At 40.8% G+C, this 52,961-nt stretch overlaps 2 protein-coding genes and 1 non-coding gene across 6 annotated transcripts; all 3 read right to left on the bottom strand.

Moving 5' to 3' along the window:
* Positions 1–806: 806 nt before the first annotated feature.
* LOC114104083 (small nucleolar RNA SNORA38) lies at positions 807–913 on the bottom strand. The gene has a single exon (XR_003584775.1). It is a non-coding gene; the product is annotated as a small nucleolar RNA SNORA38 (small nucleolar RNA).
* A 714-nt stretch (positions 914–1,627) lies between these two features.
* On the bottom strand, positions 1,628–33,677 carry Bin2 (bridging integrator 2). Of its 4 annotated transcripts, none has more exons than XM_027949741.2 (13): positions 33,560–33,677; positions 25,876–25,956; positions 19,671–19,725; positions 19,134–19,228; positions 18,485–18,580; positions 16,656–16,763; positions 16,258–16,343; positions 14,734–14,809; positions 13,835–13,917; positions 9,339–10,101; positions 7,806–7,886; positions 5,494–5,565; positions 1,628–2,122 (listed from the first exon to the last, which is right to left on the bottom strand). In XM_027949741.2, exons 1-13 carry the CDS (start codon positions 33,638–33,640, stop codon positions 2,093–2,095), a joined length of 1,707 nt encoding a protein of 568 aa, XP_027805542.1. In that variant the 5' UTR covers positions 33,641–33,677; the 3' UTR covers positions 1,628–2,092. The 4 variants fall into 4 exon arrangements, with proteins under 4 accessions (XP_027805542.1, XP_027805543.1, XP_027805540.1 ...); XM_027949742.2 differs by having other exon boundaries at positions 9,345–10,101; positions 33,560–33,676; XM_027949739.3 differs by lacking the exon at positions 33,560–33,677 and adding an exon at positions 32,868–33,079.
* Positions 33,678–36,794: 3,117 nt separating this feature from the next.
* Positions 36,795–52,524, bottom strand: Cela1 (chymotrypsin like elastase 1). The gene is made up of 9 exons (XM_027950000.2): positions 52,498–52,524; positions 52,142–52,281; positions 51,373–51,455; positions 49,928–50,028; positions 48,735–48,860; positions 47,356–47,492; positions 45,595–45,740; positions 37,920–38,069; positions 36,795–37,007 (listed from the first exon to the last, which is right to left on the bottom strand). Exons 2-9 carry the CDS (start codon positions 52,179–52,181, stop codon positions 36,990–36,992), a joined length of 801 nt encoding a protein of 266 aa, XP_027805801.2. The 5' UTR covers positions 52,182–52,281; positions 52,498–52,524; the 3' UTR covers positions 36,795–36,989.
* Positions 52,525–52,961: the final 437 nt, after the last annotated feature.

The raw sequence follows: 52,961 nt of genomic DNA, 5'->3' as shown, positions 1-52,961 counted from the left end.
ATACACAATTTGATAAGCTCCAACACATGTATATATACATTACCATATCACCAAAATAAAAATTAAGACCATTTCTACCATCCCTAAAAGTTGCCTGTGCTCTTTTATAATCTACCATCCTCATTACCACTTGTCTTATTCCCAGCATTATGGACTATACCAACTGGTCATGTTGTGCCCTGCACCTCCCCATCCTATAATAAAGCCAGTCACAGTTCCCCATTTCCCTAGCCATAGGATGGGCTCATAATACCAGTTGGGCCACACAGATATTTTTCTTTGGGGAATGTGGATCTGAAGAAGACATGGGGCCAGGAGGTAGCTGGAGCTGAGTCTTCAAGTGGCAATCCTCACATTCCTGCTGCAGGCACCCCTGAGCTGGCTCTTGTCCTTTCTCCAACCTGACTATTCTTTGTTCTAGGAGCGGCCTACTCTCCTGCCAACATATCCTTTATTGCTTAATTTCCACTTCATTTGCACCTCACTTGTAGCAGTTACTGCTTCTTTCCCCCACTGGGCAGTAAACTTGCAACTGGAGGGCCTGGATAAATATGCTTCCTTCTACAGTCACTGTTTCAGAAAATGACACCACCACATTCTAGTCTCTCAAATTTAACCCAGAATAATTCTTTAAAACCTCAGTGTCTATAACATGTCTAACCCATCATTAAATCCTGACTGTTCCTTTCTCTGCTCAATGTTCTCACTGCTTTTTTATTTTTTGCAGTACTGGGGATTGAAACTAGGGATGTCTACCACTAACCTATACCCCCAATCCTTTTTATTTATTTATTTTTCTTCTTCCTCTATGTGGGATGACTGATGAGCCCTCGAGGAGCAAGCTGGCTGCAGACTTCTCCAAATCCACATCTCTTTTCCTCCAATTCCTACTGTCCAGTTTATTTTGAGAAGAGTCTCACTAAACAGCCCAGGCTGGCCTTATATTTGTGATCTTCCTGTCTCAGCCTCTTGAACTGCTGGGATTTTAGGTATGAGTTACCATACCCAGCCTCTTATTGCTTCTTTAAAGATCACATTTCCTTCCTCATCAATGTTTCTCTATTACTTAGTACTGGTATTCAGTACTTGGCACAGAGCTGCTCAATACACACTTGCTGAATGATTGAACAGATAGTGACATCATCACCCTTGACAAGAACAAGGATGGAAGGGCATTGACATGTGAACATGTATTTATCAAGGTGGTAGGACTTCAGAGTTACTTATTTTTCACAAATATTTTCATAGAAAGCAAATGGTAGGACTTGAATCCAGTACTTCTGGCTCTAAATTTAATCCTATTTCCACTATATTATATTTTGTATCCTTCCCCATCCTGTGGAGTTTCATATCTTCTTCCATCTTGCTCAGATTCTTATTTGAACCAAGTACTTAATTGCAAACCCCAGATACAGTTCTAAAATACAACCCCAGTATATGCAGTAATGTATCTGGATTGAAGAGAGGCACCATTAAAAAGAGGTACAGCCAGGAGGCAGAGTGAACTGGGGGTCAGGGATATGACTAAATTTGTCTGAGGCAAATCAACACCTGTACCTAAGGGCAAAATCAACACCCATATCTAAGTGGAAAACAGTGTGCTGCATTGTCAAACAAAGAATCCATATATAGTCAAAATCACACTTTATTTAGCAATCTGAAAACCTGTCTTTGGTTTTAAGTCCTGCAAAATGAGTGGTAAGTCAGACACAAATTTGTCCACTATCCTCTGAGTATGTGTGGTTATTTATCTCTCTGTGGACAAGTATGTGTCTACAGATACTTCTGCTTTTTATAGTCACAATAGCCCCATTGAAACACATAAAATCTTATTCTTTTAAGATTAAAACCAGAGTCTGATATTCTCCTCTCCCAAGCCTGCCTTCCTCCCATTCCCCACCCCATCCCTTCCTCCCACCCTCCTCTAAGGCTGCTCCTCAGCATCCATTAATGCCAGGTCTTGGAGATGACCAGCATCTACACTGCCTGAGCATCTGGAAATGAATGCGTGGTTATACCCCTTGACCTATCCCCTTTGGTTAAGGAGTTCCTCTGGGGAGACATGTATAGAGGAGGTCTTGGCAGTTTCTCTTCAGAGTTGTGCAGTTTGACTTACAGATATCTGGAAAAAAATATGTTTGCATTAGATGCTGATCTGCCCTCCCTTCAACCTCTTGATTTCTTTATCTTGAATTGTATTTTCTTCCACATTTTTTATTGGTGCATTTTAGTTGTGCATAATGGTGGGATTTGTCGTTACATATTCATACATGCACACAATACAGAAATATAATTTGTCTAATATCCCTCCCCAGCACTTCCCCCTCCCTCCCCTCTTCCCCCACCCCAGTCCCCTTTCCTCTATTCTACTGATCTCCCTTTACTTTCCATGGGATCAGTCTTCCTCCTCCTCCTCCTCCACCACCACCACCATCACCTCTCTTTTCCTTTTTCCTCTATAGTTTCCACATATGATAGAAAACATATAACCCTTGACCTTCTGAGTTTGGCTTATTTCATTTAACATAATGGTCTCAAGTTCCATTCATTTTCCTGCAAATGACATAATTTCATTTTTATTTATCGTTGACTAGAACTCCATTGTGTATATATACCACATTTTCTTTATCCAATCATCCACTGATGGACATCTAGGTTGGTTCCATAGTTTGATTATTGTGAATTGTGGTGCTATAAATATGGATTTGCATTATCATTATAGTACGAGAACGTTGATTCTTTAGAATAAATATTGAGGAGTGGAATAACTGGGTCATATGGTGGCTCCATGACTAATCTTTTAAGGAACCTCCATAATGATTTCCATAGTAGTTGTACTAATTTACAATCCCATCAACAGTGTAAAAGATTCCCTTTTCTCCACATCCTCTCCAGCATTTATTAGTGTTTATACTTTTTTAAAATATTTTTTTAGTTGTAGTTGGATACAATATCTTTAATTAATTTATTTATTTTTACATGGTGCTGAGGATTGAACCCAGGGCCTCACCCGAGCTAGGCAAGCGCTCTCCCGCTAAGCCACAACCTCAGCCTCAGTTTTGTACTTTTGATGACTGCTATTCTGACTGCTGTGAGATGAAATCTCAGTGTAGTGGTGATGGGGGGGTTTACCAGGGATTGAACTCAGGGGTACTTGGCCACTAAGCCACATCCCCAGCCCTATTTTGTATTTTATTTAGAGACAGGGTCTCACTGAGTTTCTTAGCACCTTACTTTTGCTGAGGCTGACTTTGAACTCGAGACCCTCCTGCCTCAGCCTCCCAATCTATAGTTTTAATTTACATTTCCCTAATTGCCAATAATATTGAACATTTTTTCATATATTGTTGCCATTTGTATGTGTGTGTGTTTATTTATTTTTTGGTCCTGAGGTTTAAACTCAGGGGCACTTGACCACTGAGCCACATCCCCAGCCCTATTTTGTATATATATATATATTTTAGAGACAGGGTCTTGCTGAGTAGCTTAGCACCTTGTTTTTGCTGAGAGTGGTTTTGAATTCACAATCCTCCTGTCTCAGGCTCCTGAGCCACTGGGATTACAGGCTTGCACCACGTGCCATTTGTATTTTTTCTTTTGATAACTGTCTGTTTAATTCATTTGTCCATTTATTAATTGGGTTTTTTCCCCTGGTGTTGTTTATTTTTTAAAGTTTTTTTTATATATTCTAAATATTAATCCTCTATCAGTAAAGTAGCTAGCAAAGATTTTCTCCCATTCTGTAGGTCCTCTCTTCAAATTTTTTGTTTTGTTTTTGTTTGGTGGTGCTTGGGATTGAACCCAGGGCCTTGTACATGCAAGTCTGGCACTCTACCAACTGAGCTGTATCTCTAGCCCCCTCTCTTCATGCTCTTAATTATTTACAGAAGGAAAATAATTTGATGCCATCCCATTTATTAACTCTTGGCATTATTTCCTGAGCTTTAGGGGTCCTACTGAGAAAGTCGTTGCTGGTGTCTATATGCTGGAGTGTTAATCCTACATTTCCTTCTAAGAGTTGCATAGTTTCTAGTCTAACTCCAAGGTCTTTGGTCCATTTTGAGTTGATTTTTGTACAGGGTCAGTGATAAAGGTCTAGTCTCATTCTTTTACATCTTTCTAACCAGTTTTCCCAGCACCAATTGTTAAAAAGGCTATCTTTTCTCTAATATAGATTTTTAGCACTTTTTTCAAGGATCAGATGACTATAAATGTTTGTCTTTGTAAGTTTTATTTTGTACCATTTGTCTATGTGTCTGTTTTTATGCCAGTAGCATGCAGTTTATGTTACTATAGCTCTGTAACATAAATTGAAGTCAGATATTGTGATGTCTCCAAAACTGTCTTTTGTGGCTTAGGATTGCTTTGGCTTTGGCTATTCTGGGTCTTTTATTCTTCCAAGTAAATTTTAGAATTGTTTTTTCTAGTTCTGTGAAGAATGTCAGTGATATTTTGATGGGGATTACACTGAATCTTCATATTTCTTTGGTAGTATGGCCATTTTAATAATATTAATTCTGCCTATCCATGAACATGGGAGGTCTTTCCATCTTCTAAGTCTTTTTAAATTACTTTCTTCAATGTTCTATAGTTTTCATTGTAGATGTCTTTTACATCTTTGGTTAGATTTTGTTGTTGTTGTTAGATTTATTCTTGGGCATTTTTTGAGGCTATTGTGAATGGAATTTCTTGAATTATATTTCATCTAATGCCACTAGCCTCTACTGAGAAAGACGATATGAAACTGGTTGTTAGGATTACTGTTAGGACTTCTTGCAGATATTGGTCATTGTACCACTTGCCTTTTTATGAGGATTCACAGGAAAAAATTTTTTCTTAGTAGTAGCAACTGTTGTCTCCAAAGGAACAGGCAACATGAATTAGATGAACTGATCAGGTGTTTCTTTTTCTGTCAGATGTTAGAAAACCTGGGACCAATTTTGTGGCCCATCCTTAATAATATTAATTTAGAGAATGCATTTTCTGTATTTGCTTAGTTCCTGACTCCATTTTACATCACTATTCTGTGTCTCATACTTTGGAATTATTTTGCCACATTATGATTGTGTGATTATAAATATATTACAATATATATGATGTTTTTGTATTACTAAACTCCTTTTTGAAATAAGTACAGATATAATTAAGTAAATACTTAGGAGATAGGATTGGGTTAAGGCCAAGTTTTGGGCAGTGGTTCACACCTGCTTGACCCTGCCCTAAGAATATTACTGCTCGATTCCCCTTATGCTTGTAGCCCGTGGTGAGAATTGCAGCTTGTAGCCAAATCCTGTCCATCCAGTGTCCAATCTCACCATCCACACTGATTTCCTTACCTCTTATTTCTTTTTTAATACTTAAAAAAAATTTAGTTGTAGATGGACACAATACCTTTATTTTATTTATTTATGTGGTGCTGAGAATCAAACCCAGTGCCCCACACATGCAAGGCAAGCACTCTACACTGAGCCACAGCCACAGCCCCCTTCTTACCTCTTCTTGAGGCTCAGGTGCTGTGATATTTTCTCCTGGAAGTGCAGAGACATGGAGTTGAGGGCCTTGGGCCTACAAAAAGAAGAGTTCTGCCAGTAAGAGGTGACTCAACTTCCCCAGCCTCTCAGCTTAGCAGGGTTTTCTGTGCCTCACATTTTTCAAGGGTCTATACAACACAAAGGGCAAACACACCCTGTTGTTTCAAAGAGCCCAAAGCATCAGGGATGACTTTCCTCCATGCTATTTTAAAGATAAAGAAACCAAGAATGAAAGGGTGAAAGGAAATGAAAGGAAAGAAGGTCTTTGGATTCCAGAGTTGCTTCCATGATCAGACACCATGTGATCTGTATCTCTCTCTCTCTCTCTCTCACACACACACACACACACACACACACACACACATACACGTATATACATACACATACCTGTGGGAGTGTGAGGTCTTAAAACCACTACCTGCCACTTTTAGACTAACCCTCCTTAAAAATGCACTGTAGCTCTCTCACTTTGCAAGTTATCCTAAACCATTATAAGCAGTTAGGAGAGGACAGTGGTATAATGGTTTCTTTGGGAAAAGTTCTAGGTTCTGAGATGGGAACCCAAGGTGTAGAAAGCCCTATCTAAGAATTGCTATGCCTGGGAAGATCCCAGCACACTAAGGTTTAAAACAAAGTTATTTTTTAAAAATTGACATTTAATTCACACACTACAAAATTCATCCTTTTAAAATAGAATCAATTATTAACAATATGACAGCTACTTGAAATTCTGTGATTTAAGAAAAATTTCCTTCTTCTCTCTCCTTCTTTTCCAGGCCATGAATTAGCTCAAAAGCAATATCAGCTTCCAAAAAGTTATCAAAGCCGCCTTTCTCAGATATTTCAGATGCTGAACAATCCCCACCCCATTACATATGTATAAGAGTTGCTTAACCACTGGGATACATCCCCACCCCTTTTTTTCCTTATGTTTTATTTTGAGACAGTATCTCACTAAGTCCTTAGGGCCTCACTAAATTGCTGAGGTTGGTCTAGAACTTATGAGTGATCCTCCTGCCTCAGCCTCCCCAGTTGCTGGTATTACAGGTGTGCTCCATAATACCCAGCTCATTTTTATTTATGCATTTTACATGTGATATGTCCATAATTTTACAAATGGAATGTACTACCTTGAAAAATAGTTCTCATTCCTTGATGTTAGGCACTAAGGATTTATGATCTCTGATCAGGGGCATGGTAGAGAGGATTATGGTGAAGTGTCTGATTAGATGGTACCAATATTCATTCATTCAGTCTACAATTGGTTTTTGACCCTTTCAGTATGCCAGGCCCTCTTCTAGGAGGTGGGTTATGACAGTGAACAAAACAAAATTCTTTGCTTTCCTAGAGCTTATGTTGTAGTGGAGGAAGACAGATGAGAAAATAAATAAAATTATAACCTAGTGATGATAAGCGATATGAAAAAAATTAAGTGGGAAATTGGGGGCTAAATTGCAATTTTAAGTGGTCTGGTCAGAGAAGGTGACATCTGGGCAGTGAAAAATGCCAGGGCATGAGCCATGTGGATGTCTGGAAGAAGAGTATGAAATTTGTAGTATGAAATAAGAGTATGAAATCATTTCATTTATGATTAGGATGCATCTGCAAGGAAAGGGAGCATATATTGTAGGACATAGCTTCAGAGGCTTGTTGACACTGATAGACTCTAAGATGCTCTAGTCCCTTAATACTTCAGGAACAGGATGTCTTCTCAGCTGGAAACAATCCTACCACAAAGGCTGGAAGTAAGGAAACACCATAGATCTCAAACACAAGGACATAACCTCAGGGGAAAGAAGCTTGTGTGCTGTACTTCTCAGGGAAGAGAGTGTTACTAGCCTGTTCCTCAAAATGGTCAAACGGCTTCTTGGTGCTCATCATCTCCCTTTCAATAAGATTACTCCAAGGATGTAAACTTTCTTTATTATTTATCAGAGTCAAACAGAAGGTCACTCTATTACTGTCTTCATACTAAAATCATGCAATAATTACAAAATCAAATTGAAATTAATTTTTGATTTTCCATACCATTAAGTTGCTCTTTTCATTGCAACAAACAAAACAAAACAAAAACCTGCTAGGGTGTAGTTCAACACCCTGTGTTGACCCTCTACTTTTTCACCATCCACATCCTGCATCTCACAATTAGCATTGTTGCCTCCAACTAGAAACCAGCCAAGGGAAAGTTTTGTATCTTGTTCTGCTAAGGCCTTAAGTGCTTTATGTGAATCAAGACTGAAGGTATAATAATGTCAATGACTTAGATTTTAGTACCTCAAGAGAGCTGGCTGAGATAAGTTCATTGTCCTCTTCTTTGTCTTCCATCTTCCCCACCTCTCCAGGCCCTGAAAAAACCTGTGGATCAAAGGGAACAATGTAGGAGAAAGTCCCATACCTTCCCGTCCTGAATGCCACCCTGGTACCCTTTGTCCATGTTGCTCTTCTCAGGTAGCAGATGTGATCTGAGGGGTACTACAAATTTCATATTCTTCTTCCAGACATCCACATGGCTCATGCCCTGGCATTTTTCACTGTCCAGATGTCACCTTCTCTGACCAGACCGCTTAAAATTGCAATTTAGCCCCCAATTTCCTGTGTCCTCTCCCATTTAATTTTTTTCATATCGCTTATCATCACTAGGTTATAATTTTATTTATTTATTTTCTCATCTGTCTTCCTCCACTACAACATAAGCTCTAGGAAAGCAGAGAATTTTGTTTTGTTCACTGTCATATCCCACCTCCTAGAAGAGGGCCTGGCATACTGAAAGGGTCAAAAAACAATTGTAGACTGAAGGAATGAATATTGGTACCATCTAATCAGACACTTCACCATATCCTCTCTACCATGCCCCTGATCAGAAATCATATATCCTTAGTGCCTAACATCAAGGAATGAAAACTGTTTTTCAAGGTAGTCCATTCCATTTTTAAAATTCCACTTTTTATTTTTTATGGTGCTGGAGATTGAACTCAGAGCTGTGTGTTAGGCATGCACATTATCACTGAGCTATACCCCCAGACCACACTTGGGTTTTTGTCACGCCCTTATGCCTCCTTCTTTCTTCCATATTTTTGCTTTTTTTCTATCCCACTTTTTATTCAGAGCTAATTGTTGAAAATGTCTCTTATATTGGTTTAAAATGTACCCTTAAAAAAAAAAATCATCTTTTTTACACAGGGCCTACTTCTGCCCTCTGGTGTCCCAAAGAACAAGTCAAATCTTTCTTCTATATGATGGCTCTTCCATATAATTTGAATAGAGTATGACTTGATTTCCAGATCCTTCACAAAACACTTAGTCTCCAGTGGGTCAGCATCTCTCAATTTGTTCTCATCTTTATTCTCACCTTTCAAAAAGCTATCCCTTTTGTTTTATCTTCCTGTGTTCCTGCTTCTAGGTCCTTCTCATCAAAGAAGGTACACACTGGGAATTTGCTGCCACTTTCCTCAGGATCTACTTGCCATAGTCATAGATATGAAACACTGTAGTTTCCCATCTCTGCCCCTCCCCCCCCAGTTAAAAAAAGTAAAGCTCTGGAAGCCAGTTATAGGTTCTTTATATGGGAACTTCTATAACTTGGAGCAAAAAAGACAGAAAGGAGTAAGAATCTGCTCATAATATTAGTGAAAGCCTTTACAGAAGTCAATTGCCCTAAGATTAGATTATTAAATTAATTGCTATGAAGATATGAAACAATCTGTAGAACAACAAAAAAGTGTCAAAGAGTATTCTTGAGACTGTAATAAACGACATCTTATCATCTACATGGAGGTTATAAAAGGGAGTAAGACCCAACCAGACCACTGTTACCTGGGAGGTGTGCAAGGTGGGGGAAGTACAAAGTTCTTCTGGGTTCAGATTGTGAGAGTTTTCCTTTTCTCTGGCTTCAGGAGTTCTTAATGGCTTCTCTGGTGGTTCTGGATCAGGAGAGGCTGCTAAGGAGGCCCTAGGACTTGGAGTCCCAGTCCCCAAGAGGGCCCTGGGGCTGGAAGGTGAACCTCCTCCAAAGGCTGGAGGACTAGAGGGTATGTTCCCTGAGGCGGGCCTGGGGCTTGGAGAGGCTCTGGGTGGGGGAGGCCTACAAGGAGGTGCTGAGGTCCTATGGATAGAGGCTCTTTTCTTTGGTTGTTCAGATTCTTCACTTAAGGTGCGGGTTCGTAGGACTACTTCTGGAAGAGAGGATGGCTGCTTTGAAGGGTTCAGGGATTTCTCTGATGCTGGAGCTAGGACGCTAGGGAGAACTTCCTCCTGGCACTTGTCACTCTCAATGGTGGGTGTGGGCTGGGCCTGGATTGGGCCATTACAGGCTGGTAGAGGCTCTTCCTTTTCAGGGGAGCTTGGTTCAGACTCTCCCTCCTCTATTTCCTTGTCTTTTAAGGATTCTTCTTTGATCTTATAATCATCTTCTCCTTGGGCTGCATCAGGTGTCAACTCTTCTTCAGTTGCTGAGATAGATTCAGTCTCACTTGTCAAGGAATGTGCAGAGGGGCTGGTGGGTGAGGTAAGAGGGCTGGAGACTGTAGATGTTCGAACTGGGGGAGAGATGACTAAAGAGCGCCTGCTGCTGCTAAAAAAGGAAGGGCATTTGGATTCAGAAGAGGGGGACTGGAAGTAAATGCTGCCAAATAATTATGCTTACTATAATAATAAAATAGAATAAAGCAATTTATACTCATGTTAGAAATTCTGTATAATTGAAAATTATGCTAATGTCATAAAGTGAAATAAAAAGGGGCTACACATTTTTACCTACATTAGCTCAATTATATAAAAACCCATGTAAAAAATACATTGCAAAATATTAACTAATATTTCCTCCAGTGAAAAATTAATGGGTGCTGCTAGAGTTTCTTTTTTTAATTTGCAAATTCACCTACTTATTTGTAACCCCAAAATCAATACTTCTGGCACTTTCCCAGTCATTGGTGGACATGTATAAGTGGTGAAAAATAATTCCTCTGACATGTACTTTCTCAGCTGATGCCTAATAAGGCAATGATCTACCTTTTTGTTTTAGCTCTCATATTGTAAACAAGTTTCTATTCACCATGTTTTTGCTTTTTTATGTTGGTGGTGTGTGGGAGACTGACCTTGAACGTGACTGAGTCACATTCCCCGGTTGGGTGCTGAGGTGCTCAGTCACAGAAATGTGGCAGAGCTTTCCCCACCCTTCTCATGCATGGGTGTGTCTTGCCACAGCCCAATGGGTGAAGCTATGCTCACCTGTTCCTTTGTAAAATAACCCCTTGCCCTATTTAAGATAGAATCTTCCATGGAAGTGCCTTGTGTGAGTCCCTTTCTCTTACTGTGCCTTTGGGTGTGGCCTACCCAGGTGTCAGTCAACCTGCAGACAGTGGACATCATGAAGATAGACTCAGCCCCTTGAAACCTGTGCGCATGCGTGTGTGTGTGTGTGTGTGTGTGTGTGTGTGCGCATGCTCCTCTCGCTCGCTCTCTTTCTGGGACCCCCAAAGAAGGTATTTGTGTTTCTTGTGTGGTTATTTTGCACAGCCCAGTTAGCCCAGTTTACCTAGAGTGACCCCTGAGCCTTTTAGTCGTGAGAACAGAAACCTGGCAGTGATGATTTTTTTTTTTTTTTTGGTACCTGGGATTGAACTCAGGTGCCCTTGGCCACTGAGTTCCATTCCCAGTCCCATTTTGTATTTTATTTAGAGACAGAGTCTCACTGAGTTGCTTAGCACCTCGCTTTTTGCTGAGGTTAGCTTTAAACTCATAGTCCTCCTGTCTAAACCTCCCAATGGCTGGGATTACAGGTGTTTGCCACCCCACCCAGCTGTTGGTGAAGATTTTGCTATTCAGATGGGCCCCAAGCTGAAGTGATGTGCCTTACAGAGAAAATACATGTGAGACAAACTTCATTCAGGCATGAGTTACAGTGCTATTGATTGTAAGTTCAATATTAATGAAGCAACAGTATTATTAAATAAGTGCCTTAAGCAGAAACTTACATAAAACAAGATTATATATTGGTTGATTGGTAAAAATATTGTTGACAAGAGACTTGTAGGAACCTAACCCTGTGTTTTCCTAATGAGCAATGGCTCTGTCTTCAGTGTTTGTGGCAACTTTATAGAACATAACAACTATGAATAAAACAAATGCACTATAACATTTATCAATGCCTACTGGATATTGTACCAAGTACTTCTTTTACAGGCAACACGAGCTTGACTCCTACTTTACCCCCTTGTGCCTCTTATGTACTATCCACCAAATGATTGAGCAGACCACAAATATGTACTTGACAATTAAGACCCATGTGCTGTGTCCTGGGTACTAGCCCCAGCCCTGAAAAAAAAGAAAAAGAAAAAAAGAGTTCTTGCCTGGTGGGAGTTCCTGATGTGGGATAAGCTGTGGAACATAAGGTTCTTTTTAGTACTAGCATTCTAAGAGTCAGTAAATTTTGAAGGCTCGGGACATAAGAAAAAAACCTGATTTCTACTTGAGGTTCTGGGACGCTTTAGTATAAATAATAATAAGTTTGCGAAGAATGAATAATTACAAATTCTGGCTTTCAATGCTGGAAAGAGGAGAAATGCAGCTTTTGGAGCAAACAGAAATTTGTCTAGGAAACCTACACTGGCCCTTTAGTGATTTTTTAAATAGCTAAGTGAAAAGTACAAACAACAAATGTGAGCCTTATTCTTCCTTTAAGTCCCAAGCCCAGTTTTACCACCTCCTTAAAGTCTTCCTTAACTGTCCACACATTGGCAACTACTTACCTCTGCAGTTCCTATTGGTCTCATTAGGCACTTGTATGTGCACGCTCATATCCTTCATTCCTTGTCTCTTTAGGTACACTTTCTATACTTCCAATTTTTTATAAATCACATTAGGAAAAGGCCAACTTTCCTATGTCACTGGATCCCTAACACCTGACATAAAACCTTTTACACAGAAAGAGCTTAATAAAACTAAGACTTTGGAATGAACACTTAAACACATTCCAAGAGACCACTGAATTACTTATACTTACCAGTAGAAAAAAATGTATGAAGGCAAACACACACACACACACACACACACACACACACACACATATACACTGAAGAAAAAGCAAGCCATAACAGATTGGCAAATGATATTTGCTATGTATACAATCAAAAGATTAGTATCAGATATAACAACAAAAATTTCATATAAATTAATTTAGAAAAAGGGTTAACAACCAAATTGAAAAATGTGAAAAGGATAAATAGGAAACTCACAGAATAGGAACCTTAAATGCCAATAACATGAAAAGATGGCAACAGATAACTGTGAGGCTGTGACTTGAAAACCACAAAAGATTCCATTTCTTACCCATGAGCTTAGGAGAATTAAAAGGTCTGTCAATTTCACATGCAGCAATAATGAGGAACCATGGAGGTTTGTATTCATTGCTGGTGAGTTGCAAACTAGAATAATCACTTTTGACAGCAATTTGGCACTATCTAGTTAGGCTAAAGAAGTACCAGTGACAGACCCTCTGACTCAGCAATTCTGCCCCATGTATATGGATCCTAAAGAAATTCTTGATAAATATTCATGAGGAGAAATGTAAAACATGGTTATTGCAACATTACTTGTAATAGCAAAAAATGGGAAAACAACCCAAATGCCAATTAGCAGGAGGATAGATATATAAGTCATGAGTAGGCATGCAATAGTAATAATAACAATTATGGAAAGAAACTGCTACCACATGGAACACCAAGGCTAAATCTTTAACAATACTAAGAGAACAAAAGAAGTTGCCTAAGAATATATACAGTAAAAGTCCATTTATGTAAGGTTAAAAATATGCCAAGCAATATTTTATAGTGTATGTATGTGTGATGTAAAAGGAAAAAGATATACATGAAAATAATAAATGCTAACTTTAATGTAATGGTTACCTTTGGAGGGGGCAGGAAGGGAAAGAGTGGGGAAGGGACATTAGGAGTTTTAACTATATTTGTAATAATCAATTGTTTCTTTTTCCTTTTTTGCAGGCCTGGGGATAAAACCCAGAGCCTCATGAATACTAGGTAAATGCTCAACCACTGAGCTACATTCCCCAGCCCCAGTAGTTGATTTCTTAAATTTGGTGGTACATATATGGTTATTTGTTGTATTATTCTTTATACCTTCAATTATGTCTAAAATATTTAATGAAAAGAAACACAACCAAATGAAGCACAACCAACATCATGACCATGAACATAAAGGGAAGACCAGAATTTTGAACTGGAGACGAGGATTTTGAACATGTTCACACACAGTATAAGTGATGCAGAAGAGAGTCAGAAGTTGCTCACCTTGATAGTCCCTTCACCACAAAGACTTTGTTGGAATGTTGCTTCTCCAGTTTGCTCATCACCTCGTAGAGATTGTAGTTCAACTATAGCCACCAAGAAAGAAGGGGATGCTAGCCAAATGCACAGACCCCAAGACTGTCCTCTCCTTCAAACTGGATCCCAAAATGAAACCTCCTCACCCTTCTAACTCTGATCTCATGTTTCTAGCACTAGCCTTTAGGGGTTTGTCCCATCACCTCTTCTTCTTTGTTTCTCTGTGTCCTAAGGTCTACCTTTTCCATTAGTCTGGCAGCTCTCTTATGGCAGGATCCATAACTGTTTTGATTTGAGGTTTTAGCTCCTCTCAATTGATTCAGGGAATGAAAACTCATCTTAATATTAATCAGGCAAATCATAATCTAGCCAAAGAAACAGTGGAGAAGAATATATGTATGTATGTGAAATAATGTTGTAGCAGCAAAGTACTGTAGAATTCCAGACTAGAAAAGACCTCATGAAGTCATGTTTTATGGCTGCCTGTTACTGATAGGATTGGTCCAATTCAAGACCAACCACTGAGAAAGTGCTTAAACAATACTCTCACCACTCCCCAACAACAGATAGACTTCAAAACTTGGTTCCCCATTTCAATTCTTCCTTCCATTAGTCCTCTTTATGTATGTTGAAACTCTGGTTTAGCTGCTCTTAGTTGTTAAGGGTGTTGGAGAGGGCCCTCTGATAGTGTATACATGTGCTTTAACATGTTCAACACAGCAAATCAAGTTATTATTTCATCAGGGGATGGAAGTCAAAATTGGTGGTACCAATCTAGATGTTCAAAGAAATTAGGTAAATCAGTGTTACTTTATATTGACTAGAAATATCCACCTAGGAGTCGCAACTGGCCAGATGTTTCTCACCTTGCTCATCTCCCTGTAGAAGACATCCCTCAGGTTGGAAATGTTTTGGAAGATGGTCACATAACAGCCAATACGACTATTAGGAAGCAAAACAACAAATATGTACAAGTTAGGGACAGGAAAGGAGGTCTTTGAAATACAAAGTAGGAACTCAAGCCCAAACTAGCCATCACCAAGGCTGTTCAGAAAAAGGAACCCCTCATCCTAGACTCGGATGTTGTGTGGGCTGGATTCATCAGCTACACACATATGACTTTGGGAGCAAGAAGACCAGGGGAGATAATATCAGCCAGGCTGACACCAATGTCCAGGCTCAAGAAGTTATCAGATTCAAGTTTTTGAGGTATTAAAGTAGATATGAAAGTGCTTCGAAGAATTTTTTTAAGGGATGTATAAATAGAAGACCATATGATTATGATTATTATAATAAGTAGTTATCCTTTCTCTTTGTATGATACAGGATTTCTATATCTGTATATACCTTAATGGAATTCTATAAATGAACTGGGGAAGTTTACATTTAAAGAAACTATCAAATCTCAATTTGATAGTTTTGATTTTAGGTTTTAGCTGCTCCTCTCAATTGATCCTGGGAATGAAAACTCATCTTAATATTAATCAGGCAAATCATAATCTAGCCAAAGAAATTAAATTCCATTTAAATTAGGAGTCACATAATTATTATTTTAGAACAGATGTATGATTAAAAGGCTCCATATATAGACCAATTTTTTTAATTCAATCCTCAATACCTCTTACGCAGACTAAGTTACAATACACAATACTCTTTACTACAATTGTATTAAAGCATATCTTTACAATGAAAACAATATGCAAGTGGAATTTCTGCTCAGATTTCTCTTCCAATTAGGAAAATTTAAATCTAAAACACTTTACTATGAAACAATGACACCTCCATTAAGACAAATAGTCATCCTATGGCTAATCTATGTAGATCTGGTATTATATAAACCAAGGTTGTTTAAAACAATACATACTTGAGCATGAAAGCAGATCCTGGCAGTGTGCATGTTGACAGCACTTTACTTGCCAAGATTTCTCTTAACCAAGAAATATCCTGTAGTCAAACCCAGAAAAGCTGGCAGAGCAAGGATGGCTATCATTGAATTATAGGTAAAGAAACCAGGGTGTAGAGATAAGGTGGCTTGCCTAATATCACACAGCAAGTTAGATCCTACTCTTGGACCAGGCCCTCCCCACCCCTCATTTTTTATCTTTTTTTGTGGTGCTGGGAATTGAACTCCAGATGCACTCCACCACTGAGCTATACCCCCAGTCCTTTTAAAATTTTTATTTTGAGACAGGGTCTCTTTAAATTGCCCAAGCTGGCCTCAAACTTGCAATCCTCCTGCCTCAGCCTTCTGAGTTGCTGAGATCACAGGCATGCTCCACAACATCTGGAGGATCAGGCCTCTTTTCATGAGATGATGGATTTGGGCTGTAAGGCGGCCTTGCCTTCCACTTGCCCAGGAAGTAAGCCTTTTTCTAAATCTCAATCATTACCTATTATAAAGAATAGGCAGCTCCTCCAGTAGTTCTTGGTTTAGGTCTTCAAACACACTCTGGGCTTTGTTGAACTCTTCCTCAGCCTGTGTGGTAAAAGAAACAAGACAATCCCCCTCAATCCTGAACCCAAGGCTAGATAAAATCTCCTTCATCCTCTGCATTTTTTCAGGAACTAGGCTTATTTGGAGCAATGCCTCTCCTCTTTTTTCCCAGACACATGCCCTCCCCAGCTTCAAGACTCAGTATCAGTGTCAGAAGAAATAGGATTTCCTTCAGAGCACTGGATGCCAAATTTATCACTTCCTATGCCCACCTTGGTCCGGCTACCTGCTCACTCTAGGAAGAGGAACAGCAGAGAGGGCAGGAAAGTTTTACCAGATCTTTGTTTTCTTTACCTTGGCAGTCTTGGCCTCATCTCTCTTCTTAGCATTCTGTATGGCCTCTAGGTGGTGTCGGGCACTATCATAGTCCACAAGTTTTCGACCCCTTTTGGCAATTCTTTCCTAAACCAGAGTGATAGGGTATGGATACTTGCTTTTCTGTAGCCACAGCGGAGGTAACATACTACCAAGCAGAGAAACAAAATTCTTGGTCTTATCACAAAATTTTATCTTCTAACAGGATTTGGTGCCCCAGAAATTTCCCTCACTCTGTTAGAAGAATGGGAATTCTCAGGGGAGAGAGAGTAAGGGACAATCCTACAAAGCATGTAGAAGCCATATTAACTTTTAGTATTTTCTATGAATCCATTATAAACTGGCTTAGCCTCCAAGATAAATAACACTGAGAATGCCACTAAATTGAAAGTCAGGAGTTTCGGTTCTTAGTCCCAACACAGTCATTCATTAGTCCTGTGGCCTAAGCAAGGCCTATCTATTTTGGCATCTCAGGAGCCTCCATCTTCCCCACACAAGTATTATTTTAAAGACCAAATGCTGATTATAAAATGCTCTAAAACCTCTAAAGCCCAATAAAAATAGTAAATTACTATGAGCAGTAAGAGAAAATCTACTCAGTCTCATCCAAACTACAAATGATACCAGGGAGAAGCAAAGTGTCACTGGCCATTTCACTTCTCTGAATCACAGAAATTGAAAAGATCTTAATAACTGTCTTGTCCAACTTCCTGTATGATATAATGCTCCTCTACAATAACCCAGATATATTCAACTTCGGGTTGAATTCAGAACAGACAACTCACTGACTGAGAGCATATTTCATTTCATTTTGGAAAGTTCTAACTTAAAAGTTAAACTTAATATTTAATATAAATTTTTAAGTCTGTCTCCCTCTAATTTCATCCTCTAAATCTAAAACTGTCACAGCGGCCAACAAAGTAGGTGTTCAATAAATTTAATTAAATGAATAAATGAATTTTGAAAATTCTGCTTTCTGAAACCATTTAAAACAGGCTGAGTTCTTCTAAAGCATAATTTCAAATATTTGAAAATAACTATTATGACCCTCCCCCAAGTTTATTTCTTCTATACAATAAGTACCTTCATCCCCATCAGCTATATCTCATATCTAAAAGATGTTCTGACCAAGATCTGATTCACTGAGCTCAAATCTAGATACTGAAATCTAAGTTTAAGTATAACCTCATGCTATCTCTAGCCCTCCATCCTAACCTCCTGTCTAACCCTCAGCCTTAATCTGTCTCCTTACCTACCCAACTTTACCCTTAACTATGGGCTTTCATGTGAGACTGGGTTGTGGCTCAGTGGTAGAGTACTTGCCTTGCATGCATGAGGCCCTGGATTAATTGCCAGCATGCCAAGTAAATAAATAAATCTAAATCTTAACCTGTTTTTTTAAATGAATGTGGTCCACCCAAAACCTAGCTTCAATTCTGTATATCAAGTACCTTTTTTTAAAAAAAAAAAATATTTATTTAGTTGTAGATGAATATACAGTGTCTTTCTTTCTTTCTTTCTTTTGTTATTTATTTTAGAGAATTTTTTAATTATTTTTCAGTTTTTGGTGGACACAACATCTTTATTTTATTTTTATGTGGTGCTGAGGATTGAACCCAGCACCTCGCGCATGCCAGGTGAGCACGTTACAGCTTGAGCCACATCCCCAGCCCCCTTTACTTATTTTTAATATGGTGCTGAGAATTGAACCCAGTGCCTCACACATGTGAGGCAAGCTACATGAGCTACAACCCCAGCCCCTATCAAGTACCTTAATCTGAGCTACAGCCCCAGCCCCTATCAAGTACCTTAATCTCGTTGAACTGGGCTACATAGTTTTCCATGGTCCTCAAAGCCTGGTCAGCCAGTTTTTCTTCATAGTCTTCCCAAAGGAGATCATTATTCTGTGGGATGGAGGCAGAGGCTGGTGAGGGCCCCTTTCATGCATCTCAACAATTGCCTACCCAAATACCCAAATTCTCCTGCAAGTACATCTTTGTAGTCCTGTATTTAGAAAATCATGTTGGAGTCTAGGGAAGATTCAAAGGAAGAAGAGACAATCTCTGCCCCCAAGGAAGTGCCCTATAGCAAACCTGGAATAAAGAATGATCATATGATCAGGGCCAGGGACTCTACAGCTTAGGGTCCAGGGATATTTGAGAGTAATTAACTGATAAAGTTAGTTTTTTAAAACAACCCATTTCCAGGAGGTAAAACTTCTGTAAAGTTTTAAAGAGGGAAAGAGGGTCAAAATCAGAGGAGGCCACTGATTAGGGGAAGCTTCTTTTTACCTTGACATTGCAGCTTATTCCTACCACCCAGAGACTGAGGCTACACAAATGGACAATGTGACTGGCTCCTTTGTTTTCCTATTTTCTTGGAAGGAGAAGCTCAGCTGAAATCGAGATGAGAACTGGAGTGTATGGTGAAGAATGGTGAAGTCCACATTGCCCTTACCCCTACAATGTCCTTCAGCTCCTCATGACCATCCCATTCACTGCTGTAGATTTCTTGCAGGGTTTCTGACACTCTTTTTGAACTTTCATGCATCACTGAAAGGAGAGAATTCAGTCCTACCACCAAATTTCCCAAAAAGCATTTTGATATAATCACATGGGTGACAAATCAGTGGGTCCAACTCAGAAGGACAAACTCAGAAGGTTGGCTTATGAGTGAAGGAAGCTAGATGAGGCTGTGAAAGGAAAAGTGACTCCCCATAGGCCCACAGAATTTCAGAAATCAAGGGTAGAAAAGTGGTAAAAAGCTGGGATCTGGGAGCTGGGGTTGTGTCTCAATGGTAGAGCACTTGCCTAGCATGTGCAAGGTACTGAGTTTGATTCTCAGCACCACATATAAATAAATAAAATAAATAAAAGTCCATTAACGACTAAAAAAGTATTTAAAAAAAAGATGGGATTTGGTTGTTTTACCGTCCCCAGAAGTTTTAGCATCTATACAAATGCCTTCTGGATTTTTCTGAGCTTTAATACCCACCTTTGACTGCACTAAGGAAGTTCTTCAGGTCCTTGTAGAGCTTGTAGCCTTCTGCCTGAAAGGGCAAAGTAGTTTTGGTGACTAAAGAGGTATATTTTTAAAGATGCTCCAGACATCAAAGTTGAAAACTAGATTAAATGCAGAATTCACTCCTAGAATTTCTTCAAATATTCACAATTGTCATAAACCGGACTTTCTTTAAGTTGTAGGCTGTCTCCTCTGGGTCAGTTTTTAAGTTGGGAGGTTGCTAGAGTGTCCACTGCATTGACGATATCCTTTCTTCTTTCTTCTGCTTGTTCCTTCCAGTGAACAAAAACCTATAGCCAAGCTCTTCTGTTGAAATTTAAGTGTCCTCTATGTGATCCTATCTATGTGATCCTCCAGCTCACATCCTCCTCTCTGGGTAGATAAACTACTGCCATCTTCTGCAGATTCCAGGCTTCCTTCTTCTCTGACTACTCTCACAGATACTTCTCTTCACCCTGATATCCTTTACCCTGCCTCACCTTACCCAGCTAGCAGTCGCCTGCTTTATATTTCTCTAAAGGGCCTTGTCATTAATACCTCCATTTATAATCCCCAAATCTTCATCTACAGTTCATTCTCATTCTCTCTCTTCCCGCCCCCCCCCCATCTCCCTCTCTCTCTCTTTCTCATTCTATCTTTGCTCCTATGTCTGAATTCTCTTTTTTGGCTAGAATTCCCAAGTGCAGAAATGGTCTCCGCCTCTTTCTAAACAACAAGGGGAGCTGGGTTTGTGATACACAACTGTAGTCCCAGCTACTCATGAAATTGAGGCAGGAGGATCACTTGAGCCCAGGAGACTGAGGCCAGACTGGGCAGCATAATGAGACCCTGTCTCTAAATAAATGAATAAATAAAAAGAAGGGGGAAAGGACAGGAAAGTATCATCTAGAGTTCAAAGTTCAAATTTCAATCTGTGTTTTTTTTTTCTGGGTATTGGGGATTAAACCCAAGAGTGCTTAGCCACTGAGCCACATCCCCAGCCCTTTTTATATTTTATTTAGAGACAGGGTCTCACTAAGGTTCTAAGTTTCTGAGGGTAGCTTTGAATTCAAGATCCTCCTGGTTCAGCTCCTAAATGTGATTACAGGCATGCGCCCAGCAATGAACTGTTTTTTAATTTTTATTTTTCAGCACTAGAGATTGAACCCAGTGACACTCTACCACTGAGCCACATCCCAGCACTTTTCTATTTTTTATTTTGAGACAGGGTCTTGCTAAATTGCCAAGCTGGCCTTGAATTTGGGATTCTCCTGCCTCAGTCTCCAGAATCACTGGGATTATAGGCATGCGCCACCATGCCTGGCCAGCCCAAATTTCTGATCATGCTTCATACTGAAAGTCCCTCTCAATGGCTGAATGCCCAGGGCTATAAGGACACATCTCAAAGGAGTTGAAGGCACTGTCAGAAAGCTGGGCGAAGAAGTAAGGTTATATAAATGTAGTAAATGAGGATCAAGAGAACATCAGATAAATGATCAAGAAAGAGTCAGATACCACAAAGAGATCAGAATGCAAGAAGAGTCAATAAAAATCACTAGAGCTGGTAATTGGAAGTCACTGGTGACCTTGAGAAAACATTTTCAGTAGTACAATGAAGACAGACTCAGTTAACAAAATTTAGGAACACTCAGCACTCACCAGGAAGGATATCTCACTTCCTTCTTGCATTTTCATTTACAGAAAAAGTTTAGATAGTTTGTTAAATGAACATGATGTCTTTTAAATATGGATATAAGTCTGCAAATTTTGAATATGATGATCCAGGTTTTAGAGCGATTTGAAAGTGTCTTATAGATTATAAAATTAACAAGAATTTCAAGTTCTTTTTTGAAAGAAAACAATGCTTACTTAACTTTTTATTTCAGTATGAAAACTTGACTTCAAAAATAGATTACTAACAAAACCAGTCAAATTATTTTGCATGATTTCTACAAATTACACTTTTAGTTTTTTTCTCAGTATATATCATATGGCCTAAAAATATTACTTATCAAAGCTTTTATGTATGGTGCTGCACTGTTTAAAACTAATGGGTGCTATTTTATATCATAGTCCAGAAAATGTGAGTGCCTCCTGCCTCCATAGTACCTCACAAGGCCCATCTCCATTTCTGTCTTAGAATCAAGCCTCTTAATTACAAAGTTTTTCCTCCATGCTCTTGTTCATTCCTTTGAGGAGATGAAGTCTGGGAATATACGTGAAGGTGGTAATGGTGGCAGGGGTGGAATGGAGGGAAGATGGGACAACACTGGGTGTCATTTTATTTCTCTGACAAATCCATCTTCCCCTAAAACATCTCCAAGTAGTCATTCCCAGAATCTACTCCTTTTTTGACTTTCACAGTTTTGGCTCTTATGTGTCTGGGAGTCAAGTATCTTGGCTCTACTCCCAACTAGCAAGTTAGTCCACTTCTCAGGCTTTAGTTTCCTCATTTATAAATGCAGTGTAAGGCCATTTAGTTCTTATGATTTTATCACTTCTACTTTCTGAAATCTTGCCAAACCCTGGTATTGCCATAAAAATTCTGAGTCAGTCTTTCCCACCCCTTATACAAACAAGTTCAGCCCTCAGTTATTGAGCCACTAGTGCCCTGTGGAAGTCTGTCCTAAGCTAGGCACAATCTAGGTTCTAAGATACTGGGGTACTGAACATGGAGAAGAAGGTCCTTGTCCTGGAGTTCCCTATTTCCTAGAGAAAAAAATGGACTCAGAGAAACCCAAACACTTAGTAAAATACGTATAAATAGCAGAATCAAACCCTGAGCAAGTGCTCAAAGTGCTTAATCTAAAGGAGATCTAGGAGGGAAAGATGAAGCTGGATTGTTAGATCTGATTTTAAAGACAAGAAAATGGAAGCAGCTATTAATATTAGAAGAAATTAAAGTGCTGCTTTAAGAAAATAACTCTTTTTTTGTAATTAAAAAAAACACACCATTTGTGGTCAGCATTATTATTATTTTTTAGTTGTTGATGGGCCCTTATTTATTTATATGCAGTGATGGTTCGAACCCAGTGCCTCACACATACTAGGCAACGCTCTCCCACTAAGCCACAATCCCAGCTCCGTAATATGTTTTTGAAAAGAGAGTAATGGGGGCTGGGGTTGTGACTCAGTGGTAGAACGCTTGCCTAGCACTGGCAAGGTCTTGGGTTCGATCCTCAGAACCATACAAACAATAACAACAATAAAATGAAAGTTAAATTCTTAAAAAAAAAAAAAAAAGAGGGTAAGGGGAAAGCAAGCACAGCTTCAAAGAAAAATTACCTATGGAAATTTGGTAAGGAACCTAGGCAAGTGGCAAGGCTTTGACACAAGCTGGGAAGTTGGGAGGAATAGGACATGCTATTAATAAAAAGCTGATTCCATAGTCAATGATCACCTATGGCTGTTATGTTACACAAACAAGGAGACAACCAGGGCTGGGGCTATAGCTCAATTGGTAAAGTGCCTGCCTTGCAGGCACAAGGCCCTTGATTCAATCCCCAACACCACACACACAAAAAGAGACAACCAGACATTACAGGTGCTTCCTGAGAGAAGAATATACAAACACCTATGAAATATTTTTGACATCAAAACAAAGATCAAAAAACTAAGTCTCATCAAGCCTGTAAATCAATCAATTTGCCAGGACATAGGAACTCCTCAAATAATAAGACAGAGATCAATCAGCAAAATATAGGCTGCAGGGAACTGCAGGACAAATAACCTGATATCAACAACAAATCAAAGAGAGGAATCAGAAATCTATAGATTAAGAGATTTAAATCTGAGAGGTTTAAGCATGTCATTGAATTGCTGATTTCAACAAACTGTTGAAAAAAAAGAAAAAAAAGATTCAATCACGGAAACTTGAACATTGACTGGAATATTTTTTTCCCCCCTTTTTAGGTGCTGGGGATAGAACCCAGAGCCTTGCACAAGCTAGGCAAACACTCTACCACTGAGTTACAACCCCTTAACAGTATATTTCAGTATTAAGGAATGGTGCTAAATTTTTTAGATAGCACTTAAAACTTGCATTTTAGTGGGATATTTAATCTGAAATATCTTAAATATTTAATATAAAATAAATAGTATGTAGTTAAATTGGGGGAAAAAGCAAGTTGCAAAACCACATGCATGGAATAATCTCACTTTTGTAAACCTCACATTTATTATGGATACATTTAGATACCACATACAAACATAGCAAGATAGTTGTAAGGATGTAAAACCACAGAGGTCATAGTTTAGGAGTGTGAAATTCTTACTGTTTTTACATTCATTTTATTTTTTCTTAAGTACTTTCTGATTTTTTATAATGAGTAATGAAATTAAAATTTTTATGGATGAAATGATTACTGGAATTTGCTTCATAAAAATCAAGGATAGAAGAAAAGTACAGACATAGATAAGATTGCCCATGAGATGATAAATTATTGGGTGATAGGTATATGATGATTCATCATACAATTTTCTCTTCCTTTGTATATATTTGAAATTTTCCATTTAAAAAGTTTAAAAGTAAAAGTAAGATTCCCAGGTCCTACTCCCAGAGACCTTGCACTTTTAAATACTTCCCAAGTGATTTTAATTTATAGTCAATTACTTTGATAATAGTTAATATCCTTCCACTATCATTTAAAATGGTTTTCCATATAATTCAACTAACTGATATTGTATATGTAGAATGTGGCTCATCTTTGTCCCTGGTTCCTGGGAGATAACCTTCAAATATTGTGTCTCTGTTATTCATTGTGGTCCCCTCAGACCACACCTGAGTTTATACTAAATTCAAGATGGTGGCTGTCCATGCTGGAAAGATCAACCTTGTCATTAGAAGATTCAGGCTTTGAGACAAGTAAGAGGAAGGGAAGGAAGCTAGAGATTTGAGTTCAAGCACATAGCCCATGATTCAACATGTAAAGAAACTGCAATAAGGGGCTGGGATTGTGGCTCAGCGGTAGAACGCTCGTCTAATACGTGCAAGGCCCTGGGTTCGATCCTCAGCACCACATAAAAATAAATTAAAAAACAAAAATAAAGGTATTATTGGGGCTGGGGATGTGGCTCAAGCAGTAGCACGCTCGCCTGGCATGCGTGCGGCCTGGGTTTGATCCTCAGCACCACATACAAACAAAGATGTTGTGTCTGCCGAAAACGAAAAAATAAATATTAAAATTCTCTCTCTCTCTCTTTTAAAAAAAATTAAGGTATTATGTTTAACTACTTATAAAAAATTAAAAAAAAAAAGAAAGAAACTACAATAAGAACTCTGGACACCTAAAGCTCACCTGATATGCCAAGCATGACATGTCCTAAAGACATAGAAGCTTTGTGTTTGGAACCCTCTCCCACCTCACCTTATATGTGTCTTCATTTGGCTGGTCCTGATTCATATCCTTTGTAATAAAATCATAATATGTGTAGAAACTTTATGAGTTCTGAGAGTCATTCTAATGAATTATCAAACCTGAACAGATTAACACTCTTATTATAAAGAGGGGACAATAATCTTCAGGTTTAATGTAAAAATTAAATGATATAATGTATGTAAAATACTGAGCACAAATCCTGCCCATGGTAGATAGGAAGTAAAAAATCCCATGGAGCTTAAACCTGTTAGCCACTTCATAGTGTAAATTTTCTACATAAAATTATCCATAATACCCTGCTGAAATAGAAGAAACAGTGATAAAAGGAGGTTTGTTGGTGGCAATGACAAGTAAAAGATGGAGGTATTATTTTGGAATAAAGGACTTAGGTAGAAAAGATGTAGTAAACAACAATAGGAGAACAGGGGCCACTGAGTCGAGAGGAGACCTAGGATAGGAATGGTACCCTGGGAGGTATATAAGCCCAAAACAAAGGTGGCAGGGGCTCACTTTAATGTTGTCTAAGGATCTGGTGATGCCTCAGTACCTTGGCAATCCTCAGGAGGAACCAATTAAGAGAAAAGAACACTCCTCTATCTCCCACAAATCCCTAGATGAGTAGTTAACTGCCCCTGAGTTCAATCCAGGAACAGAAAGGTAAATTTCTCTGGTTCCAGAGGAAGGATAAGCAGCAGGTCACCCTGTGGCCCTGAGCCCTTGGGGGAGGCTGGGTTGGTAAGGATGCTTGCAGAACCTGTGTTCTTCTGCCACACATCCCATATGTCTTCTTTCTTTCTCCAAGCTTCCCTTCCCCCAATTACCTGTTGTTGATAGAAGTTGCTGGCACTTTGTTCAAATCGCTCATCTTTGGTTTCTACAGTTTTCCCCAATTTTTGTAGGACCTGGGAGATATAAGACAGAAAAGGCCATAGTTATAGTCAAGTATCTCTCATATGTTGGTCTTATATGACTGTGGCTTCTCTCATAGTCTTGGAAGCAACTAAGGGTCTTACTCTTATTACCCCAGCAGAATTAGGAATATATCATGTTGCTGACAAACCAATCATATTTTGTGATTCTTTTCAAATAAGTGTAACTGGAAGTATGCAGCAGTGTGCTAGAGGATATATCTATTTCCAAATAAATAAGATTTACCTTCCTAGAATCTCATTGCTATTTAAAGTCCTTTTTAAAAAATACTTTTTAATTGTAGTTGGACACATTGTCTTTATTTATTTATTTATATGGTGGTGCTGAGAATAAAACCCAGTGCCTAACACGTGCAAGGCAAGTCCTCTACCACTGGGTCACAACCTCAGCCCCTAAAGTCCTTTTTTTTTTTAAGGCTGGGGATGTGGCTCAATGATAGACACACTTGCCTAGCATGTGCAAGGCCCTGGGTTCAATCTTGAGTACTGCAAAAATAAAGTTTTTTAGGGTGTTAGGGATTGAACCCAGGGCCTTATACAAGCTAAGCACATGATGTACCACTGAACTACCTTCTGGCCCTAAAGTGTTTTTCTTAAGGAGAAAGAAGGAAGACATGTTGTTTATTTTGGGTACTGAGGACTGAACCCAGGGGTGCGCTATCACTTAGCTACATCCTCAGTCTTTTTTACTTTGAGACAGGGTCTTACTAAGTTGCCTAGTCTGGCCTTGAACTTGCAATCCTCCTGCATCAGCCTCCCAAGTTGCTGGGAATACAGGTGTGTACCACTGTGCCTGGTGAGGCATTATCTTAAAACAAAGATTAACAAAAAGAACATAAAATATGCATAGCTCTTAAAGATAAATTTGAGCCTTAAAGATATTTTTAAAAAATAGTTGTAGATGGACACAATACTTTATTTCTTTCTTTTTATATGGTGCTGAGGATCAAACCTAGCGCCTCACACATGCGAGGCAAAGGCTCTTCCACTAGCTACAACCCCATCTCCCTTGAAGACTTTCTCTTAAAAGACCCTTGTCTAGCCATAGACACAGATTCTTCTCAATAGATGAGGTTAGAGAGATGAGCAGGAAACTCTTCTTTCCATGAGGGCCTTTGTGGAAAACTTTGAGAAGCCCTGATAAAATACATTTGAAATTCAGCTAGAAATGAATGCTATCCAGGTCTGTCTTCTCTCAACTAGAAAACCTGAGAGACATCCATTATACAGTCTCAGTGCTAAGGCAAAAGACAAGGTAGTAAAAAAGACCCAGTCTCTATTGTCAAAGGGGACACTGCCTTTCTGGAATGCCCTTCCTCACCTTGTCTGCCAGGCACATATCTTAAAACAAAACAAAACAAACCAGTTGAATGCCCTTTGTGATGCTTAACCACATAAGTTTCATCTCATTAATCAAGCTAACCACTCCCTGTTCAGTGGTTGCAACATCTGTAAGTTGTATATGCTTCTATTACTGTTTTGTTATTTGAATTTATCTGTCTTTTCAAACTGGGACTCCTTAAGGACTGAGTACTTTCTTTATTTATTTAGATCTCTCAGTATCCAGCAAATAGATATTAGTAATTTTAACAGGAAAGGAGAATGAGACTGGTATAAAAGAAGACCATTGGCTGGACCTTGAAATAGGATTTTGACTGATTGGAGTAGAGTATAAAGAGCCAGGCATGGTGCACACCTATAATCCCAATGATTTGGGAGGCTGAGGAAGGGGGATTGCAAGTTCCAGGCCAGCCTAGGGAATTTAGCAAGACCTTGTCTTTAAAAAAAAAAAAAAAAAAAGGCTGGGGATGTAGCTTATTGGTAGAGTGCTTGACTAACATGTGCAAGGTCCTGGGTTCAATCCCCAGCACTGCTAAAAAAGGAGAGAGAAAGGAAGAAAGGGACAGGGAGAAGAAAGAGGATTCAAGGCAGACAACAGCGTCAGCAAAGTCATGGGAGGATGTGACTTCACAGCAGCTTCCTAAGATGTTTTGGCACAGCTCATTTAGGGTGTGTTATGGGGAGTGATGGGGAATTAAGTTAGAGAGATTGGAGTCTCTTTATGAAGGGTTTTGAATCACATGCATAAGTGCTGAGGTCTTGGGAGTGAGGAAGGCTCTATGCAGAGACAGACCCAAGTGTCTCCAATCTTACCCCAGGGGGTTAATGTCTCTCACTTATGGAGCTCTGTAGTGGTTAAGCTCAAGGGCTCTTAGAAAGTCAGATATTAATTAACTCTCATCTCGGCCTTTCCACTTACTGGCTATAAGCCTTTGGGCAAGTCACTTAAATCTCCTGAGCCTCAGTGTATAGAACTTCCTTTCCTCCATTAGGATAATATTTCTCTCCTGAAGTTGTTGAGAGGATTAAAGAGGTTATGTATGTGAACTGCCTTTCTCTGTGCTGCCCTGCAGTGAGCAATCAATACATATATATTATCATATGTCTAGTTTTTCTTCCTTGTCTATAAATGCCTGTATTTCCTTTTCAGTTTAGCCATGTCTATTTGTCTGTGTGTGTCTCTAACTTCACCTCTGTTGCCACGCCTGCACAGTGCCATACTCCCTGGCTCCACCCTCTTCCCCCAACAAAACATTGTCCTCTACCAGAAAGTTGCCAAACTACCTTGTTTAGTGGTAAGTGCAGCTCTTACTTCCTTTTTTGCTACCCCTCCTCCCTTCCTTTGCCCTTGGTTGGCTCTTCCTAGGTGGAGGGGGTGAGAAAGAGAGAAAAAGTTTAAGGTAGGGTATGATGGAGCCCTCTCCCCAGTTTCCAAAGGAAGACCAAAAGGCTTTCAATTCTGAAAGAGAAAAGTCGATTGTTATCACCCTGGAAATGTACCTCAGGGCCCTGGGCCCAGAGTTGTCTGTTGTCATAAGCAATAGGTCCATGCGTCCTGTGTCAGGGCACTTATACTCTCAAGGAGAAACCCTAGAGGGAACAGGATATACAGATGCTCAGTAGATTTTTTTCCCTAGTATTGGGAATTAAACCAGGGCCTTGCACATGCTAGACAACACTATCACTGAGCTACAACCCCAGCCCTTTTTATTTTATTTTGAGACAGGATCTTGCTAAGTTGCCCAGGCTTGCCTCAACTTTATGATTGTCCTGCCTCAGTCTCCCAAATAACTGGAGTACAGGCATGTGCCATTGAGCTGAGCTCAACAGTTGTTAAAAAAAAAAATTCTATTTTTGGATCACTTCCTAATGATAACCTACAATATAACATCAGTCCCTAAAGTCCTGTCCTGAGAATTCTGCCCCAAATTTGCCTGGCCTGGCAGCTGAAAAGTTAGAATACAAACATTTGGTGGTGGGGGGGGGGGGGGCGGCGGGGATCAAAGAGTAAATGTGACAAAATGTTAACACTTGATGAATATTGGATGAATAATATTTCAGTGTTCACTGACCTATTCCTATTCTAATAACTCTTTCATAGACTGGGGTGGAGTGATAAAGCTTAAAAAAATCACTGCATAAATATTTGGTGGCTACCAAATACATGATCCTTCACCATAAGTGATTATTAATTACATTTCAGCTAATTCTCTCAATTGGGGTAATTTGAACAGGGTCTGGATGTTAGATATTATGAAGCATTATTTTTCTCTAGGTGCAATAGTTTTGTTGTGTTGATGTGAGAAATCTTTAGGATATATGCTGAAGTGAGCTTTCCTTAATATGGCCTCAATATACTTTTTCCACAGTCCACACAGGACTGTGCTCGGGCTCAGCTGCATTTCTCACTACTTTGCCTAAAAGGATTTGCAGACTCCTGCTGGATTATGCTGGCATTCCTTGGCTGGAATGCTCTCTCACCCACTTGCCCGAGGAACTAGGAATCATCCACAATTCCTGTTTCAAATTCAGCCTCCAGAGTTAAGCCTCCCTCCATTCTCCCCACTCTTTCTGCTTTCTGAATTCCCATAGATGTATCTCTCAGCTCTCTTACTTTTATTTTATTTTTTTACTAGATTGTAAGCTTCTGACAGGCAAGAAAAGATTGCCTTTTATTCTGGTTCCAGCCAAGTCCCCTGAACAAAGAAATTTTCCACAAATATTTGATGAATTAAATCCTCTGGGACTGAAGTTGAGTAAAAGTCAACAGAGAAAAAGACCAACAAAGGAGTGTTAAAAAATGCTCTTGCTTAGGGGAGAGCTGAGAGGTCTGCCACAGAGAAATCACAAACAGATGGTGAATGCAGTAGTCTGAAATGTGAAGATGTAACAAACTATAAAAATACAATGAAGCCAGCCTGAACCCAGTCTCATGTTGTGTTTGGGTGGGAACTGGAAAACAGAACAAGAAGAATGTTTCATCTCTATTGTGTTTAACAGTCACTTGACCATTACTCCCAGCTTTTCAGGGGAAGATGAGCCTGTTTCCACTGGTATCCCTGATCCTTCTGAGAAAGGATCAGCAGGAAGTGGGGAGGCACAGATGTCAGAGTGGTTTATCAGGAACCTTGCAAAGGCAGCAGCCTGAGGTTATTCAAAGACAGAACACCTGGGTTTCAGTAATTTTTCTGCCATTTGCCAATCTCTTTTGAAACTTGTTTCCTTATTTCTAAAATTGGAATCCTGGGGCTGAGGGTGTAGCTTAGTGGTAAAGCACTTGCCTAATATATGCAAACCCCTGGGTTCAAACCCCAGGACCAAAAAAAAAAAAAAAATTGGAATACAAACATCTTATTTAAAGTGTGTTGAAGAGATGAAGTGAGATCATATTACTAGAATGTTGGTTCCATAAGGGAGAGATCATGCCTTCTTATGTTCCTGTGCCTGCTCCATCACAGGCACATGATATTTGACACATTAACCATTATTATACATTCCTCAAAAGATTATATCCTTTCTCTTTACTGAAACTGTCTCCCTCTTTACCTTATTGTCAGTTACCTCCCAAGACTCAACGACTCTGGTTAGGAGCTGAATGAACTGAACCAGCTCCATCTTCCCATACCATTCTCTCCCTTGTCCACACAATACCTCTGGCTACCGCTTCAAGTTCCATGTCTGACTCTTCCTATATTTGAGTATGGGTTCAGAGTATGCTGTTTTCTGCATCAACCTGGAAGTTTCCCAGGGAAGACTCATGTTTGCTCTTCTTTCCCCACCTCGTAAGGGTTCAGGGCAGGAAGAAGAGGGTGCTAGCTGGGTGGCTGGTTTTCCTTTTGGGAAATATTTGACTCTGAGGTTCAAGTCCCCTTTCCTTTTCAATTTGGATTTCCACTCTGAATTTCATAAAGAATATCAACTCTCTTATTTTATAGACGCAAGATTTAAAGTCTAAAGCAGGCATTACTTGAGATTTTGGAGTCCATGCTTAAAAAGGAGAGAAAGCCCAAAGTAAGGGCACAGTGTTGATGACAGGGTAGGTCAAGACAGAGTGAAAGAGTGAAGCAAGCTGGTCATGGTAGTGCACACCTGTAATCCCAGCAACTCAGGAGGCTGAGGCAAGAGGATTGCAAGTTCAAAGCCAGCCTAAGCAATTTAATGAGGCCCTAAGCAATTTGGTGAGACCCTGTCTCAAAATAAAAAATAAAAAGGGCTGTGGATGTGGCTTAGTGGTAAAGCACATCTGGGTTCAATTCCTGGTTTAAAAAAAAAATCAATTAGTGTACCTTTTTTTTTTTTTTTTTTTAACCAGGTTGAACCCCAAGGGTGCTTAACCACGGACCTACATCTCCAGCCTTTTTTTCTATTTTTTTGAGACAGGGTCTTATTAAGTTGCTTAGGGTGTCACTAAGTTGCTGAGGCTGGCCTTGAACTTTCGGTCCTTCTGCCTCAGCCTCCTGAGCTGCTGGGATTACAGATGTGCACCATCAAGCCCAGCTAAGTACTATGTTTTTTAAAAAAATTTGTTTTGTGGTGCCCAGGATTTTGGGTATGCTAAGCAAGCACTCTTCCACTGAGTTCCATCCCTCGCCCTTGGTATTTCTTTAAAAAAAAAAAATGCTATTATTTGTGAGATTGTTTTTCCTTCCTTTTTCTTTTCGTTTGGGGTTTTTGTTCTTTTTTTCAACCACAATGTGGCTTTCTCTGGGGTACCTCCTGCTCCCCCATACTGTTTCTAACCCAACCTTCTCATAAGCAGTCACTCTCTCTGATCTATCAGATTTGTAATCAGCCTTTAGAAAGGCTGAAACAACCACCAAGGTTAGAGTAAGTGAAGTAACTTAAGTTCAACACATAAAATCTTGCCCTTTTCCTCTTCTGTTTCACAGGACTTCAAAAGACAGAAAAAGTATAAGATCCTCTCCCTTTCATTGTGATCTCTGTTTTTGTTTTTGGTACTGGAGATTGAACCCAGGGGCACTTTACCACTGAGTCACTTCCCCAGCCCTTTTAATTTTTATTTATTTATTTATTTGAGAGAGAGTCTTTCTAAGTTGCTTAGCGCCTCTCTAAATTGCTGAAGCTGGTCTTGAATTTGTGATCTTCCTGTCTCAACCTCACGAATTGCTGGGATTACAGGCCTGCACCACCACATCTGGCTCCATTGTGGTCTCTTTTTTTTTTAGTTGTTGATAGACCTTTATTTTTTATTTATTTCTATGTGGTGCTGAAAATTGAACCCAGTGCCTCACACATGCTAGGCAAAGGCTCTACCACTGAGCCACAACCCCAGCCTTCCATTGTGGTCTCTTAAAGTCAGGAACGACATCTATATTCCATCACTGCTCAATTGATAACCCACTTGAGAGAGAGTTGGTTGCCCTTTATCCTTCCAAAGCTGCCTCTGCCTTTACAATACAAATATTTCAGTTGTTAAGCCTGTGCTATTCATCTATATGCTTCTAAGACTGTAACTCTTAGAAAACCAAGACTGTATCTGAAGTCCTTCTTGTATCTCCATCCCCCTTTTTCTTCTGGCTTACCTGTTTTCCCGTTGATGGTAGGTGGAAATTCGAAGCAAAAAAAATACATTGGACAGTTACAAAAATGCCATTAAAATGTACAGAGAGTGTCCACCTGATCTGGACAGGCAGGTTAAGTTGTAATGGGCAGCCTACCCAATGCTGGAGTAGGCTACCCAGATAAGAAGGGCACAATTGAAGAGATGCTCCATCATCCTGGGCAGTGTGGTCTCCAAAGCCAAAGGGAGGGTACAGGAAGCAGATATGGGTCATTAAACCACCACCAGAGGCCAGGAAGGGGTAGGTACAGAAAGAATTATGTAGATTCTTGAGTCCTCAGGGGATGTCAAAAGCCAAGTTTTAGTGTCAGTGTCTGGCATCACAGCTGGTTGTCACCGTCTTTGCCTTTGGGGAAATTACCCTCCAATTTCATCATCTGTAAAAAGGCCACCATCCTGGCCTTATTACGAGGACGAACCCTGCAGCGCGGATGGCCGCCAACGCTGGCTCCTTTCTGTCATGTTTTCTGGGTCAGCCTGAGGGTTGTTCCTGACAGAAACCGTTGTCTCCTGGGCTTCGCCCAGCCTTGCTCAAGATGGCTTGGTGTTCTCCGTTCTCTCCCATCTGCCAGTTTTCATGGACACCCACTCCCCACCCCACTTCCCCGGGGGTCAGCGGGGACCCTCCTCCTCGGCCCAGGCCCCGCCGCCTACCTTCTCCTGGGCCCTGCTGAACTTCTTCTGCACCTGCTTGGCGAAGAGGCCGGCAGCGCCGCCCGCCTTGCCCTCGGCCATCCTGCCGCTCCGCTTGGGGCAGCTGGCCCAGCTCCCTGTGGTTTCCAGAGGCCCCCCGGGAGGAAGTGCTGCGGCTCCCAGCATGCCTCGCGCCAGCCAGCAAGCAGGCGGCCTGGGCCTCCCTGCCCCCAGGGCTGCCCTCCTGCCCCCAGGGCTGCCCTCCTGCCCCCAGGGCTGCCCTCCTGCCCCCAGGGCTGCCCTCCTGCCCCCAGGGCTGCCCTCCTGCCCCCAGGGCTGCCCTCCTGCCCCCAGGGCTGCCCTGCACTGGCCAGGCTCTACAGGCCACCCCAGCCCCACACCAAAGACACCCCCAGCCTTGAAGCCTGGGCCGCAGACGCCAAGGCCCATCCACAGCCCCAAACAACCCAGCTCAGGGTGCAGCCCAGAGTAGCAGGCTGAGGGCCCCGTGGGGACATCCCCAGGCTGGGTCATTTGGTCCTCACTTTGCCTGGTGGCAGGGGAACATCGACCCCATTGAACAGGATCTTCAAATGTGAGCCTAGACTCATTCCTTCCAGAAAACAAATTAGCCAGCACATCAACATTGGAAAATAACAAACAACCTGGCAGAAAATGTTGAGTTCAACTCACTGTGACTATTTATTGTATCAGAAAACGTCTCTCAGTTCTAGGAGTATTCGTGTGGCGTGGGCAAGTCAACTGTATTTCTTGCCCCATGTTGCGGTTTAGCTAATGCCTAAGTCTGGAATTGCTAGTGAGAGAGTGCCGAAAGGAGCCAGGGCTCCAGATATGGATGTGAAAGGGAGCAACAACTGCAGAGAGAAAATGAGGCGATCTTATTTAAAAAAAAAGGACTGAGTATGGGAACCTGTGCAGGGGACGGGGAGCAAGTTTTTCTAGTTGGAGTGCAGTATACTAGATGGAAGCCGAATGTGAACTCAGACACAGATTGTGCAAATTAGGGTGGGGCTACTGAGATGACAACTGTTGTCTCTTTAGAGATGTGGATGTGGAAGTTACTCTCTGACCTGTTTGAGGGGTTAGCTGGAAATTAGGATATTACATTTGGAGGAACCATTTATTCAAGGATTCTACAGTGTGGGGCTGGGGATGTGACTCAAGCAGTAGCGCGCTTGCCTGGCATGCGTCGGACCCGGGTTCGATCCTCAGCACCACATACAAAAAAAAGATGTTGTGTCTGCTGAAAACTAAAAAATAAATATTAAAATTCTCTCTCTCTCTCTCTCTCTCTTTAAAAAAAATGGATTCTACAGTGCATATTAAATTCTTTCAAGGAAGGAAAGGAGATCAAAATATACTTCCCAAGAAGTTGGAGGCCTTCCACAAAATTACCTGCTGTTGTTTTGCACTTCTTCCCCGCCCCCAGTAGACACAGTGCACTCAAACTAAACTGTGTGCCAGGCATTGCTGGTGCTGGGAAGCCAAGGATGAATACAATGCAGCCCCTGACCTCAAGATGTTCACAGTCTGGTGGAGCTAGGTTGGTAATCAGATGATTCCACTGTAGTCTGCTTAGTTCATTTACAGAAATGGACACAAAAATTTCAGGCAATAAGTGATTAGTGTTTATTCTGATTTTAGCTTTTGTGATCATCTGTGAGAGCCATAATGGTAAAGATGGAAGGATTTGATGTTGGATGGAGGGGAGAGGAAAGAAATGCAGAGGATGGTGATGCTGCTGGGACACCAAGAGAAGATAACAATGACAACAGGTGCATCACTAGCAGAAGGAAGCTGATACCTAGGGTCATTCCCAAGACTCCACAGCACTCTTAGCAATGCATCGCAGCTACTACCTTCTAGGAAACTCTCTTCAGTGCCAGTATCTTGGGAACTGAATTTGATGGTCACCCAGTCATTTAGTATTAGAGCAGGAACAATACTTAGAAGTTGACTAGATGGGTAAATCAAGTGATAGAAAAGGATTAATTTGCCCAAGCTACCCCCTCTAATTCAATGGACAGGAACTCAGGTGTCCTGACACCAGCCCAGCTCTTATAGTATATACCACATTCTGGAAGCCTCTGTTGATATAATAGGACCAATTTCAGGACCTGTTTTAGCTAATTTCCCCTGCTGTAATGTTTACTACCCTAGTCCCTCCTCTCTGGCCTTTAGTGATGGTTATGAAAAGCAGCTTCTCATCTGCTTAGACTTCTTCTTTCATTTCCCCCTTTGCTTTCTCCTAGGCCACTCTTAACAGACTGAGCCCTTGCTAGGACAGAGCAAAATTATCAGTTTCCCAGTTCTCTGTGGTTTATAGAACCCTGGATCCAGTTGCTTATTTTAGTACCAGCCTTAAAGTGCTGATTCACACTTAGCTTGAGGCCCCATCCTGTTGTTGCCTCTTCCTTTCTGTTCTGCATCTCCCCCTCAACCTTTTCCTTTGTTTGTTTAGTATCTTCTTTCTCTTTATTTAAAATCTGGTTTGTTTTTAATTCTTTGTTCCCCAGTCCCCTAACTTGCCACTTCCTTAGTGTTCTGGCATCTGTCCTACCAACCTAATCCTATACTCCTATCTCTAGTGTATCTTTTTTTTTTTTTTTTTTTTTGGAACTGGGGATTGAACCTAGGGGCACTTAACCACTGAGCCATGCCCCTAGCCCTTTTAAAATATTTTATTTAGAGTCATGGTCTGACTGAATTGCTTAGGGCTTCATTAAGTTGCTGAGGCTGGTTTGAACTCATGATCCTCCTGCCACAGCCTCCTGAGCTGCTGGGATTACAGGTGTGCACCACCATGTCCAGCTCTAGTATATTCTTGTAGTTCCTGTTGCCCAGAAGCTTAGGGTAAGCATTTGTTCTAGGCACTGGAGGGGGAAACATAAGGAGGATGAGCCCACAGTCTATCTTGAGGAGTTAGGGCACATTTGGTCACTAAGGAACTTTTAAAAGAACTTTATGCCTTTCAATATAGCAAATATGCATAGGAGGGGGGCATATGAATAAATTAATGGATAAGGAGTTCCTAAAATAGCCTAAAATGGATAATGTAAAACTGCTCCTCCTAGGCTTAGTTTGTGAACTGGTAAAGATAGAAGCAAAAAGGAAGAAGCAGCCCACAGATATGGTGAAATCCAAAGTGGGTCCTATAACTTCATTTCCTCTAGAGGGCTTAATTACAAATAGACATAGTATGATAGTGTACATTCATTTTTATTTGCTTTTTTTTTTATCTCTCATTCAATAGTCTCTTAGATTGTGCCCCCACCCCACCCCGTTGGGAATCAAACCCAGGGCTTTGGTCATGCTAGGTAAGCAAACTACACTGAGCTATACCCCCAATCCTGTTTTTCCCTTGTTGATCTCAAGTCCTATTGCAGATCTAAGAACCATCTTTGGAAGACCAATGGACTCAAGATAATGTTCAGTTGTTTTCAAAAACCTAAAGGAAAAAAAAAAAAAACAGTTATGTCCACAGTCAGTAACTTCTTTTTTTTGGTGGTACAAGAATTGAACTCAGAGATGCTCTACCACCTCTACCACTTCTACCTCTCAGCTACAGCCCAAGCCTTTTTATTTTTTTTTAAATCTGAGACAAGGTCTCACCAAGTTGGCTGGCTTTGAACTTGGATTTTCCTACCTCAGCTGGGATTACAGGTGCGTGTTATAGCACCTAACCCACAGTCAGTAACTTCTGTCTACCTTCTTTCTTAGTTTTTTAAGACTCCCAATTAAGTACGGCCCTATGATGGGTTTATAAGGATGGGGATAAAGAGATTAGGTCTTAGATATGTCAGTATTATAGGTATATGCTCAGGACATAGCAGCAAGGACAGACTTTGAAATTGCTGTGAGCCAAGATTCATGTCACAAGACTCCAGGATGCATTACAAGTACACAGTGAGATGTATTATGTGGCTCTACTACCACATCAGTGTAGGTAGAGTCTCACTTAACTCTCAAGCACTGCTTAAGGTGGTAAAATTTCTTTCAAAAGTTAAAGCAAATTCTCAAAATGCCCTTAGAAAGAAACTGTGGGAAAGGAGCATGCCTGAGGGCCCCACAGGCGTTTCTGAGTTTCATTTTCCCTTGACTTTGAATTAGGATATGTGCCTGGTTCAGATCTATGGTTGCCCCAATCTTAGCCTAAGCTAATAAGCAATACAGTGAAGTCTGCTCAATGGGAAAGGGAACTCAGTAATATGGAGGGAAAGTACACTTCCCCTCTAGGGGAAGGGAAGGAACTTTACATAAGGAAAACAATTATTGTCCCAGCCCACCTTTTGCTCCCTAACCCAGCCAGTATATGGATCTCAAGGTAACCTGTTTCATCCCATTATTTGAGAGGACTCACTCTATTTATCCAAAAGATGTAAGCAGAGACTCGGGTGAAGACTGTGGGCTTCATGGAGACATTACAGCCCAGGCTGGACACAAAGCTGGTCACTCCGTAGACAGAATACTTGCCTCTCACCGAGCAATGGAGGGGACCTCCAGAATCACCCTGCAAGGAAGAGAAGCAGAGTCCTAAAACTAGATTTTTTGATCTTTCTGCCTTGGCTTATGGTCTGCTCATCCCACCCCCACCCCTCTTTGTGTGTGTGTGTGTGTGTGTGTGTTTAGTTGTAAATGGACACAATACCTTTATTTCACTTATTTACCTTTTTTTATATGGTGCTGAGGATCAAACCCAGTGCTCCACATGTTCGAGGCAAACACTCTACCACTGAGCTACAATCCCAGCCCCTGCTTACCCCTTTCTTTTTGTGAGATCTTGTATAGTTTTAAAACTGCAGTTCAATTATCTACTTCCATCATATCTTCACAATCAAAATGAATTTCTTCTTCCTTTCTAAACAACCAAAGCACTTCTTCCTCTCTTTGCAGCAGTTGCCTTGTATTTTGGTTTCATAATTTGCTTCTGCCTCCCACACATATCTATGAACTTCTAAGTCAGGAACTATATCTTACTGGTATCATTCCTCTTCACAATGCTAGCATAGAACGCTTTTGTTGTTTGTTTTTGTGGTGCTGGGGATGGAAAACCAGGGCTTTGCCCATGCTAAGCACATACTTTTGCCACTGAGCTACATCCTTAGCCCAAGCACAGAATTTTGAACTCTTTTTTTTTTTTTTTTGGCAGTACTGTGGATTGAACCTAGGGATCTCTACTACTAAACTATACCCACAGTCATTTTATTTTATTTGTTTATTTTTGTAGTACTGAGAATTGAATCCATGGTCTTGCACATGCTGGGCAAGAGCTCTATTACCAAGTTACATTCCAGCCCCTTTTATTTTTTATTTTTTCCCATGCTGGCCTTAAACTTGTGATCCTCCTGCCTCAGTGTCCCAAGTCATTGGGATTATAGGGATGTGCCACTGTACCCAAATTGAATTTTGAACATCATAAATTCAATAGTTGACTTAAATTGAGCCTGGGATAGGAGAAGTACATAGTTCTAATAATTCCTTTATCCCCAGTATTTAGATCAATGGGTCTAATTATACCAAAATGTTCAGAGAGTAGGTAATCAACACATGTTAAATTAAGTGTGGTAAAGAGAAGAGAAAGTGATGAATAAGGTAATGGTTATGTGCTCAGGCTTAGCAGTACAATGACCCAGAGGTTTACAGACTAGGATCTCGATACCGTTCTTACTCAGCTTTTAGAATGCCAGGTGTATAATACCAGACATAAAATTAGAAGATCCCTAGGTTCAATCCCAAATTCTGAACAAAATAAAAAATAAGGGGTTGGGGATATGGCTCAGTTGCCTCACATGCACAAGGTCCTGGGTTCAATCCCCAGCACCACAAAACATACATACATACATACATACATAAATAAAAACTAAGAGAGAGGGGTAAAGGAATAAAAAGTGAAGGCAAACTCTATGCAGGGAGAAAAAAGAAAATAAGCAATAAAACTATAGTTAAGGGCTGGGGATGTGGCTCAAGCGGTAGCACGCTCGCCTGGCATGCGTGTGGCCCGGGTTCGATCCTCAGCACCACATACAAACAAAGATGTTGTGTCTGCCGAAAACTAAAAAAAAAAAATATGAAAAAATCTCTCTCTTTAAAAAAAACTATAGTTAATATTGCATCCATGATACAAGAGAAACGTCATTAAACAGTATGGTTAGAGAACAAAAATTTACAAATCTGATAGTAGAAATGAAAGTTTGGGAGTGTTGGAACATAGAGTGAACAAACAAAATATACAGGAGAGGACCAGGAGATAAACATATGAACAACAAAAATTCTAGAAAGGGCTGGGGGCAGTGGTGTATGCAGCTCAGTGGTCGAGCAGCATACGAAAAGGCCTGGGTTTCAGCTCCAGCACCAACCAACCAACAAACAAAAAATTCTAGAAAGAGAAAACTAAGAATGTAGGGGAAAACTATTAAGAATAAACATTTTTCAGAACCAAAGATTTGGAGTTTCTACAAAGAAAAAACCCCACTAAGTATCCCTCATAATAAATATAAATAGACCTTCACCAAGACACAGACCAATAGTGGTAAGAGTAGCTGAAACAGGTAGGTTAAAAATTAGTGGAGAAGCTGGTCATGGTGGCTCAGCCCTGAAATCTTAGTTACTCCAGAGGCAGGAGGATCTCAAGTTCAAGGCCAACCTTGGCAAATTTAGCAAAATCCTGTTTCAAATTTTAAAATAATAATAATATTAAGGCTGGGAAAAGAGAATAAAATCATAGCACTTGCAGGTAAATGGATGCAGTTAGAGAAGATAATGCTAAGTGAAGTTAGCCAATCCCAAAAAAACAAATGCCGAATGTTTTCTCTGATATAAGGTGACTGACTCATAGTGGGGTAGAGAGAGGGAGCGTGGGAGGAATAGAAGAACTCCAGATAGGGCAGAGAGGTGGGAGGGAAAGGGAGGGGCAGGGGGTTAGCCATGAAGGTGGAATGTGATGGACATCATTATCCAAAGTACATGTATGAAGACATGAGTTGGTGTGAATATACTTTATATACAAACAGACATATGAAAAATTGTGCTCTATACGTGTAATAAGAATTGTAATGCATTCAACTGTCATTTTTTAGTTATAGTTGGACACAATACTTTTATTTATTTATTTTTATGTGGTGCTGAGGAGCGAACCCAGGCCCTCACACATGTGAGGTGAGCGCTCTACCGCTGAGCCACAACCCCAGCCCCTCACTGTCATGTATTTAAAAAATAAATTCAATTAAAAAAAAAAAAGCTGTTACCAGCAAAAAAAAAAAAAAAATAGAGGAGAATGTAGAGTTGAATTAGTGATGTACTGACTATGTATTCAGCAAATGAAAAAGTTACTGACTCCAGAGAAAACAAAATTAACATGAGAAAGAAAAAGTAATCATAGAATACTACATGATTTACTTGTGAATAGCATTTTACATAATCATAATAAACACTGATTGTTAATCTAATCAAAAATATTTGGGGGTGGTAGAGAGTTTGAGGAGGTGATGGGAAAAGCTCATGGCTGGCAGAAGGAGACAGACAATGTGTGGGCATAAGAGAGATCCATATATTCCATAATACCTGAACTGAAAAGTTAAGTAGTAATGTTAAATATATATTTTAGGGGCTGGTGTTGTAGCTCAGTGGTAGAGCGCTTGCTTGATATGTCTGAGGCACTGGGTTTGATTCTGAGCAGCATATATAAATAAATAAAGATCCATCGATAACTTAAAAAATATTTAAAAATTAATTAAATAAATAAAGTTATTGTGTCCATCTACTATATATATATTCTTTTTTTTCCCATAGATGGAGGTAGACTGCAAAAGAATCAGTGGAAAGAGTTAAAAGCGGACCCCTCTTTTATTATTCTTTTATTTATACTGATTATTCTTTTTCACTATGGAGTCTCTTGGTCTTATTTGCCAGTTTAAGCAATTTGATAGGTATAGCTTCAATAAAACTTAACCTTAAAAACAAAACAAAACAAAACAGGAAAGGAAAGAAAACACCAAAAGTTCAAATTGGAGAGAATTCTTTTAGAGAGGAACTAGCTGTACCCCACCCCAACTGCTTAGGAAAATTTTTTCTTTTTAGACTACTATAATCAAAACAAAACAACCTGAATCTCCTTTCTATATCCTACCAGGGATTTGACAGTTTTTCAGAGCTACAGGAACAGAAGATAATTAAATTGTATGAAATACCATTGTCTTATGCTAATTGATCGGAAAGAGAAGGGGTTCTGAAGGGTGGAGAGTATGGCTGAGGATTTTAGGGCAGAAAGAAGAGCTGAAAAAGAATTTACTGGAAATGGGTCCATTGAATCAGGAGCAGCCCTGTGAATTCACTCTGAGGAGAAGGGAACTCAGAATTCTGAAAGGCCACAAGACACTATTTGGGAAACTCCAGTGGGAAAACACCTAGAAACACAATTGTCTCAGAGAATTAACAATTTGGTGGCAGCTGGAAGAGAATTACCCTGGTTTTTCAGAGTTCTAAGCCTTGAGAAAGCAGAAAGGTGTGAAATTTACTCAGAAAGATATAAATCTTAAGAGGTTATAGACTGGGCTGGGACTGTAGCTCAGTGGCAAAGCACTTGCCTAGCATGTGTGAGATACCGGGTTTGATCCTCAGCACAACATAAAAATAAATGAATAAAATAAAGGTATTGTGTCTATCTACAACTAAAAAACAAGGAACAGTTATAGACTGATGAGGACTTAGAAAAGGTTACATATGCATTAGTCTGTTTCTCTTGGCATTTAAGTTTTAACACTGGGAAAGTCATAGAAAAACTGGGGTAAGTTGGTCACCTTATTTCCATAATTCTTTGGGTGTGTGTGTGTCACAAAAATCCCTTTAATTCTGTCATCCTACTATTTCAGCCATCCAACCAGCTTCCTCCTAGTGACATCTCTTCCTCCTCCATGTAGCTTGTACCTTGTAGTTGATCTGCAGTTCTGTTCAATTTCCAGAGTCATGCAAGAAACCCAGGTCTGGATTAATCCATTCCCTCCATCTGGGTCTGTGAGTAAGATGGAGTATACATCCAGGGGGTCACTACATGGTCTCCAACTTCAACACCTTGGAGGACAATCTTCCTTCCCTTCACCTCTTTATTCCAAATGCATATAACCTTTGCACCTTCATTTTTAGCAGTCAAGTGGACTCTTCCTAGTTCATGAGTAACCAGAAGCAATAATACAGAACACCTGACAACTTGCAGCTACCCACCCTACAAACTCTTTCACATTCATGTGTATGTCTGGTGTCCCTCCTCCTCGTCAAAGTCAGTTCCCTCTGTGCTCTTGGTTCCATCTCTCCCTTCTCTTCTGGGATCTTGTACCATCCATTATTCCCTTTCTAACTTTGCACTCAGTTTCTTTCCCTTTTAAAAGATACATCCCCTCCATGATTTGCTGTCATTAAAAGTACCAGACTTTTTCTGTTCCTCCCATTCATCCAAGATTCTTGGGAGAGTTATTTACATTCTCTGCAATTTTTCTTACTGCCTCTTTATTTCTTACCCTTTTTAAAAAAATTTTTTTAGTTGTACACGGACACAATACCTTTATTTTATTTATTTTTATGAGGTGCTGAGGACTGAACCCAGTGCCTCACACATGCTAGGCAAGCGCTCTATCACTGAGCTATAACCCTAGCCCACATTCCTTACTCTTTGATTGAGCTTCTGCCATCACCACTGAAACTGCTCTTGCTGTGATTAACAGTGATTGGCCAGTTGCCAAAGTAGCCACACTGTGTGATGACCTGCAGTATTTCCTGAGATTCTGTAAATCCCTGCTACACATTTTTCTCTAACTCTACTCTTCCTCTCTTACTTAGAACTCTAGTGAGTTCTTTGTTCTTCACCTGGCCCTAAAGCACTCAAGCATTTATGTTCTTGTAGTTTTTCCCTAACGCATTGCTTTTCATTCTACTTTTCCCTGGGGTGGGAGGTAGAATATCAGTTGCTCTCAAGTGTCTCCAACCCCACTTTCTGCCCCCAGTTCCTCTTTCTTATATCTAATTTTTTATCAGTTAGCTTAATATTCAAATCATGCAAATCATGGAGGCCATACAATCTCTGTTGGAACCTTTATATTGTAGTACAAAGGCAGCCCTAAAACACTATGTAAATCAGCTGAGGCCATGTCCCCCCAAAAAAAATGTCATTTAGAACACTGCAAATTTATATATTTTTCATGTCATCAAATATTATTCTTAAAAAAAATTATATATATATATATATATATATATATATATATATATATATATATATATATATATATATATTGTAGGTGGACACAATGCCTTTATTTTTATTTACTTATTTTTATGTAGTGCTGAGGATCGAACCCAGTGCCTCACCTGCACTAGGTGAGCACTGTACCACTGAGCCACAACTCCAGCCCCTAAAATATTATTCTTTTGATTTTTTTCCCCTAACTATCAAAATGGACCATACCAAATCAGGCAGCAGGCTGGATTTGGCATGTGGCCCTTAAACCTCTGCTCTGCTTTAAGAAGAGGCCCTTAAACCTCTTCTCTGTTCATAGGGAACGCCCAGTAATTCTTCATGTGTTCTAAGATTCAACTAATGTCTTTATTCATGCTGTTCCCTTTTCTAAATGTCTTCCCACCCCCACCCCCACCCTTTTTTTTTGGTCTGGCTTCCTTCTATTTAACCTTTAGGACTCACAGCACATTTTACTTTCTTGGAGAAAGTTCTTCTCTGACTCCATGAGTACTTGTCCTCAGGTCCCCATATCACTCTCTGCGTGTCTTTATTTTAACACTTAGTCACAATGTATTCTAATATCCTACTGGATGCTCCCCCACTTGACATTGTCTGATTCATTCACCTTTGTATCCCTAGCACCTAGCACAGTGCTTGGCACGTAATAGATTACACACCATTGTTGAACTGCATTAAGAAATCTGTAAAGTGGCTGGGCGTGGTGGCTCATGTTTGTAATTCCAAGCAACTTGGAAGGCTGAGGCAGGGGAAACAAAAACTTGAGGCTAGCCTCAGCAATTTAGCAAGACCCTCAGCAACTTAGTGAGCAATCCTGTCTCAAAATAGAAATGAAAAAGGGTTGGGATATAGCTCAGAGGTAAAGCACCCCTGGGTCAAATCCAATTTGGGCACCAAAAAAGAAAAAAGAAAGAAATCTATAATATGACTTATTGCTGACTGATCTTGTCTAAACAGAGTAAAATTCTATTATATAAAAACTATTATAAAATTATTTTGTGTACTTTCCCTTACCATATTCTCTTGTAACCTACTGCTGTAAATACTACTGGGGTAAAGGGGTGGTAATGGAGGAAATACAGGAACAATTGGGATTGATAGGAGTGGGAGCTACCTTACACCCAATTACAACCATCTTTCCAGCCCCAGCCCCATTCCTGTCATAAAAAATCTAGGTCACAAGTTCTGAAGAACATACATATATACCAATATACAAATATTAGGCCATATACAAGCTTCTGAGGTGGGGACATTAAGTAAAACAAAACTTTTGGGGGATGGTACTAGGGATTAAACTCAGGGATGCCTTACCACTAGATTATATCCCCAGGCTTTTTTATTTTTTGAGACAGGGTCTTGTTAAATTGCCTAGGCTGCTTTTAAACTTTCGATCCTTCTGCCTCAGCCTCTCACATAGCTGAGATTATAGGTGTGGCAAGCAAGACAAAATTTTTTTTCTTTTAATATTTTTTTAGTTATCAATAGACCTTTATTTTATTTATTTATATGCAGTGCTGAGAATTAAACCCAGGACCTCACACATGCTAGGCAAGTGCTCTACCACTGAACTACAACCCCGGCCCAAGAAAGACAAATTTTAAGGCTCCTTTCAACTTTGAGATTCTGCGAGGATAAAGTTACTAACACAGAACCATTTTCACTCTGATACCAGAATAGGAAGTGGAGACTGTATGTGGATACCACAGTAGGAGTGGAGTGAGCCAAAGGTAGAGGGAAGTGGAGAGAGCAGAGGGGAAAGCAATGAAGTGGGACTTCTGATGCTTGTAATTTTTACCTGACATCCAGCGCTAACTCCATCTCCACCAGCACACATCATGGTGGTCTTCACAGCGGAACCCCAGTAGGAAGGGTGAGAGCAGGTGGCATGATCCACGGTGGGCATGGGCGCCTGATGAAGGGTCTGGGCTAGCTGTCCTTCGGCTAAACAGGGCATACAACACTGGAAGTCAGCCCCTGATGCTGACTAGGGAAAAATCCTTTCATACCCTGCTAAACTGTCCCAAGCTTTGGTGTACCATGGAGTCAGGGTGAGCTCCTTCTCTCTGCTTGTCATAGGTCATGAATCCTCCTCTCTCTTCTCTCACGTGCTAGGCAAGGGTTCTACCACTGAGCAATACCCCAGCCCTTTTAATTTTATTTTGGGACAATGTCTTGCTAAGTTGCCCAGGCTGGCCTCTCTCCTCCTTATATGGCAGCTACCGGCTTCTTCCTTTGGGGAGGTATCCTTGCTTATTGTTCCCAGTTTCTAAACCAAGAATCCTATTCCTGCTTTCTATCACTCATGGATAACTGTGTTAAGGAATTAGAAAGGCCTTATTTGTTGACAACTCATCTGTCTGTCCTACTCCTTACAATACAAGTAGAACAGTTATCACGCACACCTGTTTTTATTTCTTAAGAGCCTGGTGCAGCTGTTTTTATTTGACTCTTGTGGCTTTTCAAAGTCTTCAAGAAAGACAAATTTTAAGGCTCCTTTCAACTTTGAGATTCTGTGAGGATAAAGTTACTAAAACAGAACCATTCTCATTCTGATGCCATGTGCTATTTCTTTGGATCATTGCAACAATGCTTAATGTTATGGATCAAGAAATTGAACCACAGTGACATTCAATGAACTGACAGGAGGGCAGAGTTGGATTAGAAGCATGTCTCTTTCAGCTCTAGGTTTTCCCAATGGACTGGCTGGTCACAGCATGACTTGCCTGTCCTTCAGTAAAGAAAGTATCACCTTGTGGCTGACAGTCTTTTGCATCAAGATTAATGTTCCTTCCTATTTCTGTTCATAGCCTTCCTACCTTTCCATATTTTCTGAATAATATTCCCTATTTGAAATCTCATAATGATCAGAAGGGGGCTGAGACTTCCTCTGCCCTGACTCATGAGGATCTATAGCTACTCCTGGTTCATTTACTCCAACTCAGCCCAGTACCTGTCTATGGAGGTAGCATGATAGTATAATTACCAATAACGTGAGACCCAGGATGCCTGGCTTCTGAATCCATATTTGTACTAACTAGTCATGTGATTAAGGTCCTTAATTTCATTGGGCCTTAGTTTCTTCATGTAAGAAGTCTTATCAATCATTCTATCTATCTATGTATTTATTTATTTATTTTATACTGGGAATTAAACCCAGGGACAATTAACCACTGAGTCACATCCCCAGTCCTTTTATTTATTTTTTTTTATTTTGAGACAGGGTCTTGCTAAAGTTGCTTAGGGTCATCACTAAATTGCTGAGGCTGGCCTTAAACTTGCAATCCTACTGCCTCAGTTTCCTGAGTGGCTGGGATTACAGGCATGAGTCATTGCACCCAGGTGAAGTCTTTTTTAGTTCTTAGGGTCTATGAATCGCTGACTTGACTATTCCACAGCCTGTTCTTAGCTTAGTTTCATGTATCAGTTATTTTATCTATGGTCTTTAGGTTGTTGGTCTCTGACTATAAACACCTAGAACCACAGAAAGATATACTCCAGAAGCTTAGCTGCATTATCAAGATCCCAGCGGTAGATGGTGCCAATGTAGATAACTTACTCCTGGTCCTGCCCCAGCCTGTGATGGAGCAAGGATATTTGTTTCTCAGAATGATTCCTTTCAGGGGCAGAGCAGACAGCTGGACATAACTATTGAGGGTAACGCTCTGGGTTAGGCGCAGCAGGGCGATGTCATGGCTGCAGGAGGAAAGGAGACAGTTCACTGGTGGAATCAGGTCTTCCCTCTGATCAGCATTGGCACTGGTCAGTACTAAGCTTTTGTCACTCTATCCATCTGGAAACCAACACTTGCAAGAAGGAAGCTAACTTGCTAAGCATTTGAGTTTACAGTAGGACATTATATGTTTAACAGCACCATCTGCTGGAGAAACTTTTGTATTGCAGCCTGGCTCTGATTTGTGCATCCCTGGGAAGTGGAGAATGGGTAATCAGAATGGAGCAGATGGCATATTGGGGGCAGCTTTTAAAGAAAGATGTGAAAGACTGCATGGCTCTGAAAGCTCTGCAGAAGTGTCCCAATACTTGTACCCATCCCCACCTCCACACTCTACAGAATTATCACCTTTTTTCCTTTATTCTTTCTTTTTAACTTTTTCTTTCCTTCTCTCTCTCTCTCTCTCTCTCTCTCTTTCTTTCTTTTGGTGTTGGGGATGAAACCTGGGTCTTCATTCATGATAGGCAAATGCTCTACCACTGAGGTAAATCCAAAGCCTTGAAAAAAATCACTTTAATAATTTCTTCCCCAGGGCTGGGGTTGTGGCTCAGTGGTAGAGCACTTGCCTTGCATGTGTGAGGCACTGGGTTCAATTCTCAGCACCACATATAAATAAATGAATAAAATAAAGATCTGTCAACAACTAAAAAAAAATTTTTTTTAAATAATTTCTTCCCCTAAAGTTTACAACTTGGTTTTATGTAAGGTTCATTTTAAGAAATTTCCTTTTGACACTGGGTCTTAGCCCAGTGGGAGAGCGAGTGCTTAACATGCCTGAGGCCCTGAGTTTCTTCTCCAGCACCAAAAGAAAAGAAAATCTCCCTTTACTTATAGAGTGTATTCCATAAAGTGAATAATAAATAATAACAAACAAATAAAGCCTAGAGACATTAAAATAGAGAGAAGGGCCTTCACTTAATCAAATCACGCAAACCCACCTACATCAAACAAATCCTAAAGATCTTCAGAAATTCTCAAGCCCTCCCCAATCTAAATTCTCAAAGTTCTTCTGGATGAATGAGCCAGTTTATTACTCCCTGTAGGACACAGTGCCCAGAGATTCTCCAGACTCCTCATCAAAGGCCCCATAAGCCACCAAGTTTCAGGGAATGCATGCCCCTCTAGCCTCTGGGAGAACCAAGACCCAACTAGATCCAGCAGCTGGCTCATCAGCTTTCCACCTCCCAGTTCCGCCTTGTCCCTACCCGGCAGCCACGTCCTTGCTGTCCCAGTGCGGGTGTATCACAATCTTATCCACTTCCATGTACTGCTCCGTCCCTTCTTCCTTTCCGAGGTTGTGGTCCCCAGCCACCACACGGAAGACCATTGGGCTGGAGTGAGAGGGGAAAGCCCTGAGTGATTCAGGAGGCTCCTTTCCTCCTGAGAGGAAAGTTGAAAAGCCCTCTTTTATCTTTAGGATAGGAACCCATCTTAGTTGGCCCGCAGACAAGGATGGAAGACCCTCCAAGAGGAGGAAGTAACAAGCTCTCTCATTCCTTAATTTACTACTGACTTGTGGAAGTGGAAAAACTTACTATCAACTTCATGTTCACGGTTTATTAAGCTAAACATCTTCACCTGGGACATCTTCACCTAGTAAGCATAATGAAATCATGGCTCTTAGCCACAGAGGGACTTTAAAGGAAGTACAAACTTCTCAGCTAGTAATTGTGGTCCTGGAACCAGCCTCATCCAGGACTAACCAAATCAGAAACTTTGCTGAGTGGAGCCTTGTGCCTTCCAGGTGACCCACACACAAACACACACCACACACACACACACACACACACACACACACACACACACACACGGGATTGAACCCAGGGGTGCTTTACCACTGAGCTACATCCCCAGTCCTTTGTATTTTTTTTTATTTTGAGATGGAGTCTCATTAAGTTGCTGAGACTGGCCTCAAACTTGTGATCCTCCTGCTCAGCTTCCTCCCAAGTTGCTGGGATTAGAGGTACACCAGGTGATTCATGCTCAAAAATGAGAACTTCTGCTCATGACAAATATGAACAAACGGCTTTAGTCCTATGTTGACTAGGCACTTAGATATTTACTCACTCCTCATAACGGCTCTACAAAATAGGTATTATTACCTAGTTTTAGAGATAAGAGAATGGGAGACTAGAGGAGCTAAGTAAGTTGCCCAAGGTTACATGGGTAGGAGATAGTGCAACAAAATTTGGAAGGGATCCTTCCTGACTCCAAAACTTGTACTTTTCTCTCATACCCTTGCTCCACTGACTCCTAAACACAGATGGGCTGGGCAATAGCTCACTGCCCACACCCATATTATACTGCCCCAGTATAAGTCAAAGTTGCGTATTTCTCCAAAAAGGAAACTTTTTCCCTCCCAGGGGCTCAGAAATGTTATTCTTTGTTTTTTTCTCACTGGTCCACGCAGTGAGCCGCTGTCAACACCCAGTTCTCTTTGACAAGGGTCCCTCCACAAGTGTGAAACCAGGAACTTCCAGACTGGTACTGGAGGGAAACCTAGACGGGAAGGAAAGAAAAGACGAATAGGCTGGTGTTTGCCCAAAGTCTTTGCCCCCAAACATGTCACCTTAAATTCCTGACTTCCCTCAGCACATTCTCTTAACTTTCTGGACTAGGGAGAGCAGGCAGGTTTCCTTTGACCAGTCAATTACTATTGTTTGTTTGGTAATGGCTACTCAGGGGTGTTGTTGAGAAGGGGTGCATAGATGTTTCTGGGGTCAGCTGGAAAGAGTGCTCCATTGTTTGGTGATGTTTGCTGTGCACATGGATAGGGAAATAAAGGCACAATACTGTATTTGGCATTTATAGGCTAGTGTTGCAATGGGCCTAGAGCCCAGGTCCTTTTACCTCTGTACCCTGTTGGAAAGGAAATGTATCCAGTTGTAACTCCTTCATCTAAGCCCTATACCATTTAGTTCTCAAGAGCTCTCCCTTCAATGTTTTCAAGAAGTATCCTGTACCCCCAACCCAGGGAATACTTAGAAATGCCAATGCAATGCTTTTTTTTTTTTTTTAAGTTCATGCTTCCTTGTATCACACAGCGAATCTCCTGAAGATTGGGGCTCAAACTGTCATAAATTGAATCTAGTTGAACTTCCAGGTGTGGCTATTCACCAATCAATATGCCAGTTTTTGATTTTTTGGTACCAGGGATTTAACTTAGGGGTGTTTAACCACTGGGCTACATCCCTATCCCTTTTTATTTTATTTTATTTTATTTTTTATTTTTTGAGACAGAGTATTGTTAAATTGCTTAGAGTATTGCTAAGTCACTTAGCACTTCACTAAGTTGCTGAGGCTGATTTTGAACTTGTGATCCTCCCGCTTTGGCCTCCCAAACTACTGGGATTACAGGCTTGCCCCACTGCACCCAGGCTGCCAGTTTTATATATTTACATTTGCTTGGATCAGGGGCCAGCTCCTGCATGAAGCAAGTGGTAACTCTAGCCAAATAAGCACAGCGCTCAATGCGTGTAGTACTGTGTGGTGCGTGTACATTTGTACTTCATGCGCTGGTGAGGGCATGCGTGCTTGAAGGTATGTGGAGCCCAGTGTGTGGGTCTAGCACATAGTCCTACAGGTGTGTCATAGTAGTGTCTCTGAGGTATAAAAGTCGTTGTGTTTGGGTGCATGTCTGGGAGAGTATGGCTGGTATTCAAATACCTTCTTGCAAGGCTTTTGCATTTAGAAATCCACACAAGCCTGGTCCCATCCATCTTTAAAATAGACAGTTGGAGAGCTGCCTGTTGATCAGGATGCACACAGACAAGCACAACACTTTTTATGAGTGTGCAGCAACTCTTATTTGGGTAAAAGTTTGGGCTGTGAAGGAACACCCACCTGAGAGGGCCAGGAATTCTTCTGGGCCTCAGTCCCTCCAACGACCCGAGCATTAGTTTCTGGAAAGTTCGGGATGCTGTTTCCTTTGTGAGACAGAAGAAAAGTGAGTGATGACTAAGCATGGGGTCAGCCCTGGGTGGAAGTGGGGGTGGGGGTGGGGAGTGGTGGTTGTGCTTTGAGGAATGTTAGCTTTGTCTGCAAATTCACAGCTCTTTCCTAACAAAAGAGAGGCCCAGCTCTGAGTTCTCTGAGTTCTCTGAGCCATTTTTTGAAAGTAAGGGAGTCTGCAGTGCCAGAAGTCCCAGGAGTCCTGAAATTCTGTCTTGCTGTGAAGGACCTATCCAAAATCACCAAGCTAGGGACTAGAGGACCCTGTGATCTTAGCTCACCCAAGGTCACCCTGGGCTGGAGAAAAATCTTCTCCCATACTTTAGCAGGATTCTCCAGGGGACAGGGACAGACATGCACATCCCAGGTGGGCACTGGCTGAGGATGTCCTCGGTGAAGGAGGCTGGTGGAGAAGCCCAGGTACCCCCAGAAGGGGCTTCTTTCTACTTAATGATTCAGAGAACTGCCATCCAGAAGGGTCTTACCATGGCCCTGATCTTTCCTATCATGTGCTCCAGAAAAGTAAAACTTTTGCTGGATTCACAGGCAGAGCATCCCACTCTCCTCTGGGATAGGCAGCTGGCTCCAGCATAGGGAAGGCTTTCCCACCCTCCGGATCAAACCCCCTTACTGTGGAACTCAGGTCAAATGATCCACTTACCATAAAGGACTAGGGTGGCGAACACCAGGAAGCACAGCATGTTGTCAGCAGAGTAGACCACTGTCCCTTGCCTTGAGCCAACCTCTTTATACACCTCTTATCAGCAGCTTTGCTGACCTTCTTCCTGCCAGCTGGCAGGGCTGTGGGTGGAAGGCAGGGAAAAGCACAGGTGACATGGAAGTACAAATGAAAAGATTTCTTTTCAAGTAAACTAATTAATCTGTTCTTCAAAGACAGAATAAAGTTGGAGCTCAATTAATCATCTGCTTTTAGTTGAAAAACATCCAACAAAGTTTCAGAAATAAAATGGAGAACCAGGATGGCTTTCCCCTGGGGTGCACCCCTCATCATCCTACCTTGTCATCCGTCACTGCTCCCACAGTCCTCCGAAGCACCACAAATGCAAAGACCTGCCTGGTGCACTAGTTGATGAAGGCAAGGAGCGGGGAGTGGTCAGTAAGAGGAAGGAGGAGTTAGTCATGGTGGTGCACACCTGTAATCTCAGCTACTTGGGAGCTGAGGCAGTGAAGCAAGAACAGAGGTCAGGCAGTTAGTGTAGATAGATGATCAGGTCAAGAAGATAGAAGCTGAATGGGGTCTGGAAGATGGAGGCTGATTCAAAGGAAATGGAATGTTAATATTTTCAGGACACATTCCCTTCACTCATGGCTAAGTCACTTGCCACTGGAGTACTGAAATGCTAATACCTTCAGAGTCCTCTCCCCTACTGCAATCTGTTGTCAAGGTGACCTCCTTCCAGGGAATTGTTCCTCCCAACAAGGGGCTGTTAATGAATGCCTCCTGGGCTGCTCTCTTCCTG

The sequence above is a fragment of the Marmota flaviventris genome, chromosome 3 (genome assembly GCF_047511675.1).
Source record: "Marmota flaviventris isolate mMarFla1 chromosome 3, mMarFla1.hap1, whole genome shotgun sequence".
In the NCBI taxonomy this organism is placed as follows: domain Eukaryota; kingdom Metazoa; phylum Chordata; class Mammalia; order Rodentia; family Sciuridae; genus Marmota; species Marmota flaviventris.
The sequence above is the reverse complement of the archived record's forward strand: the minus strand, read 5'-3'. Positions and strand labels throughout refer to the sequence as shown.

Bases quoted from the DNA above. Each gene is read 5' to 3' on its own strand.
- Bin2 (XM_027949741.2), bottom strand. From the start codon at position 33,640: ATGGCCGAGGGCAAGGCGGGCGGCGCTGCCGGCCTCTTCGCCAAGCAG. The intron at 16,764-18,484 runs GTACTTGATAGG...ACTCTGGTTTAG, and splicing joins CCCAGTTCAACGAGATTAAG to GAAAGAATTGCCAAAAGGGG. The intron at 16,344-16,655 runs GTAAAGAAAACA...TTTACCACACAG, and splicing joins ATGAGGCCAAGACTGCCAAG to GCTGAGGAAGAGTTCAACAA.
- Cela1 (XM_027950000.2), bottom strand. From the start codon at position 52,181: ATGCTGTGCTTCCTGGTGTTCGCCACCCTAGTCCTTTATG. The intron at 51,456-52,141 runs GTAAGTGGATCA...TGTCTCACAAAG, and splicing joins CGCCACCCTAGTCCTTTATG to GAAACAGCATCCCGAACTTT. The intron at 47,493-48,734 runs GTAGGGACAAGG...TTCCTCCTGCAG, and splicing joins AGCAAGGACGTGGCTGCCGG to CCATGACATCGCCCTGCTGC.